Source organism: Terrapene carolina, unplaced genomic scaffold, assembly GCF_002925995.2.
Source record: "Terrapene carolina triunguis isolate 2854851 unplaced genomic scaffold, T_m_triunguis-2.0 Scaffold33911, whole genome shotgun sequence".
Taxonomy (NCBI): domain Eukaryota; kingdom Metazoa; phylum Chordata; order Testudines; family Emydidae; genus Terrapene; species Terrapene triunguis.
The window spans coordinates 13,512,011-13,581,939 of NW_020698262.1; the positions used below are offsets into that span (position 1 = coordinate 13,512,011).

At 48.5% G+C, this 69,929-nt stretch overlaps 2 protein-coding genes and 2 non-coding genes across 4 annotated transcripts; all 4 read left to right on the forward strand.

The window, feature by feature from the left end:
- The first annotated feature begins 319 nt into the window (after positions 1-319).
- On the forward strand, positions 320-43,639 carry LOC112103474 (paraplegin). The gene is made up of 17 exons (XM_024195272.2): positions 320-664; positions 5,196-5,298; positions 6,698-6,787; positions 12,015-12,256; positions 13,332-13,471; positions 16,490-16,592; positions 18,218-18,343; positions 18,980-19,142; positions 20,225-20,398; positions 28,060-28,184; positions 29,704-29,806; positions 31,459-31,569; positions 35,503-35,618; positions 36,815-36,971; positions 38,133-38,296; positions 40,612-40,689; positions 42,824-43,639. The coding sequence occupies exons 1-17, from the start codon at positions 320-322 to the stop codon at positions 43,031-43,033; spliced, it is 2,550 nt and encodes an 849-aa protein (XP_024051040.2). The 3' UTR covers positions 43,034-43,639.
- Positions 43,640-47,015: 3,376 nt separating this feature from the next.
- LOC113409643 (60S ribosomal protein L13) lies at positions 47,016-55,324 on the forward strand. Its single transcript, XM_026663788.1, has 6 exons — positions 47,016-47,110; positions 47,534-47,651; positions 48,150-48,291; positions 51,366-51,539; positions 53,749-53,805; positions 55,122-55,324. The coding sequence occupies exons 2-6, from the start codon at positions 47,548-47,550 to the stop codon at positions 55,278-55,280; spliced, it is 636 nt and encodes a 211-aa protein (XP_026519573.1). The 5' UTR covers positions 47,016-47,110; positions 47,534-47,547; the 3' UTR covers positions 55,281-55,324.
- LOC113409659 lies at positions 47,881-47,962 on the forward strand. Its single transcript, XR_003370559.1, has one exon. It is a non-coding gene; the product is annotated as a small nucleolar RNA MBII-202 (small nucleolar RNA).
- Positions 51,222-51,306, forward strand: LOC113409660. Its single transcript, XR_003370560.1, has one exon. It is a non-coding gene; the product is annotated as a small nucleolar RNA MBII-202 (small nucleolar RNA).
- Positions 55,325-69,929: the final 14,605 nt, after the last annotated feature.

Sequence of the window (69,929 nt, forward strand, 5' to 3'; positions counted from 1 at the left end):
GGGCAGCCGACAGGATACTGGGCGAGACGGACCTTTGGTCTGACCCAGCCTGGCCGTTCTTATGTTCAAAACCCATCCATGAAAATCCGTTTTACGGGGGTGGGACACTTGGAAAGAACCTGAGCGGCCCGGCGCTGCGGGGGCCCCGGGCGGGCGGGGGGGGGGGGGGCCTGGGGGGCCCGGCGCTGCGGGGGCCGCGGGCCGGCGGGGGGATCAAGGCCTGAGCAGCCCGGCGCTGCGGGGGCCGTACCCAGGATGGCGGCGGCGGTAGCGGTAGCGGTAGCGGCAACTCACGGAGAGACAGACGGGTGAGGGGTCTATGGGGGTAAGTGAGGGCGTGGCGTTCCCCAGCGTTGGCGAGGCGGCCATCTTGAAGGCTGGCCGCCGAATCGGCCCGCTTTCAAGATGGCTGACTCCGCCTTCTGCCGACACTTCCGGTTTCTCTCAGGGCTCGGCTGCCGTTAGTCCCGCTGCGCGTCTCGGCGAGGCCCTTCCTCGCTGCCCGGTCCGCAGCGGCCTCGCGTCTCGGGGCCTCCGAGCCGGGCGGTCGCCGCGGGACATGGCGCTGCTGCAGCTGCTGCTCAGGGGCCCCCGCTGGCGGCGGCTCGGCCTGGCGGGGCCCGCTCGGAGCTGGGGCCGGCCTCGGGGCGGCGGAGTGCTCCCGGTGAGTGGCCGCGGCAGGCTGAGCCCTGCGAGCGGGGGGAGCGCGGGCCGGGCCTGGGGCCGGCTGGCTCTGGGGCGGCCGGGGCTGCGTGGCCCGGGGATCGCCCGGCGCTGGAGCCCTGGGATCTGGTCGTGGCTCTGGCAGGGGCCTGCTGGGAGACCCGGGACCCCCTTCCCGTGCCCTGTACAGGGAGGAGACCGGAGAGCGACTGATGCGACCCGGGCCATTGTTATTCCTGGGGGGGGGGGGTGAGACTTCCCGTGCAGGGCAGGTGGGAGTCCCTCCTTTCTGCTGCCCCATGGAAGCGCCTTGAGGCAGAAGCTGTCTGGCACAGCGTGTATGTGCAGCACCGGGCACAGCGGGCGCCACTTGCGTCAGAGCGTCTAACCGCGCCCGGGTTCCGAGTAATTCCTAAACCCGCTGCCGTGGGCCTGGTGGAATGGGAGAAATCCCCAGTGCTCCTAACATCTGTGCACACTTTCCAGGAATCCCCTGCCTGCAGCCCTAGAAAACAGAAGAGTTTAATGATGGAGAAGCCTTGCTAGTATTAGAGAGATCCTAGCTGGTATTACCTATAGCTAGGGCCCTACCAAATTCACGGCCATGAAAAACGCGTCCCGAACTGTGAAATCTGGTCTTTTGTGTGCTTTTACAGATTTCATGGGGGAGATTTATCAAATTAGGAGTCCTGACCCAAAAGGGAGTTGCGTGGGGTTTTAGGGGGAGGTCGTGGTATTGCCACCCTTACTTCTGCACTCCCTTCAGAGCTGGGTAGCCGGACAGAGGCAGCTGTTGGCCTGGTGCCCAGCTCTGAAGGTGATACCCCACCAGCAGCAGCTCAGAAGTAAGGTTGGCAATAGCATGCCATGCCATCCTTCTGCGCTGCTGCTGGTGGTGGCAGCTCTGCCTTTAGAGCTGGGCTCCCCGCCAGCAGCTGCCACTCTCTAGTTGCCCAGCTCTGAAGGCAGCGCTGCCACTAGCAGCAGCACAAAAGTAAGGGTAGCAGTACCACAACCCCTTACAATAAACGTGTGATGCACCTGCAACTCCTTTTTGGGTCAGGAACCCGACAATTACAACACTGAAATTTCAGATTTAAATAGTAGAAATAATGAAATTTACTATATTTAAACTCCTATGACTGAAATTGACCAAAATGGACCCTGAATTTCATAGGGCCCTACCTATAGCTTGGTCTCCATTGTTCGTACCATTCTCTCTTAGAAACTTGAAACTTTTTTTTTTTTTTTTTTTTTTTTGGAAGTCTAAGCCATTTCTGTTTGGCAAACATTGATTCCTTCCCTCGCTTATGTTTTTCTTGGAAGATACCCCAGCATAGCTGTGCTACCTGTTATTTCTTTGTTTGTGCACCTGCCTTGTAGATAGGATTTCATAGAATCATAGGACTGGTAGGGACCTCGAGAGGTCATCTAGTCCAGTCTCCTGCACTCATGGCAGGACTAAGTATTATCTAGACTATTCCTGACACTTGTTTGTCTAACCTGCTCTTAAAAATATCCAATGATGGAGATTCCGCAATCTCCCTAGGCAATTTATTCCAGTGCTTAACCACCCTGACACTTAGGAAATTTTTCCTAATGTCCAACCTAAACCTCCCTTGCTGCAATTTACGCCCATTGCTTCTTGTCCTATCCTCAGAGGTTAAGAAGAACAATTCTTTCCCCTCCTCCTTGTAACAACCTTTTACAAACTTGAAAACTGTTATCATGTCTCTTTTCCAGGTTAAACAAACCCATTTTTTTTCAATCTTCCCTCATAGGTCATGTTTTCTAGACCTTTAATAATTTTTGTTGCTCTTCTCTGGACTTTCTCCAATTTGTCCACATCTTTCCTGCAATGTGGGGCCCAGAACTGGACACAATGCTCCAATTGAGGCCTAGTCAGTGCGGAGTAGAGCGGAAGAATTACTTCTCGTGTCTTGCTTACAACACTCCTGCTAATACATCCCAGAATGATGTTCGCTTTTTTTGCAACAGTGTTACATAGTGGACCATAAACTCAATATGAGTCAACAATGACACTCATATCCCTTTCCACAGTACTCCTTCCTAGGCAGTCATTTCCCATTCTGTATGTGTACAACTGATTGTTCCTTCCTAAATGGTGTACTTTGCATTTGTCCTTATTGAATTTCATCCTGTTAACTTCAGACCATTTCTCCAGTTTGTCCAGATCATTTTGAATTTTAATCCTATCCTCCAAAGCACTTGCAACCCCTCCGAGTTTGGTATCGTCCTTTATAAGTGTACTCTCTATGCCATTATCTAAATGATTGATGAAGATACTGAATAGAATCGGACCCAGAACTGATCCCTGCAGGACCCCACTTGTTATGCCCTTCCAGTGGGACACTGAATCACTGATAACTACTCTCTGGGGCTACGTCTTCACTACCCGCCGATCCGGCGGGTAGCAATCGGTTTATCGGGATCGACTTACCGCGTCTCGTGAGGACGCGGTAAAATCGATCCCTGATCGCTCTGCCGTCGACTCCGGAAATCCACCTCGACAAGAGGCGGTAGCGGAGTCGGCGGCAGCGCGGCAGCGGTCGGCTTTCCCCCGTCCTCACCGCCAGGTAAGCCGACCTAAAATACGCAACTTCAGCTACGGTATTCACGTAGCTGAAGTTGCGTATCTTAGGTCGGAACCCCGCTGTAGTGTAGACCTAGCCTGGGAATGATTTTCCAACCAGTTTTGCACCCACCTGATAGTAGCTTCATCTAGGTTGCATTTCCCTAATATTTGCTGTTTAAGTTGTCTGTGCTGCAGGAGAGGATCAAACGTCATGAGGTCCTCCAAACTACATATTTTGTATATGCTTTGGGCTGTATGCAAAATGTTGTTTAATGTTTTAGTTACCCCTTTTTAGTGGGTGTTATAGGGTCAAAATCCTAGTCAGCAGAATAGCACATCAGCTTACAATAAAGATGCTAACCACAATCTTAAGGATAAGTTAGCTTTATTTTTGTCTTCACAGGAGCAATTATGTAAATGAAGGAGGCACATGAGTTCCATACGCATCCTCTGAAGGGATGTAACTTCAATGGATGTGGCTTGTTTTCTTTAAATTGTTTTCTCATCTTTAACTTTTTAACATCTTTAGGGCTATTATTTGGACAGTTTTTGTCCTTATTTAATTATATCTGTTTCCAAAGGGGTATTGTTTAAATTGGTGAAATTGGCCGTAAGTGTGGGCACATTTATATCCATATAGGAGTATTTGTATCAATGTAGTTTATTTTGCAGAAACTACATCCACCCATGGGGGTTACATTCATGTAAGCTATATCTGCTTCTGAACAGATACACTTTTTGAACCGATTTAACTATTTAAACTAGCACTTAAAGAAAATGAAAAAATCAAGTTTGTTAAAATAAGACTTAAACTCACACAAACAAGGAAATTCTGACTTAAATGTTCTCTGACTAATTTGCTCTTCTCTGCTGAAATTCTGCAATGCTTTTATCATAAGCTTCTACTACTTTCGTACAGGTGAGGCTTCACCCCCTGCAATACCCCAACCCAGTGAATAAGTGAAAAATGGAGGCTATTTCTACAGTAGGAGTGCTTTACTAGTATAGGAATACCGGCATACACACTTCTAGTATGGACACAGCTGTACAGCAAAGCTGTGCTTTGTACTGGGATAGTAAATCCACCTCCCACAAGAGAGACAAGCTATCCTAGTAAAAGCACAGTTTTGCTGGTATAACAGTGTCTACACAGGGGCTTCAGCCAATCCAGATCTATCAATTAGGGATCACACTTCTTCACTCGTGTGACCAACATAGCTGTGCTGGCAGAAGCTTCTAGTGTAAACTTGGCCGGAGTAGCAGGTATATTGTAGGAATCTTTGCTTCTATCAGTTTAAATTAGTCATTGAACATTATTAACAGTTTTGTATCTTCGTTGCAGTGAGAGTACTGTATGTCACAGTAGTCCATGTCAACCAATGACTAATGTTACTGTGAAATTTGATCTACAATTCAAGCCAATTCTTGCATCCATGGAACATCACCCTTAGGGTTAATCAAGACTACAGGCAGTACTTATTAGCTGGTGTGAGGAGTAGGTGTATAGTCTCGTTACTGTGGAATCTGTTAGGTTACGACTTTGCCCTCCTCTAGCCTTTCTCATCTGAGAAAATCAAAGCACTTCACCGGTGTTAATGAATGTAGCTTCTCCATATCTCTGATATGTTAGCCCCAGTGTACACTTGATGGATAAACCTAGGCACAAGAAGAAGAGTATGACTTCCAAATATTTTAGTCATATGCTCTGTGTGCACGTTTGCTCTCCTAAAACCAGGCTATAAATGACTTGCTCATAATCACATAGCAAGTCTGCAGCAGAGCCAGGAATGATACACGGGTGTTCAGACTCCTCGTCCTGTGACCAAATCACAAAAATATCCTTCCTTCCTACTGAGGAAATCTACTTTGATTGTCCCCTGATTCTATGCTGCACTGTGCAGTTTTTCCTGTTACAGTCGTCTTTTTTTCTCTTCAGACCCTTCTGTCCCGAACACTTTCCCCCACATTTCAAGGGCTCAGCGGACTCTTAGTGAAGCAACATGTAATTCGGGATCCAGTGAGACTCTGGAAACTCTTAGGTGAGCTCCCTACTAAAGTATTTCTGAGGGGGATGTCTGCTTTGGCAAGGACGTTGTCTTTGAAATGACATTAATTTGGGGTCTACTAAGAAATGTAATTACTTGTGGTTTTTTTTGGCTAGCGATAAGCCGTGGCATCTTCACAGTCAGGCTGTGTGATGAGCTACCTATCTGAGCTCCTGATTCTCCCTGTCAGGCCAAGGCCCCCTCACATATATGCTCCCAAATGGCAGATCCTGGCCTCAGCTTCTCGCCAGCTGGCGCTGTAGTGTCTCCTTGGGATTGCCGGGGGCTCCTAATCACCATGTGTTGTCATTGCCGCCCCCCTTCCTGCTGGCTGGCTGGAAAGGAAGCAAGAGCAGTGGCCTGGGCTGGAGCTGTGTGTGGAGCAAGCCAGGCCCCAGTCCCTGCCCTGCGCCAGACTGACCAGCTGGTGCCATATGGTGAGAGATCACTCCCTGGCCCGAGCAGCCAGCTTAGCCCAATACAATGACTTTTCCAGCAGCAGGGAGGTATAAGTGGGGATCCTCGCTTCTGCCTCCCTGCTCTTAGAAAAATCACATTATTGGGCTAATTTCATGATTTCTGTGAAATCTGTGAAATCATGACTTACACAGGGCCGTTGTTATGGAGCTGGTGAGCATGACCTGCAATGTGTTAAACCTCTGTGTTTGTGTTGTGGTTAAAAACACATGGATGTCTCTCTTTAAAGTGCTACATCCATACCGTCTGCACAAATGCAAGCGAACTCTCCAGTTAGGAGTAACTTCTGTCGAGTACTGTAATTTCTAGCTTTGCCTACCTCTCCTTCCATGGAGAGTGCAAGCAATAGCCTCAAGTCCGTTCTTTTCATTTCTGAACTCTTTGCTGCTCCCCTCAGAGTGTTCACTACTAGTGATAGCAGTGGGTTTTGTAATGAGATGTATATATTGACCGATTCGTGTTCTTCAGTTGCAACACATACAACATTCCCATTAGTATATGTTCACACCCAGTAGTACAAGGATACTGAAACTACTACATGAATATACTCCAAATTTTCTCTTACTCTATAGGAAAGTTTAATAACTAGGAACTGATGGAGAATTCTCTCAAAAAGACTGTTTAGAAATTATTCTAAGATGGCAGACAAAGCTGTATTTTGACTGGATTGCAGAAAAACAACAACAAATATTTAATTTAGAAATAACATGAAAACTTTCCTCATTCTTGGTCAGATTCCTTCCTCTGATGTGTGCACCCAATTTCCATTGAAGTTAATGGGAGTTACATGTGTGTAGGGGAGGGCAGAATTTAACACGTGGCATATTCAAAGCTTGTACTGTATGTCTAATTTCTCTTCCTGGGTCCCAGAACTAAGTGCTTCAGTTACTAATCTTTTCCCTTTATTTGTCTATAGGTGGCATTTACTATTTTAGTACCTCAGGGTCTCGGTGGAATAGCAATAAGAATGAAGGATCCAAAGGGAAGTCTCCAGAGGAGGATGAGGGTATGTTTGAAGTTTTGATACAGAGGATACTTAATGAAATGAAGGTTCCAAATTGGAGTGTCATTCTTTGTGTGAGTGTGTGCGGGAGAACATGCAAGATCCATGTTAATGCTAAATAGTGCTAGGTATTGCTCTGCGTACTGGAGCCATAACTGTAAAGTATTCTCAGTCATAGGCTTGTAAATCATAAACTGCTGAGTCTAATTCATACACATCTGAGCTTTGTTCAAAGGCTTTTATTTCTCTTTTGTATATCAGTTTGTTTTTGTAATGTATATCTAGGTTTGGCAGACTTTTTAAATAATTTTGACAGGCATTGATTATTTTTAAGCTTTTTTTTTTTTAATTTTATCTATTATCAATTTAAATTTTCAGAGTTGCAGGAAATTACAGTGGTGTGGTCCAAAAAATTATTTAACAGTAGATGTTGAGATTCAAAATATTAACGTTTTATCATGGTTAAAACATAAATTATCAACATCACATGTCAAAATATGCAAAGTCAATGTCCTTAAATCAAACTCTAATTAAAGTTCTCAAGCAGAGAATTTCTTCTTCTTCACCTATAGGCAAATTTTATCATCAGTGGAAATATTTGAGTCCTTACCTTTGTTACTAATATCACCTAACAAAAATGAAATCTAAGGAAATATTAAAATCTACATTTCACTATTTAAGCTGTGTACTTCTTGTCTTTTTCATCTTGTACATTGGAAATACATTTGTCAATTTCACTTTTATGTTAGGCCTTGTCTAGACACAAGTTGTACCAATTTTACTAAATCTGTTCAGAAACCTCTGTAGCTGATTTGGTGCATTTAGTTAAGCTGAGCAAATACCAGGCACTCTTCAACTGATTTGAAGTGTGTCCCCACAAGGGAGTTGCATTGATAGAACTACGTGGGTTTTTAAAGTATCATAACTAAATTGGTACAACCGTTGTGTGTAGACAAGGCCTTAGCAATTTCTAATAGGTTTAATTTTCTGATCTTCCTAGGATACTGCAGTGTTTTGGGTTGCAAACACCTCAGGAGGATGTTATTCTTTCAAAATGGTTTCAATTTAAATTAAAAAAAAAAAATCACTGAGATTTTCTACTTTCTAATAGCTTGTTTTCACAGCAGCTATATCTTGAGTCTAAACTGACCTAACAGTGCCCCCTTGGTGTTGTCAGCAGCTCTCCTATAGGTGGATAGGCAACAGCTGTATTCCCTTTTTTTACAAGTGTAATTTGACTTGACTTTGAAAAGTGAGCAAATTGCCCTCCACCTCCACCCCAGCCCTGTATAAGGGACTGGAAAAGTTCCCAGTCTGCGACGAGACTTGCAGTTCGATGTGTGTGGTATGAATTTCCAGCTGGAAAGTCCCCTAGCTGGTGACATGTACTGTATCCTGGCTTAAGGATTTATTTTAAAGATGTCAGAAATGTCCCATGTGAAAAGCCTCATGCTCTTCCATGGGTATGGTGGTATCCGCTGAAATGTGACAGAGGCCTATAAAGCGAGAACCAGCATCTGAGAGTTTCTTCTTCATCTCAGTTGATGCCAGGACTGTTGACTATGTGAGTAAAGGCCGATCTAGGCTTGCACTTTCTGTGGTGCTATCGTTTGTTTTCTGGAACCTTGGATGAAGGCTAAATCTCCAGACACACAGGGCTCCAGTTTAACTTTACACAATATAATTGCAGTCTGTGACAGTAGCATTATAGTTCTTTTATAATGATTAATTTTTTAATACATTTTCACTTAAATACAAAGATTGAGACAGTACAAAAGGCATGACGTTGTTGTTGGGTTTTTTTGTGGTTCCAAACATGCTGGTGGGACCCATCAGGTTGCATCTGGCCAACAAAATGCCATGCACACTTTCAGCCCCATTCATGGTGGTAATCTACAGCCTTTGTAGGTCAGGAGTGAGGGTCTTGTCAGTTCAGACAGACTTAGGCCACTGCTGAAACCATATGCAAGGAACAGAGATCAAATGTACAGTGGGATGCTAGTACAAATACCACATGGTCTTTATTGAATGTTTTTTTCAAAGCCTGGGATTTCTGCTGCCTGGAAGACCACACAGAATGATTGTGACCAGAGATCCTACAAGAAGTATTGTGGCTATTACAATTTGTAAACAGTAACCTGCTGTGTTCAGTGGCCCTTCTCCTGTGATTAATGGATAATTTGACTTTGGGAGGTGGAATTCTCCTCCGTGTCTCTAGCAGAAAGACACTGTCTGCAGTAATTATTAAAAAGAACTCTTTGGACTGTCACTGCAGCCCTTGCAAGCTTTTAATCACAGAGTTCAGGTTTGGGGTTAATGGCAAATCATTTCTTCATGAAGGCTTTCTGAGACTAAAGAGCTGGAAGTGTTCCCACAGTGGTTGTTTGCAAGTGTCTCTTCCAGCTACCATTACTTATTGATTTAATAGTTATTGTGGGCAGTTTACATTGTAATATGAATGCTGCATGGCAAAAGTGATTGCATTTTCTGACAAACCGAAGTGGCAGGATGATAGAGGTACAGAAATCAGGAAGTTTGAATTGCATACTGTGTCTGCTGTCCCTGAAGATGGACTGGTAGAAGACCTCTCATAGCAATAGATGTCTTTCCTCCAGTTTTCTAAGGCATTGTTATCTGAAAGTGGTCAGCTGCAGTTTTGAGGGTGAAGGTGCTTCCAATTTGCATTAATCCAGAAATGTCCATCATGGCAAGATATCTGATGGCCAGTTCTGATTTCAACATGATATTTTTTTCAGTGACATTCTCAAGATTATGGCTGCTTCTCAGAAGAGAAGAGAGAAAGATGGGGAAACCCCCATACTCTGATCAAGGAAAATATTGCATGCATCTCTCTTGATTTCATCTGAAACTTAGAAGGGAAGAAGTGCTGTAACAGCATTTCCCTGGGGTGTTGCTTTTCCATCTGAGATCTCATTGAAAATCATCCTCGCTGCACTTAGACTCTTTTTGTACTGGGGTTCACCTCTCCCAGAGTTGCCTCAGTTGTTTGTAGAAAGGAAAGTTGTTGTCTGTTTATATAGTTCTAATTTAATGGGACGGGATATTGCCTAGCTTTAAGGTTTCTATCATTCTTGGCTAACGCTGTTCTCCTTTTAATAAGACATTGCTGGATGTTAGATTATAGCTTTGTGATGAATTTACTCATTCTAGTGTAGCTGGATCTAGCTGATAACACGGGTGGGAAGATGGCATGAAAGAACAAAAGGGGATGAGCCGCACACAGATCCTGAGCTGTCGTGTTCTGAAACTATGACTTTATCTGAAAAGCTGTATTGTTTCTATTTAGTCACAGACCTTTCCTGTTGGAAACACAGAACAGAGCTAGGGAGAAGTGAAAAATGATGTCGCATATCTGAAGGACAGAGGACTTCCTGGGGTCTGATGACTGGGTCATATCTTTTTTTTGTTTGTTTTTTGCCTTGGTTTTGTTGTGTTGTGTAGGGTCTAATTGCTGGCTAGTGATAAATGCCAGTGTAAATGTCTTTGTTATGAATTTGCAAATAAACCTAATCGGGGCTGCAGCAGGCAGACACACTAAAACTCCAGTGGGGAAGAGTTCATTTATTTCTATGTGTAGAATGGTATTTACGTATGTCATGGTGCCAGTGGTGGTAAATTGTATATCAAGAACATCCAGATTCGACCATATAAATGGGGAGATGACTGTCTTTTAAATCACATGATGGTCAGCAACTGAAATCAAACATTCTGCCCTGACAGTCCTTTATAGGTGGCAATCTTCTAAATCTGCTGAAGGAGTCTGGAAAATGCCAGGATTCTAAAAAACAGGTTAGCTGCAAATACTAAGACACACAAGCCATTGATTTTCCTGTGGTTCTCAAGCCTTCTAATTGCATTATAAAGTTACTTACTTGACTAGGTGTTTTTGGCATTGTAAGATGAAAAGTCAGCATGTTGTCGAAACAAATCCATCTATGGTACCTACAGAACTTCCAGTAGTCTATTCAAAAACATTTTTTACACTACATGTAATTAAACTGTGCAACTCACTGTTGCAGGATATTATTGAGACTAATAGTTTAGTAAAATGCAGTGCAGATTAGATGCCGCTATTAGATGCTTGTGTAATAATCATTTTATTATTCTGTATAATGTAAATGTTGTCAACCTTTGTGGTTTAGGACATCAGTTGATCAAGAGCTGGTCAGGAAATGATTTGCGCTGTATTATTGCACAACTGGCCAAGAGCATTGTGATGGGTTTTACTCATTCTCTCAAAATTTCCAGCATAGTATTAGCCAGCAGCAACCAGACTAGTTGGGCCACTGGTTTGTTACAGTACAGTAAAATGCAGTATATGGAGGGGGTTACAATAGTTGAAGCCTTTGGTTTGATGCTCCAGTGGTTTTGTTTGATCTATACATGCATTAGACCAGGCAGCTGAAATGGTTCCTCAGTTTAGAGTGGGCTGGGATTCTTGATTAATTGACTTTTCACTAACTAGTTAATGGATTTTGACCCTCTAAAACCTTATGGACTAGGATTAGATTTAAATAAAAACAAGCTGCTGATCAAAGCTTTTCGAAAATGTGTTGCGATTATCCGGTACGGAGATGAAGAATTTAATTTTTTCGGGCAGCTTCCAAAAGTGAATTTTTGGCTCTTCGTGCCACTTCATTTCCTCTTCTTACTAAATTAACAGGTGAAGTGAAAAACTTCACCCTCCCTTGTATCCAGTGCACACAGTCTCTCTGTGGCAGCAGCTAAAACAGACTCCATGATACAAGCAAATATTTGCTAGCTAATAGAATGCAAACTTTGCCTCCTTCCTAGCAACTGTTCATTTTGGATCTGGCTGCATGCACGTTAATAAACAGGCTTTTGAGTTGATACTGTTTAACTTGTGGAGAAGAGGAGGCTTTGTGGTCTGACAAGATCTGGGAGCCAGCAAGGTCCTGGATTGTAATGTGACCTAAAACACTGACTCACTGTGTGACCTTGGACAAGACATGTGACCTTGGACCTCATTCAGCTCAGCTGGAAAACTGGCCTTACAAGACCTCACAGCAAACTAGACACTGCTTCTGAGCATAGCTTTCCTAGACAAATCAAATCTAGAACTCATACCAAACTGTGTAGCTGGTCAGTCTTTGGTCTGTTGTGTAATTTTCTGTTCTCTGGATCACAAAGCTTAATCATTATATACTCTCCTGTCTCTCCTCTCATACCTCTCTTCTTTTTTGTAAAGAGGAAAAGAAACGTAAGGAACGGAAAGATCAGATACATCGTGAGCATTGGCGGATGCTCTTCCTAATAGCTGTCATCATGAGCCTGCTAAACTCAATGATCACCAGCGGGGTCAACATTTCCTGGAATGACTTTGTGAATGAGATGCTGGCGAAAGGGGAGGTCCAGAGCATTCAGGTGCATCTAGAGAGTGATATTGTGCAAATCTATCTGCACCCAGGAGCAGTTGTATTTGGACGGCCTGTGAGTGTCTTTGTACAATTAGAATGAATAATTCCAGATTAAGCTGTTGAGAAGAGTTTCTTAAATGTATTTTCATTAAAGCCCCAGCTGCTGTTTTGCTCATTACTGATTTCCTTCTCCTCCTTGTGTTTGAAGTTCTGTGTGACTCTTGTCAATTATACTGTACCAACTGAGAAATGAATCAGTCTTTGTTTGTTTTATAAAGAATATTGCCTGAATCTCCCCCATCCCCACTGGTTGGGAGAAAGTCAGAAAATCCATTGCAGATTTTGGAAAAGTTCGATTTTTTTTTTTTTAATTATCCCGAATATTAGCACAATTTAAGATGATTCATGGAGCTAGGAATTGGTTGTAATTTTTTACCACTGGCTGGGTTAGGAAAAACATAATATCCAAAGCAACCAATGTGGAAGCTAGTTCCAGATGTTTGACAAGCACTAATAGCACATGCCTTTTTGTTTCTTTTTAAAACCAAAAGAAGTGTGAGTGCATGTTAGGACACAGGCTGCTGGGCTTGTCACCACTGTGAAACAGAAACTGGTGAGACAGTAAATTATTTCTCTGGTGATTGGCCCATTGTTTAGTTAGATAGCTTCTGATCACTGAAATCCATTACTGTCTATGTGGTGTGCAGATGGTATCTAAGAAATCTACATTAAGCACAAGAAACTCTATTCCTGTGGATTTCTGAGATCTTCATGTGCAGAGCAAGTGCATGATTATGGGCTCAAGGTATCAGTAAATGTGGGCTTTTGAAGGATTAAATCCATCCTCTGACTTGCGTATAAAGTCCTTGCATCTCCTTGTCTGCAGACTAACTTCTTTGCTGGATTTCAGCAGATTTTGTCCTTACAATGACATCGCTGTGAATTTTTAACTTTAAAAAAAGTGTTTTCTCCTTTAGTCCTCACTTCTGGTCCCAAAGTCACTTTCTCACACTCCACTGGTGTTGCTGGCAAGAGGGTGACCCATAATTTAGAGAAGCCTTTATTCTAACTATCCACTGTAGATAGGTGACCTAGTTTCTGCTTTATTCTCAGTCTGCAATGTGGTTCTCTTGATTTCATGTCCCCAGAGGTTTTCCAAGATGTACAGGATGCAGGTGGCAAATATTGACAAGTTCGAAGAGAAGCTGCGAGCAGCGGAGGAGGAGTTGAATATTGATGTGAAGGACAGGATCCCAGTCTCCTACAAACGCACAGGCTTTTTTGGAAAGTATGATATTAACTGATCACTTATTTGTACTGTAGTAGTGCCTGGGGCCCCAGTCAGGGATCAGGGCCTCGCAGTGTAGGGCATCCTACAAACACATAATGAAGAGACGGTCCCTGCCCTGAAGAGCTCACATGTGGCTTTCAGAAGTAGCCCCATCTTTAGAAGACATGTTAAAACTTAGGCCAGGTCTACACGACAAGTTTTTGTCATCGTAGCTATGTCGGTCAGTGTGTGAAAAAACACCCCCCTAGTCGACATAGCTATGTTGGCAAAACTTTGTAGTGTAGATGCAACTATGCTGACAGAGTGCTTTTGTCACTTAGTAATGTCATTCGGGGAGGTGGTGTTGCTGTGCCTGCAGAAAAACTCCTTCTGTTGGCGTGCAGAATAGAATCTGCACATCTGAGAAAAACCCATTATCAGTCGCTATGGATTTTTGTAATATGTAGTAGTTTTCCTAATTGAGCACTTTGTCTTTAATCAATTATTCTAGTGAAAACCATGATAAAACCCATAACACAGTGGGCTCAACAAACATGATATTGGCCCCTCGTTTAAATTACCCATTGGAGTAGATCCATAATGAGCCTTCCCCATTTTATAATGCTTTAAAATTGACTGGTTTATTCTGAGGTGAGCCAGGTTATAAAAATAAATTCTTAGCTTTAGCCCACTACAACAGGAGCTGCAGTTCAGACAGATAACAGGGTCTGACACTGACTCAGATTTACAGCCACATACTGAGCAGAACAGCTTTAATGATAAGACATAAAATGTCAATGAGAAATGAGTATTCCTATTAAATGTATAGACTTTTTTTTTTGTTGTTGTTATCCAAAGCCAGGATCCTTTGTCAAAACAATTCAACAAAGATTAACGTTTTAATTGTAATATGGGCCTCTAACGGGTGAGTGAGCAAAGAAAGGAAAAAAATCTGTCAATCGGCTGCTGGCTGGAATTTATTTTGTGTTTTCAAACACTAGCACCAACTTTTTGTGGTCTGTTTTCTGCTGCTGTGGTTTATTTGTCCTTCTATTACAACTGGCAGCTTTTGCAAACCGAGATTTATGGAATCCAGAATGCAAAACAGATTTATAAAGCCCACTCACTGAGGATTTGAATGAGTCCAGAAGCACCTCTGTCCCTGAGAACAGATACCGTGTTGTACAGGGAAGCTTTCCATAAGAGTATGTGTGGAGACTCCACCATAGGGAGTATTCTTAATTGTGTATTCTCTCTAATCCATCAACAAAGATGTGTAATGTTGCAATCCTGTATCTGCCAACCCAAGAGGTCCCCTCTCCAAAAAGAAGGCATGATGTTTCAAGCTACCTTGCTGGTTCAGAGGAACCATAGCTGTCTTTCAGCATTCCCTAGCCACATACTTGCAACATAGTATCATGGTGGCAGCATTAACTGGATGTGCAAGGGTTCTGTTTTCTGTGGTTTGTGAAGCGCAGCGGACCAGACATATCTTAACAGTCATGGTTGGCTACTGTGCGTAACTTCCTCTCCCGGAACTTTCACCATGGATGCAAAACATGCATTTTATGAATGTATTAGAAAATGCTTCATATAAAAGAGAAACCTGGGTATGGTCTTGTGTTCTGCTGCCAGGTCCTACAGGTGGCAATTTACTTGAATAAATGTTTCAAGATTCAGCAATTTGTTTTTAGTTTTTGATCATAAGGCCTGAGATCTCTACCTCAAATTTGTAAATTTACAATTTTTGTATACCAGCCCCAGGGAGTCTGTATTTCTAGCTGTTCTTTACCTTTCAGAACTGTTCTGCTGTGGTTCTGCTCTGAAAATAGACTTTCTAAAGGTGATGATGTGGGGTTCCATATTCTCAGTGGCTTCAAGACCTAGAGCCTGATCTGGTAAAATGCTGAGTGCTGGCAACTCAAATTTGCTTCTTTCAGAGAACAGAGCATTTGGTACCTTGCAGGCTCAAGCCCCTTGTTTGCTCAGTTGACAAGTCAAATATGACTTCTTAACTGCCAGTGCTGCAGATTAAGGTCTACAAATCCAGCTGCATTCTTTCTGCCTCTTATTTCTCTGTGTATGGTACTTCTATGACCCCCCCATTACCATACTACCTGACTGCCATACAATCATTAATGTATTCATCCTTTTGAGAGGTAGCGCAGGGCTACTACTTCCATGTTATAGATGGGGGAACTGAGTTACAGAGAGGCTAAGTGACTTGCCCAAGGTCGCACAGGAAGTCTCTAGCAGAGCAGGGACTTGAACTGGGGTCTCATAAGTCCCAAACTACTGGACCATCCTTCCTCTTATTGCCAAAAAGATTCTGTAGTTGGAACTTAATGGAGAATGTTGTTGCTGATGCGGGAGGCAGAATAAACTCTGGTTTGTGTGCCTGGAGCTGTAGTGTTTGGGCCCCCCATTCGGACCAGCAGCACAAAGAGGCCAGGCAGCTGTCCTAAGGGGGCATCTGGGAATTCCCCTGGCAATGCTGGTTGCTGTGCTACCTGCTCCTGGCATAGTGGGCATGTAAGAGAGATGACCAGAGTGCCTTGCATTCCAGCAATCCCTGGCTCTGTAATGTCCCCTGGGGGCCATTGCCAGCCAGCATAGATTAGAGCAGCCCTGAGGTGACTCTGATTTACACTGGGAGCCAAACTGGCCCTTGCCTGCCACCTTTGCCTGTTCCCCATCAGATTCTGAACTGATGCAGCATAGCCAGTCTGTGAAGATCTAGCCCATTTGTTATGAGCAGATATGACTCTGAAAGAGATGGTAAGCCAGTGCCCCTCTGGGTCTTATCTGTTTATCTTTTTTGTTATGTAATTGTTGGGGGTGTTCTATACAGAATTAATATTTTTCAAAATGTACCACATTCTCAGTCACTCCTCTGCCCATAGCTGCACTTCTAGCCTAACTGCGAGGACCTTTCAAATCCTGAAAACAGATCACCGTTGGGAAATGTTTACTAATTTAATAACTGTCTCATGGCTAGATGCTTCAATTTGTACTGAACTAGCTGTTTTCTTTCAGTGCCCTTTATGCCCTGGGAATGGCAGCTGTTGGTGTAGTCATATTGTGGTACTTCTTCCGCCTTGCTGGGATGGCAGGAAGGGAAGGAGGATTCAGTGCCTTTGTAAGTACTTTAGGTCCTGTATAATAGTTGTTTTAAAGCTCTTGGTTAGTCTCACTTTGTGCTGGCGCGATTTCCTGCTCTTTCCCTGATAAAGTCAACAGAGGACGAGAATTAGCTGATACCAGAGACTGTGCGGTCCTGTCATATCTTGCATCTTTTCCTGATCAGCTGACTAGATTGTACAGTAACTGGTTTCACTTGAGGCCCTCTTTCCCTGACTGCAAGAAGGGCTGAGCTCAGTGAATTTCCAGTGCAGTTTGCTATGCTATTTTCAAAACTCACTAATGAGTTGCAGCTGCCAATAGTGTGTTTCGTTTTGTCCTGCCAACAAGCCTCCCATACAGCCGGGAGTAGGAATCTCTAGGTTTTACAAAATAACTTCTTTTTTTTTTTTTTTTTAAATATGCTCAAATTCTGGATTTCATTATGGGCTGGCGTCTCCCCGCCCATACCCCGCTTGCAACATCAATCAAATCCCTCCCTCTCAATCAGCTGATACAACTTGCATAAGTCTGCTCTGCGTGCAGGAGCAGTAACTGAGGGGGCTTCTGGATGAAAGGAGTGGAGACCTAAATCCCCCATCAAGGTGGTTCCCAGCAACCCCTTCCTGTGCCCTCTTCACCTTGCTCTGAGTGACGGTTTTTATGGAGTGAAATGTAACTGCTTGGATTGAAGGAAGTGCTTTAGAAAGCTTGGCGTGTAGGGGGGCTTTAAGGGCTAGATTCCTGTCTTTGGGGAGTGAGCACAATTAGCCCCCCCATCTTTAACTCTCTTTACTTGAAGAAGCCGGCAGGTCTGAGGGCCTGAACTGCTTTAAACTTTTTTTCCCTCTTCAAAATAAATAAATAAATAAAGTCTTAGTGGCTGTTTTCAGCAGCGCATAATAAGCAGTTACAAGGAGGGTGTTTAACTAAATTGTTGTTTTGACTGTCACTGTGGCTTAACACGCACCAGGAGGCTAAAATGTGGGGCCTGTTCTACTTGAGAGCCTAGAGTTCCATTCCTGGACTGTCTTGGAACAAGAACAATAACTGTGGCAGCAGCTCCCGGCGATGGTTGGCTGTGTGTGTTTGTGTATTTATAACAGCGTGTTGATGATAAATAACCATTAATTCACATTATTTCTTCAAACTGTACCAGTAGTAACCAGCCCAGGTATACTAAGGACTAGGGTCAATAAGAATTAGAGAGCAGGGGTTCTTGACAAACCCTACAGACTTGGGCAATCTGCACAAGTTTTTGAATTAAATGCCCTCAGTTGATTTATGGGGGGAATTGCTGCAGGTTTCCTCTATGCCTGGTGCTAATAAAACATTGGTTAATTAAATTGTTGAGTCACAGTACCAAACTCCAACATCCACAGGAGGAAACCTTTTCGTTAAAGTACATTACTGAACTTGGGGCCTAGAATCATTCTGCTCTGCTACAACAACGAGAGAGACTGTGAGCATTGTAATGCACTTCATATGGGAAGATCACGCATAACCCATTCGTATATTATGCCTCCTCCCATTCAAAAAAAAAGTGTATTCCACTGCCTGATCTTGCACAGCCTCTCCAGTGTGCCCCCCATCTCCCTCGTCAGGACTGTGCCCTCAGAATTCAGAGTGTGCTGTCCTCCACAGAACCAGCTGAAAATGGCTCGCTTTACCATTGTGGATGGGAAGTCTGGGAAAGGGATCAGCTTCAAGGATGTAGCAGGAATGCATGAGGCCAAAATGGAGGTCATGGAATTTGTGGATTATCTGAAGGTAAGAATCTCAAATATGCTTGGTACAGAGGTGGAAGTGGAGGGAGCAAATCTGCCAGATAGCCCATGTGAATGCAATGTGATTCCAGCAATTACTGGGTTTCTTATCTGCATAAAGCTGGACAAGAGGAGGTGGTGGAGATTCTCTCTGCTGAAAGAGAGTGTTTGACTCAAGAGCTGATTGGCTTGTGGCTCCTGTCCTTTGTGAATAAGATGCCCGGTGCCGGCAGTGCTTCAAGTGTCCTGTAATCCCCTCCTCTGCCTTTCCTCCATCCCAAAAGAGAGAAATAAAATAAGAGTTTGGGTGTGTTTGCCAGTGGTGCCCTGGAATAGTCTGGTAGCTTGGGGAGCAGGGCTCATTCTTTTTCTTGTCCTGTGGGGATATTGAGCAGCCTCCGTTTTAACGAGCTGACGGTCTTCCGAGGCTTTGGTCAGTGATGGCAAAAGCCAGATTCTGTATTGTCTGGCTCCTGAGGGAGAAAGGACAGACTGCTGTTCACATGAGTCCCGAGCCAGCAGCTATTGCTGCTGTGACGTCTGTTGGGAAAAGCATCTCGCGAACCTCTGCACAAGTCTCTTCTTCCAGAAACACTCCTCGTGAGCCCAGATGCCTGATGGAATTGTGTTATAATTCTAGAGCCCAGAGTGCTACCTCCAGCTTGGGGCCAAAATGCCCAAAGGTGTCTTGTTACTTGGACCACCAGGCTGTGGAAAGACCTTGTTGGCAAAGGCAGTGGCTACAGAAGCACAAGTGCCGTTCCTGGCGATGGCCGGCTCTGAGTTTGTGGAGGTAATAGGAGGTAAGTCCTCTGACCTTCTGCTAGGAAGAAAAGAGAAGATGTAAATCAATCTGTGGTGGGAGCACACAAGGTTGCTGCCATCTAGAGTAAGTGTTCTCCATGTCTGTGACAAGGAACTGAACTCATTGTTGTCTTTGCACGGGGAGTGTTTGAGCAGGATTGAGTGTTTCTGTAGAGAGTATAAAACACTTTGTCATCAGCAGACAGTGCCATTAGTGCAGCTATGGGAATGTAAACTCCTTCCCTCTCACCTGCTCATCTGTTTAGAAGAGAGTTCTTCATCCTCTTGTCTACAGCAAACCTTCATCAGAGAGAGTCTGGTTTCCTCAGACTCTTCCGGAACATTCCTTACTACCTAGGATATGGTGTGGGAACTCCCATGCAGCTTTGTTTCTGATAACACACACACACGGCATTTGCTCTTTGGAGTAGAGCCTTTACTCTATAACCATCCGTTCACTGACTTCCCTGCCCTTACGTATGCTCTCATGGCTTGTCTTTCAAAAAGCTAAATCGCTTCCGTTGAGGCTGCCCTCTTTGTACATATCAGTGGATTTCCAGTACATGAGTAGAACGCTCTTGCCAATGGGGAACGCTGGAACGGCACATAGCTGCCCCCAGTCCTTAAAGCACAGCACAGGGGCTGCGTGCAGTTCGCTAACATAGCTAAGCATTTAAACTCCTAACCCTGTGAAAGGAGCAGGTGTGCCTGTTTGCAGTTGGGTGCGGAGCTTTTCCTAGAGCAGCTGTGCAGACAGACTGACATATTGAGTTCAGCTGAAGAGGCCATGTGATCCAGGGGACAGGGACTCAGGATACCTGGGTTCTAGTCCCTAACCCACGAGGGGACCTAGGCCAAGTGTTTCTCTGTACCTCTTTTCCCCCAGCCTTTGTCTATCTTGCCTGTTTAGATTGTAAGCTCCTCAGGGCAGGGACTGTCACTTCCTGTGTGTGTACAGGGCCGGGGCACTATCTCGGCTGGGGCCTCTGGGTACAACTGTACTACAGATAATTAAAATACATAGCAAGTAAGGATTGATTCCTGCAAGTCTCTCTTCATCTTACTCTTTGCCCTTCTCTAGGTCTTGGAGCTGCTCGTGTACGGAGCCTCTTCAAAGAAGCCAGGGCTCGTGCCCCGTGTATTGTGTATATCGATGAAATAGATGCTGTGGGTAAGACACGCTCGACCGACATGTCTGGCTTTTCCAACACGGAGGAGGAGCAGACCTTAAACCAGCTGCTGGTAGAAATGGATGGTTAGTATTCCTCTCGCCCAGCCAGAGAGGAGGTCTTTTCTGCCTCCATAAGGATTCAGCTTCTTAAACATGCATTTCCACCCCTACCGATCATGTTGCTTTACCGTTCTCCTCATGTTTAAGTATTTTCTGTTTTTGCCCATTGACTTGAACTCCATTTTCCCCCTCCCCATGCCAGTGTCTCCTACTGCGTCAAGCTGCAGCTCACACAATGCTCCCTGTCCAAGGCGGCCACCCTCTAAGCCTCCAACTCAGGTAGCGTCTCCTATAGATCCCACTCCACGTGACAGGTGAAATCTATGGCTCTCGAACGCCTGTAGGGAGAGGGACCCTGGCACTGAAAGTTGGACTCCTTTTCACAGTTCTCAGGTGTCAATGTGGCCTCACTTGGCCTTGTTCTGACATAGCAGGTATATTACTCACTCAGAGAGTACGTCTACACAACAAGTAAAAAACCCATGGCTGGCCCATGCCAGCTGACTCGGGCTGCGGGTGGTTTAATTGTGGTGTAGACACTCAGGCTGGAGCCCGGGCTCTAAGACCCTGCAAGGTCAGTAGTCCCAGAGCGCAGCCAGAGTCCAAACTCCTACACTGCAATTTAAAAAGCCCCTTAGCCCATTGGCGCCAACTTTCCCTGTTCCCGGTGGATGCTCGACCCCCTTCTCCCTCACCCCACCCCCATTCCACCCCTTCCCCAAAGTCCCTATGCCTAAGCGCCGCCAAACAGCTGTTTGGCGGCGGCTGGGCGGGAAGCACTGGAAGGTAGGCGGAGGAGCGGGGACGCGGCGCGCTCAGGGGTGGAGGAGGTGGGGTGGGGGGTATGGGGAGCTTGGCTGCTGGTGGGTGCAGAGCACCCGGTAATTTTTCCCCATGGGTGCTCCAGCCCCGGAGCACCAATGGAGTCGACGCCTATGCCTTAGCCCGAGCCCCACAAGCACAAGTCAGTTGGCACAGGCCAGCCGGGAGGTGGGGGGGTAAGTTTAATTGCAGTGTAGATGTATCCAGAAGAGTTATTTTTCTGTTATGTTCTACTTGCTCCCCCTCCATCAGTTGCTATATTGAGCGTGTGTCGTAGGGCGAGCAGAAGCAGCTGCATCTCTTCAGCAGAGAGCTTCTCAAAGCAAAGTGCTTTACACTTTGTTCCTGTTTTCCCTCTTTCTCCCCCAAGCCTGCCCAGCCATCCCCACAAGAAACTCTGTGAAGAGTCCTCTGGGACTTCAGTTTTCACCTCACTCCCCCTCACCACACTCCATTTTTCCTCATGCGTCTGACGAAGTGGGCATTCACCCACGAAAGCTTATGCTCCAATACATCTGTTAGTCTTAAAGGTGCCACAGGACCCTCTGTTGGATCTGTAAAAAGCAGACTAACACGGCTACCCCTCTGATACCTGACATTTTTCCTCAGTATGCTGAAAGGCCCCACATCGTAGCAACCGTTCCTTTGTCTTTGGAAGACTGGACATGACTCTCTTCAGAGCCTGTAGTTGCTAGAGAGTAATCGGAGACTTCTAGGAGACAGACTTTGGACTTGATTTCTGCACTGTCACTGGATCATTGGGCCAGCCCTCATGAGAGTTTAATATAGAATTGGAAAGAGGATATAATCTCTGGCTACTAACAGCAGTAGGACTAAAATTAAAATCCTCTGGCGAGCAGGTCTGTTTAGTGGTAACTTTAAAGACTATGAGACAGAAGGGAGCTTGCTGTGGTGTCCTGAGGCAGTATGTGCACTGGAGATAACTTTGGCATCATCTTGCAGCCTGCTAATAAAACCAAGGCAACATGTGCATTAAAGACTGGGGCTGGAGGAGGCCAGGAAGCCCAGAGACACTCTTAATGCACAATGTAATTGTTTCAGCTCAGAAATATGTCTTCCCACTGGTGACAGGATGGAGATAATTTACAGCCCTGAAGAAGTAAAGTAAAGCTAGTCTGCATCAAGGGCAGAACTATATTTCGAGGGTAACATTTAGGGTTTGCTAGCCATTAAATATTGTTTAATACTTGTTACAACCTGTCCAAGACAGGTAATTTTAAAGCCTGATGGGATTTAAAATTTAGTTGTCCCAGAGGGGCATAAGCAATGTAGTAAATTTCCTCTGCTGTCCTCTAACTTAATCTCCATCTTCCCGGCTTCGCTAGGAAATCCACATCCGAATCAGGGGAGACAGCCTTGTAGTTTGCAAGCAAGCCCTGGGTGCCACTGCCTAGACCCCACCTGGTGTCGGCCCTACTTATTTTGGGCATTTACAAAGAGCCTTGATGGGATGAAGGAAAATGCACATTTGACTGCTCTTTGTAACTGAGGTCTGTCAGCCCCTACCGCACTAACCCAACTTGCATTACTTCTGTAGCTGTCTTATTACTGTAGAGCAGGACAAAAAATAGATGTGTCAGGGCTCTGCCCAGCAGGGAATGGTTCAGATTCTAGGATACATTTGGTGGGAGAGATCCCTGTTTACAGTCATGAAATTTGCTGCCTCCCCAAATTGTCTCCATGCAAGAAATTCAGTGCAGCAGTGAGGTGTGAGGAGCGCTTCTCCAGCAGGCCTTTCTGGGATCTGAACTCCAGGCTACTTCCTGGGGTGCAGTCAGTCAGGAAGGAGATTGAAATTTGACTCACTGCGGAGCTGAGAGCAGAGCAGCTTCTGCAATTTGTGCCCCACAAAGTTCCTGTTCCTCAGTGAGCCTGCCCCATAGGAGGGTGCTTTGATGTATGCCTTAGCTTCTTGGCGAGAGAAGTTGCACTAGCTGCCTGCTCATCAGAATGCACCTGTGATCCCCCTGCGTGTCTCACAAGATTGTCTCTGTTACAGATTTGTACCCTCCCTCCTGAGGGGAGAGGAATTGAAGCTAGAGCGCAGTATGGGGTGAGGAGGGATATGGACTGTCTTACAGTGCAGAGGGCCACAGGGTGCCACAGTTTCAGCATGGGTTCTGTGACCGCCCTGCAGGAGCGGGGGGAGTGAGCTGTGAGTTTGCCTTGAGTAGGCACACAGCTGAGTGCCTTGTGCACAGGAACATCCTTGAAGCCAGTGCGCTGGAGGCCCCATGGGCCAGGGTTCCAGAGGCACTTCGAATCCATGCTCGCGGTCCCCGATGCTTTGTGCGTACCTCAGCTTTGGAAAACTTGACCAAAGATGTAACCTTACTTGGGCTTGGCATTACCACCTCAGCTGTATAATGCACAGTAGGTTTCTTGGTGGGCAAAGGCCAGGAGTGGCCCCCAGCCCAACTACTGCCCATGGCTATCCTCATTTTAATGCAGCAGGGTGGCCTGGAAGGACACTACGTCCCAGTGTGAGCTGCTGCATCATGAGTCAAGTAGAGAGCCATTAGACCAAAATGAAGTTCCACATTCTGGGAAGTGTAGTCCCCCCCCTCTTTTAAAGATGAAAATGTCTGTGGTCTCCTCCAGTTTATAGAAATCAGGTGTAGTTCTGGAGACCCTGGTGAGCTGCCAATTCCGAAATTAGGGCCCAGCCCCCTGTTACAGGTGTCAGAAGATGAAAGGTAAAATGATCTCCTTATTAAATACATGCTTTATAGAAAGTCTTTACTAGTGCACTGATGGATTCTCTTCACTCTTGCCACAGGCTGCCTCCTGAAAAGAAATAGTTATTTATTTGTATTACTGTCGTGCCCAGGAGTCCTAGTCATGGACTAGGACCTCAGTATCCTAGGCACCGTGCAGACAGAGAACAAAAAGACGGTCCCTGGCTCCCAACGAGTTTGCAATCAGGGTACAAGACAAGAAACAGCAGATGGAGACAGAGCGTGATGAGGGAGTACAAGGAAACAGGGAGACAGTAGGTCAGCATGATATGCCGTGGTCTCAGCACACCAGCATCCTAACCAGTGTCAAATTTTTGGAGGCATCCTGGAAAAGGAGAATTTGAAAGAGGATGAATTAGTTTTGCAGATGTTTACAGGGAGCTCCTCCCAAGCCTGAGGGACAGCATCAGAGAAAGCACAAAGGTGTTTGTTCGAAAATGTATCGAGTGGGGGATGGAGAAAGATCTGGTCCAATTGGATGCTTGAGTCATATTTATAGTGAATGAGAGATGACTGGTCGGGTGGGGTGGGCCATGAAGGGTGTTGAAAGTGAAGACCGGCAGCTTACGTTTAATGCAAAGAGAAGGGGGAGCCAATGGAGGGATGCAAAAGGGGTGGTGGTGGTGACGTGTTCAAAGTGACAGGCTAGGAGACTGAATTTGGCAGCAGCGTTCTGAATGGATATAAGTGGGATAAGATTGCGTTTGTAAAGGCCAGAGAGAAGGATGTTGCAGTAACAGAGATGTGAACCTGGATGAGAGTTTTATCTGTATGGCTATAAATAATATGGCTTGTTGTTAATTACAAGTGCAAAGTAGTACTCTTTGGAAGAAAAAATCAAAAGCATAACTATGAAAAGGGGAATAACTAGCTAGGTGTTAGTACTGCTGAAAAGAATCAGGATTTTAGTGGTTCACAAATTGAATGTTAGTCAACAGTGCAATGCAGTTCTAAAAAAGCGAATATAATTCTGGGGTGTATTGAAGGAAGTGTCAGATGTAAGACACAGGAAGTAATTGTCCTGCCGTACTTGGCACTGGTGAGGCCTGTGTCCAATTCTGGACGTCACACTGTAGGAAAGATGTGGTTAAAATGAAGAGAGTCTAAAAGAGAGCAACAAAAATGATACAGAGTTTTAGAAAACCTGAGCTAGGAGGAAAAGGTTTTTTTTGTTTGTTTGTTTTTTTAAAACACCTGGGGATGTTTAATTTTGAGAAAAGAAGACTGAGGAAGTCTCCTAAATAAGTCTTCAAATATGTTAGAGGACAATGATCAGTTGTTCTCTAGTGAAGCTAGGACAAGAAGTAATGGGTTTAATCTGCAGCAAAGGAGATTCAGGTTAGATATTCGGAAAAACTTTCTAGCTCTTAGAGTAGTTAAGCTCTGGAATAGGCTTCCAAGGGAGGTTGTGGAATCTCCATCGTTGGAAGTTTTAAACAGCACAAACACCAGTCAGGGATGATCTGGGTTTACTTGGTCCTTCCTCAGCACAGAGAGCTGGATTAGATGACTTCATAAGGTCCCTTTGGGCCCTACATTTCTGATGTTGTGTTTCTGTAGGACAGGCTGTATCTCAGAGATCGTATGCAGAGAGAATCTGCAAGATTTAGACATAATTTAGATGTGAGGACCTAAGGGATCTGAGCTGGATGTCCAGGTTATGCTCCTGAGTGACAGGCAGGATGGTGGTATGGTCCATAGTGATCGAGAAGGGTGGGGGCAAGGTGGATTAGGAGCTCCGTTTTAGCTATGTTAATCTTGAGCTGACACTAGACATTGATGAGTAGGTGTCAGAGACAGGCCAAGATTAGTTTGGACAGAAGAGATAGTTTTGAGTAGAAGTAAATCTGTGAGTCATAGAATAGCCTATATTTGTGTTTGTGCCTGAGATTACCCAGAGATAAGGTATAGAGGAAAAAAGAGAAGGGGACCAAGGACAGAGCCCCATGGAATCCCCCAAAAAGCTGGAGGGGGGTGAGGCAGATCCTTTGAAGGAGCAATTAAGCCCAACTAAACTGGGTGAATGTAAGTTTGTGTCTTGTTAATTTCACTGTGCAATTTAGAGAATGATTGTGATGTTTCTCATGCATACAGGCGACCTTGCTCTTCATCAGATCTGTGACCGTGTTCTGCAAGTTCTGGTTATGCAGCAAGGGAAGAATAGGGCACTGATCAAAGATGCCTGGTGTTGTCTTTACAAGTTCAAATTGCCTGGCAATATTCATACATTTAACTCTTTCTCAGAACAGCAAAGCAGTTTGAATGTGAATTTTCTGAGCACAAACAACTAAACAGCAGACAAGGAAGCACAATCCCTACAAATCTTCTGCAATGTCTCAATAGATGAGACCTTTAAGGCCAAGATCCTTTTTGCACTACATGAACATTAGAGCCAATAACACTTTTCAGAAGCAGTTATTTGCCCTGAGTCCTTGGCCAAAATCTCCCTCTTCCCAGCTCTTGTGTTGTGAGCCAGTTGTTGGCCTGACAGCTGCTCGGCCCCCCAGCACAGTGGCTGTATTTCAGTGAAGCTATATGTGTACGGCTGAGCTACTCTGTTACAGTAGTGGTGGAGGAAGCAGGGGATTTGTAAAATCAACCAAATCCTCTTCACCATTTCCTTGAAATGGTTTGTCTCACAAGTGCTGCAAACAAGAAGGTTTTTCAAGCTGGATTCCCAGCACTAGCTTTGATTCGCTGTCACGGACTCTTAGGTGTTACTTTTATAGACTGTTCACTGTGACTGATGCTTGCATGCTGAGGCCAAAGCATGTTAATAGCCAGGTGACATCATGTTGGGAGGATTAGTATAGATTCAAGGCTGCTGATCTAGATTTCCTGGAGCTGTGTATTTCCCACCCACTGGGACCCAGACTGAAAGCGAGTGTGGCAGAGGCTGATGCAAGGAGGGTGCAGTCAGTGGTTTTTGTTTTGGTTTGTTCTAATGGTTCGACCTATTTTAAGACTGCGTCTTCCCAGCTACAAAGCAGATGATGCACTGTACATTCTAATCCTGCCCTGTGAATAAAGCTTGTTAGCCCCCAGGTGACTGCCAGTCTGTCTGCTTATTTATCACACTCGAAAGTGCAGTGTAATACATGACCAAAGAAAGATCGTGCTTCATTCTTTTCAGGAGCCTATTTAGAAGGCATCCTTTGGGGAGGAAGAACTGAAGTTCACTGTAGAACAAGCTGCTTTTTTCTATAGGGCCATTCGTCTGACTTACCTGTAACCTTAAACTCTCCACTGAGCTATAGTATTGACACATTTGGCAGCTTCGGTGTTGGAATTGTGGAATGCTCGCTTGTCCCTTCCCCTGGAAGCTTGCTGCATGCCTTACAGCTCTGGGGGCTCTTGATGTCTGCTGTTGTAAGACAAGTGTATTAAGGTGACCCATGTCCATAGGCATCAGAGCACCTGATGGAATATAATAAGCAGCGTGGCTTGGTGCCTCAATTTGGCACTTCTGCTCTCCCCTAAGCTACATGAGCAACTGCCCCTTCGTACCTTACTCCTGCCTTTGGCACCATGCCTTCCATGAGGCCCCCAACACATGAAACCCTGTCTGCCAGGCTCCCTTCCTACAAGCCCCACACCAGCACCACAGGTTTATTAGCCCTATAACTCCCTTCTATCCTTCTCAGCATGGAAAGCAGCAAACCCAGTGCAAATCATGGCACTCGGGAGCTGTGTGCTGAACATCGCTGCTCAGTCACTTTTTGTTGCATTCTGTCCTCGTCTGTATGTTGTTTGTTCCGGTTATAAGCTCCTCGGGCTTGGACTCTTTATACCTGTGTATAGCGCACCTGGGATGCCTTTGTTTACCAAGGGGTGCAAGGAAAAACCAAAATCCATAACCCACTTCTAATCACACACACACACACACACACACACACACGTCCTCCCTTCACACAGTACTAAAAAGAAGCAAATGTCTTCAATCTTGCCTGCCCCAAAGGATGCCACAGATGTACTGTGGCTGAATGTTGTAAAGCTGTGGATGGAATTCTCCACTTCCCGTCGCGCCTCAGCAACACGAAGCCTGCACTGTACGTTCTGATACAGAAACCCTTCACCTTCATGTCTGCTCTCGTTTTGCTGCAGGGATGGGAACCACAGATCATGTCATAGTGTTGGCTTCCACCAACCGTGCTGACATCTTGGATGATGCTCTGATGAGACCCGGGAGGCTTGACAGACACATTTTTATTGATCTTCCCACCCTCCAGGTATGTATCCCCTCCCACCATCTGTGTGTGTGAATCTGGTGTCACAATTCTTCACTCTTTGGTCAGTATCTGTGCTGGCAAAGTCCAAGGTGGGCAGTAGTGAGAACGGCAATCCTGTGTTGCCCATCTTACCACTTGTGTCCTAAGCCAAAGACCCAATCTATGAATGCAGTAGCCCACTGTACAGAGACTCCATGGTATTAGCGCCTCCCTTTGCTTCAATCTGGCCTTGCCTGAGAGCTTTGCTTTGGAGTTCTCCTTTTGTCATGGAGACAGCAATTTCATGCATATCTGTATCCTCTCTCCATGAAACTAGGAGCAGCCTAAACTGGTTCTTTAGCCAATACTGCCTGTCTGGGCAGAGCCCAGGTTAGTAATGCACCTTCACCATTCATTCCTGTGTGTTACCTGCAGTGCTTAATTTGTGCTGGGGCTTGCCGGGCCTGAGCCCGGGCACCTCTGGGCTTGGCAGGTCAGGGCCCGGCACCTCTGGGCTTGGCAGGACAGGGCCCGGCACCTCTGGGCTTGGCAGGTCAGTTATGAAAGTAAAAAAAATTGCTTGAGCCCCAGCTCCTCTTTCATTATAAATGAAGCACTAGTTACCTCACTCTCTGTCTTGCTTGTGTTTGGATACCCACTCTCTTCCTTGCAGCCTGCTTGGCGTGCGTATCCTGAACCATGAGCACATTCAGATCCACTTAACAGTGGGAGTCCAACATGTTTGCTAGGATGGGACTTGTAGCAGAGTCTGGACACAGCCTCTGAAAGCAGCAAGGGAACTCACTCTTCCAGCAGATTGTCTCCTCCTTCCATCTGCGGCTTTACCGTCATCCACAGACTTTTCATTTAAAATACCTTCAATGCCGGATACAATCTGGCACCGGACATATGAACTGTGCAGCTGCCCCGAAGGAGGAGGGGGAAAACCCCTGGCAGTGGAACCCATTGTTTTAATCAGGACCTCCTGGACCAGCTGAATGAGTCACTCTTTGGCCCCTTGCCAGCTCTCATCTAGCCCCCCAACTTAATCTAAGAACTGGCCACATGCCGCACAGCAAGTCGGAGACGTCTTCCCAGTGGCAGGGGAGGGAGCAGGCTTTGGGCTGTGAGTTCTTGATTCCTTTGCTCTAAGTGCTGTGCTGTTAAAGAAATTTTCAGAGATCAATGAGGGTGAAAGTTGGGAGGGGGGAGAGTTCCCCTTGGAGAGAGGAGCCGGTGACTCATTGTAAGCCTCCATATGTCTGTCCTGAATTTGAAAGCTCTGTGTCACTGGTGAAATCAAAACTGGTAAATACTTTGAGGGCTCAAAGCAGGGCATCTCTGCCCTCTTGTGGCTGGTCCTCATCACAGCTTAGTCACTTGGGCTTCTTACCTCCGGCTTCCCAGTGATGTAGCTTGCTGCCGTGTGTGGTGATGGGACATTTATTCCCCCTAATCTCACCTCCAGGTGACGGTGGTGCCAGGTTGCTGGGCTGGGGCGCTAACCCCTCCATGCAAACGCTCTTCCTTTTCATTACAGGAGAGAAGAGAGATCTTCGAACAGCACCTGAAGAGTCTGAAGCTGACCCAAGCTGGCAGCTTCTATTCCCAGCGCCTGGCTGAGCTCACCCCAGGGTTCAGTGGTATGAGCCAGGCTTTTTCCTTAGGCGGGGGTTGAGGCGCTGTAAGGGTTTCCTTGTTTGTGAACTCAAGGGTTGGTTGTTTTAGCCCAGGGGTGGGCAAACTTTTTTTGGCCCGAGGGCCACATCGGGGTTGCAAAACTGCATGGAGGGCCGGGTAGGGAAAGCGGTGCCTCCCCAAACAGCTTAGCCCCCACCCCCTATCTGACCCCTCCCACTTCCTGCTCCCCGACTGCCCCCCTCAGAACTCCCCCTGCTCCTTGTCCTCTCACCGCCCCTGCCCCTAACTGCCTCCCCCAGGACCCCACCCCCATCCAACTCCCCCTGCCCCCTGACAGGCCCCCCAGGGCTCCCACGCCTATCCAACCCCCCCACGCCCCATCCCCTGACTGCCCCCGAACCTCTGCCCCATCCAACTGCCCTCCTGCCCCTTATCTAACCCCCCACACTCCCCACCCCCTTACCATGCCGCTCAGAGCAGCAGGACTGGCTTATTGGAAAGCCTGAGAGGTGGGTGGGTGCAAGCCGTGCTGCCCGCATGGTGGCGTGGCTGCAGGGAAATAGGAACAGTAGGGGAGGGGCCGGGGGAGCTTCCCCAGCTGTGAGCTCAAGGGCCGGGCAGGACAGTCCTTCGGGCTGTAGTTTGCCCACCTTTGTTTTAGCCATACCCTCCTTTACAATGTCTGTTGGTCCGAATGGTTTATTTCCTCTCTGCTCCCTCTCTTGTTGAAATGGCCAGAACCTACGCAGACTCTCTTGGATACAAATCTGTGTGTGGATGAGCGACTGTTTGTGGATGTTTTTCAGTCCCTGAATGTTTTGGGCATCCAGCTGTTCTCTACCTCGGTGCTGGGGCGGAGAGGGGAGCCATTACAACACTTATGACCCAGATTCCCATGGGAAAGAGCTGCTGCTTTTGCCTCTTCCTGGTTGCTGTTGAGAATGAGATGCTGCCCCTCAGTGCATTAAGCTGGGGAAAGACTTGTAGATCAATAAACACTTTAACAGAAAATAATTCGCTGCTGGGTAGCACTGAGTAAAGGCTACGTGTAGAGCAGGGTAAAATCAAGCTGCTCTCCACATTCCCACACCCCGGAACTTTTAGGGATAGTTTACTGGAACACAGCTTCTGACCACGGACTCCAAGGCGTCGGCCTGCATGTAGTTCCTGGAATACCCTTGCTGGGTTTCCCCTCTAACAGGCCCCAGCACACTGCTTCTGTTGTGACTTCTTGCAGCAATCCCCCTTCCCCCCCATCACTCATGCACACAAACTCAGAACAGATGTTTTCTCTCCTGTGGAGAGGTTTGTGCGGTTGCTTTAAGAACAACGCAGTGGCCCAAGCCAGACCAACTACCCGCACCGCTCCTCTATTGCTGAGAGCCAGTGTGGGCTTTCGCCCTGCTGACTGATAGCTGAGCTCTGTCCTGTGCGGCAGCCCAGTGCTGATTGCCGAAAAGCTGACCATGTTATTTAAATCTAACATAAGCAACAGAAACAGTGCTCTCTTCCACGGGAACAAAGGGCGCTGGTGATGCAGGTGTATTTCATTTCCATCGCGCCTCCCTCAGGTTTGTGCCTGCCTTTTCTGTCCTCCTGTGTTCTTTGTCCCTCCTTACAAAAAAAAGCTTGATTTGTTAACTCTTACCTGTAGGCGCTGACATAGCAAACATCTGTAACGAGGCCGCTCTCCATGCTGGCAGGGAGGGCTATAAATCCATTGATACTTTCAACTTTGAGTATGCTGTAGAGAGAGTCATTGCAGGTAAGAAGCCCTGACCTTTTTTCATTCTTTCTAATGCCTCCGTGGCGCTTGTCATGCCTTTTGGAATATGGTTCTTTAGTGGGCAGAGTTCTAGCAAGACAGATGGTTCTGACCATGCTCTCCCCTTAGTACAGGTAGGGCTTTGGGAATCCTGCCGTTGCAGGACTGTGCTTGAGGGTCTAAGCATTCTTTTTAGAACATGTGTTTAGCCCTTATGGTGCAGAGAACTTTCCAAACCTGAGCCCAGACTGATAGTTCTCTTCTGAGTCTATAGACCACCTGGACTAGTAGGTGCAATCTGCTCCTATCACAAAAGGGTAACTCTGAAACCTAAGGAGGACAATTCACATGTTTGTTCTTCAATTCTTTACATTTCTAAAATGTAGCTTTCGGTGCCCATCCAGCGCTCTGGGCACCTATGGCATAAATATAAATAGCAAAACCATGCTAAAGGGATGCCCCCTCCTCAACAGCCCTAGAAAAGAGGAAAAAGAGGAGCTTTGCAGTATGTCTGCAAGGTTAACAAATCCAGGTTCTGGTGGACCAAGTTGGGGTGAGGAGCCCTCGCAGAGAACATCCTGCTAGCAACTCCATGTTGTTTGTGTTTGGGGGAGCTCCAGCTTGAGCACTTATCCCACAATCCCAAGCCAGCTGCCATGTTTTCCCAGGTGCCAAAGTCACAACTGTCCCCCAATGAGCTGATTAAATTTCAGGCTCTCCTCCCCAAACCAAAAACTCCAACAATGCAAACTATGAACTGTTCATGTAACAATCTGCAGCACACTGAAAATTTGTGAGCAGAGTATGTTTAATATCAAAATAGGCCAGGGACTGCACTGTACTAATGGTAGTATTCCTTTTTAATTCTGTAAAAACCTCTTTGAATTTACCTGAAACTGCCACAGAATTTTGAGCCTGCTGCACTAGAATGCTGCAGAATTTTGGTCCAGTCTGCTGCAGAGCACACAGGGTCTTGATTATGAGAATGCAAATATTTGGCTACTTACATAGTACAGTGCCACTATAAGAGGTGTGATACTGGACACACAGAAGAGGCTGCATGCTTGTCTAGTGAGGTGCTCTGCCAGATGGTTATGGTCCATGGGCCAGAACGCTTGTGTTGGGTCAGTTGTTTCCTCATTTGGAGTTTGTCTTGTTTTATTATAAGGTGCTTAAATGCCCATGAATAGGTGCTTTCTAAACATCTTAAATAAGAATTGCAGGAGACTATTTACAATTTCATCTACCTTAAAAGTGCAATTCCCCCTGAGCATTCTTGGTAATTCTGTGCACACTTGCACAAAGCCAGACACCTGGCTGCTTAGCAGCACCAAGTGTGGCCAGTGAAGGTCCTTCCGAGTTGCTCTGCAAAGGCATAAACCAGCAAAGGCCAGTGCTTGTTTCAGCTTCTCCTATGATGCAGCTGCTGCCTCAGCTGGAGAAAATGCCAGTCTCCTTGAGGAAGGGACTTAGTTGAGTTTTCCATTGGTGGTCACGCTTGCCTTCCCCAATCACACCCAAAATGTTCCATCCTCATTCTGACGCATTTTGATTTTGTAACTAAAGTCTATGATGCAAGTCTGAGGTCACAAGGTTTTTTGACTCACTGAACAACCAGCAGGATTGTAGCTCTTTGGGTTAGGGGAGTCTAGAGCTTTCATGCTGCTGCCAAGCACAAAAATACTTAATGGTGCTGCTGCTGTCTTAACCGTCCACACACACACACTGTCATTGCTGGACTTCCCTGAAAGTGAAGGAGACATACCAAGTGTCTTTGCTTTAGGAAGAGTGGTGTTAAATCAAGGGATTTGATAGCAGGTGCTGAAAGCCATGTCCGCCTTAAACCCTTTGCTGTAACGAGGGAGAAGGGGTAAAGGTGCTTCTCCAATGCTAATCACTGCCAAGGCTTCAAGCCTGAAAATGGGACTAGTCTGGAAGTCTTGTCTCCTGGGAATGAGGGAGAATGTATTGAGAAGATGGAGCAGTGTCTAATAGGCTCCCTGTGGAGGATGCCAGCAGAGAGAGCGGCTGTGCCTATGGTGGAGCCTGCTTGCACCCGTGGCTGCCTGTGGAACCCGACTAGTGCTGCATTGAAGCAGCATCCTTGGCCCATTCTGCTCCTAAACCGAGTAAAAACAAGCCCTCGGGGCCTCTCCTAGCCGAGGCTGGCTTTAGTCAAGGGAAGAAGCAATTATGCAGGAACATTCTGTGCTATTGCAAAGAGTTTCATACAGTCTCTCTCCCTGGTGGGTTGACAAGGAAATGCTTCTAGAATTTAATAATAATAATAATAATAATAACCCAACCTGCGTTAAAAGAAGATTAAGGGACTGACCTTATTCTGATTAAAATTAAGGCCATTCTGATTTGAAGCTGCTGTTCCATCCCCATCATGCCTTCTGAGGCATAGCTTTTGCTGGGATCCCTGGGCAGTGAGTGTACAAAACATACTCGAATGTAATTTGCAATTTCTTTGTTGAGTAAGGCCCCTGGCTTTCTATTAACATTATATTTTAAACAGTGTTTTTTCCAAGGTATCATGCAAAATCAGTGCACTGCTGATGTTCTCCACTGAGCCCATTCTGCCCCCTACAGATCCTGGCACCATGCCAAAACAGCTGCTTTAAAATACTGGCACCTTGCACAGTACATGTAGTGGAGTTCTTGATGTGTACTGTACTCTGCAGTTAGCATATTTTCTGCACATATGCTACAAGTTTGACTTCCATTCAGCATCTCTTCCAAATATTAATTGGGCTTTTTCCAATGTATAGTGCATTGGCATGGAAAATGGACATTAAAAAAATACTTTTTTTCCTTTTTTAAGGAGAGGAGAGAACACTGAGAGTTCATCTTAATTTGCTAATTCCAAAAGCTTGGCTCCAGACTGTGAGGCTTTAGACTGTTCCATGAATAGCCAGCATGGAAAACCTCCCTAGATTTGCACTAAGCTTTCATGTGCAACCTTGATCTTGCACTATTTCAGTGTTCCTAATAGACTGAATCCTCGGACAGGGACCCTCTTCTGTTGCAGATGTTTATAATATAAACATCTTGCATTTCTATGATGTCTCCTATCTAGGGGTACATCCAGACTACCCGCCGGATCGGCGGGTAGTGATCGATCTATCGGGGATCGATATATCGCGTCTTGTCTAGAGACGCGATATATTGATCCCCGAACACGCTCCCGTCGACTCCGGAACTCCACCAGGGCGAGCGACGGTAGCGGAGTCGACAGGGGAGCCGCGGCCGTCGATCCCAGGCCGTGAGGACGGGATGCAAGTCAAAATAAGATACGTCGACTTCAGCTACGCTATTCCCGTAGCTGAAGTTGCGTATCTTACATCGACACCCCCCCAGTGTAAACCAGCCCTAAGGAGCTCAAGGGCCTTACAGCCAAACTAAGCCTCAGAACACCCCTGCCAGCTCAGTGGGTATCTTCATCTTGTAGATGTGGAACTGAGACACCGAAAAGTGAGTTGGCCAAGGTTACAGAGAGTCTGTGGTACACCTGATCCCAGCTCTGAATCCTAGGTCTGTGCTTTAGTCATTAGGAAGGCAGAGATAATCTATTAAAATGTGTCTCAACTCATCCCTTTGAAAAGAGAGAATAAGAGATCTCCGCTGAAAACATCTCATGCTTCAGTTCAGTGCAGAATGAAACCGCCTACGCTTCAGGCTGAATTCTTCCGTGGTTAACTAGTAAGGTGACCGAGGGCACCTCTTTAACAGCACAGAATTGAAGCGGTGTTGCTTTTTCCATCTGGCCGGGGTGGCAGGGCAGGCAAGAGTAATGAGCTCTCTAACTGTTACACTGCACACTTGGCTGGCTCGCACCGGGAGTTGGAAAAGAGAGTGAACTCTGAGCTGGTGACAGGTGTAAGCCAAGAACCCATTTTCCCAACTGAAGCTCTGTCCCTGCTTCCCCAGGCTCTGCCAAAAGGAGTAAGATCCTGTCGCAGGAGGAGCGGAGGGTCGTGGCCTTTCATGAGTCAGGCCATGCACTGGTTGGCTGGCTGCTGGAACACACAGATGCTGTGAGGAAGGTAACCTAACTGTCTGCTATGAATTAATAACCAAGCTCAACGCGGGGGTGGGGAGAGAGTCCTTTTGGATTCCAGTCTAATGTATACTGACCATAATGCAACAGCTTGTGCTAAACTCTGCTGCATCATCCCTCACCTCTTCTGAACTTGGTTACAGTAACACAGCCAAGTACACAATTTGGAAATCCATTAGCAGACTCCATTACTAACGGTGAGGCATTGCACTTTGTGCTGTTAAGCTAGGTAATCGTCTTTAGCCATCATCATTTTACGTTTAAAAGCTGAACTGGGTGTGCTCAGAGACCACAGTATTCCCTCTGCACACTAAAGGGACTAAAATCTGCCTACAATTGCTCCTTGATTCGTATGTCCCTCCCAGACACACAGCATGGCCTGCGTGTGCATGCAAAAATCTTCCCCTCTCAGAGATGGCTTGCCAGCATGTTAGAAAACTATCGGTTGGGTCATCGCGTGTCCCTGGTTTGAAGGGATGCTTTTTGAGACTGGTAGGCTTGTGAGTTGGCCTGCCTCAGGAGGCACTCCATAGGAAAGGGCTTCCTTTCAGACGTGGGGCTGTATTCTCCCATGTGTTTCCTCCTACCCCAAAAAAGTCCTAACATTGGAATAAAATCTCTTACAGTATCAGAGGCTCGTTTGTGTTACACTAGCACTAAACCCTGTTGTGTAGTGTTGCTTTGTTAAGTGATTACTGCACTCCCAACATTTAAATGATCTTACAAATGGTGCCTGTTTAATATAGAGTCAATTTCTTCTTGCCTTACTAACTCTGGTAATCCCACTAACTTCTGCAGGACATGCTCACAAGTTTGAAGTGAGTTGAATTTGGTTGATGGTTTCTAAAATCACTTTGGCGTCTTGAGGGTTCACTGGCTAGTTGACTACTACCCTAAGAGTGACTTCCATGTCTCATTCCTCTCTGCCTCTCTCCGTAATGTCAGGAAGCACAATCATGAAGGCAAATCTTTCAATGTGGGAACGCTGTCAAGGAACATTGTCACTTTTTGGCCTCCTGTGCCTGTAATCTCAAGGGTTCCCTCACACAAGTGCACCCCGGAGCCTCTTTCAAACCCAAGGTTAAATAGAAAATCTGAATATCTTCCTCTCCTCTCCCTGCTTGGATTCTGTTTTGTAGCCCCTGTTCTCTGAAATTGGCAGAGGCTGTTTGTGTGTTTCAGGTTTCCATAGCCCCTCGAACAAATGCTGCCTTGGGGTTTACTCAGATCCTCCCGAAAGAGCAGAACCTCTTCACCAAGGAGCACCTGTTTGAGAGGATGTGCATGGCGTTGGGAGGGAGAGTGTCTGAAGCCATCACCTTTAACAAAGTCACGACAGGTGAGGAGCCAGAACCTTGCACGCGTTGGCCCAGATGAGGTGCCAGGTTAACAGGACCCTTCCCTTACATAGAAGGGAGATAGCTGTCTGCCTCCTTGGCTTTCAGAGCATGTTGGTGTATAAGGAGCTGTTCTGTAGAGAGGATCTACAGTTCTGTACAGGAGTGTCAACTGCCTGCCTTAGTAACACCAGCTGGAGGAAGTCAGGGTGAGAAGAAAGGGGATTTAACGCCAGTGGCGTTGTCTTTAGGTAGAACGTGTGAGAGAATAGCACGAATCATTGAAATCCAAGCGGAGGGTGTGGTTTTCAGAAGTGTTCAGCATTGGCCTAACTCTGTTCACAATGAAGCCAACAGAGAAACGTCTATATAAGAACGGCCAGACTGGGTCAGACCAAAGGTCCATCTAGCCCAGTATCCTGTCTTCCGACAGTGGCCGATGGCAGGTGTCCCAGAGGGAATGAACAGAACAGGGAATCATCAGGTGATCCATCCCCTGTTGCCCATTCTTAGCTTCTGGCAAATTGACCTGGATGGGAGCAGAGCTAGACCATTGCTGAGCAGTCTCAAAATCCCCACTTTGAAGCATTATGCTATGTGCCAAGAACGTCAGTGTTCTCTCTCTAGTCTCTGAAGTAGTTTACAGGGTGTTTAGAAAATCTGACCCTGGGTCTGTGCTTACCAGTTTCCTGGTGGTGATCTGAGCAGCAGAATATCTGCAGACTGGTGAGTGGGGTGAAATTATTGAATGAGTTTTTTGATCATGGGTTTGTCCTCATCAGTGTGTAGGTCATCTGTTCCTAACTGACATGCCAGCCTCCTGTCTGAGACTTATTCCTAGAGGCTCTGGCTGCAGCACGCTGTAGCGATGAGGGGCCTAGAGCCTCCTTCCTTTAACGAATGGGGTGAAATACTGTATTTTCAAACTTTGAAGGAGGGGTGAGGGGAGATTGTGCATTGTAGGAGCTGTCAGTAGAATGAGTGACAGTTTCCCCTGGGTTAGTTAGCAAAGTCAGTGGTTGGGGAGGGCTGTTCACCTACACAGATCTTGCAGCTCTGAACTGCTGACTCGCAGAGTGGGTTGTGTGCTGGAGGTGCACCAATTGCTACACCTGTCAGCTCTGTGATCCCATGCTGAGTTCCTGTCTCCCTGTCTCTCTCAGGAGCAGAGGATGACCTGAGGAAAGTGACCAAGATTGCCTATTCGATGGTGAAGCAGTATGGAATGGTGCCCAGCATTGGGCATCTTTCTTTCCCAGAGTTGGAGCACACGCCCGGGATAGGTCAGCGCCCCTTCAGCCAGGGCCTTCAGCAAATGATGGACCATGTAAGTCTCTTTGTCCTGGCAGCTTCCCTTTTGTTCTTTGCTTCTCCCACTTCATTAAAAAAACCAAATTGCAAATAAAACTGGCAGCCCACTATTTTGTGTTCACTGGCCATTTAGAAGTAAATGCCTTGAAACCAGCACGGGTTTGTTCTGTGTCACCTTGATAGGAACATTTACTGAGTCCTAACAGGCAGAATCATGTGAAGCTGCAACTTCTGCACTAGTGATGCTGCTGCTTTGAACCTCACTTAGTTGCCATAAAATAGGTTGCAATGTATAAAAACGTAATCTATGCAGAGAGCTGCAGTCATGATTTCAACATGACCGGAGTCTGACGAGATGGGGCAGAATGGGGGACAGGGTGGTGAGGTGTGACTATAACTTTTTTGAGGATGGAGTGGGAAACAAAATAAGGATGGGGTGATTGTGGGATTGAGAGTAGATGCCTAGATAGGGAAAGACGCTGTGATTATCTGAGCGTATCCATCCCCTTCACGTTCATGCTACTCCTGAGGGCATTCTGTGCCAAAACAGTAAAAATTCTGTGCACAATATTTTAAAATTCTGCAAATTTTATTTGTCAAATAAATGTGGAAACTCCAGCATGGCAGTGGGGAGCACAGGCCACTGGCTGCACACAGGTGGGAGATCACTGTGCAGCTCCTCCCCAGGACACAGACTCAGCGGTGAGGCTGCACCCAACCCTGCCACAGCGCAAGGACCGGGCCTGCCCCAGAAACACCCCAGGGTGCTGCCCCTCCGTGCCAGGTGCAGAGAGGCTCAGCAAGGCAGGATCCAAGTGTTGAGGGGCTTAGTTTGGGGGGATCTAGATGTGGGTTGAGAGGGTTCTGTGTGAGGCAGTCTGGGTGCGGGTGGCTCAGTGGGGGATCTTGGTGTGGGGGGGGATCTGGATGCACAGGGGCTTGTTGGGGGGTTCTGGGTGCAATGGGACTCTGCAAGGGGGTCCAGGGGAAGGTGTTTGGGGCTCAGTGAGGGGTGGGGGTGTGTGTGTGTGTGTGTCTGGGTTTGGGAGGAATAGAGCTTGACAGTGGGGTCTGGGTGTGGGGCGCTTAGTGAGGAGTTCCAGATGCTGGGGGAGTGGGACTCAGTGGGTGGGAATCCATGTGCAGCTGGTTGGGGGCTCAGTAGGGTGGCTTGTCGGGGTGGTCCAGGTGCAGGGGTCTGGGTATGAGGGGGTCTGGATACATGAGGGTTGGGGGGAGTAGCTCCCTGTACAGGGATCCTTTCCCCTGCAGCTGAGGAGCAATGAGTGTAGGAAGCTGGGGGGGAGGGGAGTTTGCAGATCTTCCTGCACCTGGGGGAGAATTCTTGGGGTGGGTCTGACACAGCCCCAGATGTCGTGCAGGGGAAGAGGAAGTCCCATTCTCCCCAGCCTAGCCGGGACTAGCAGCTGAGCCCAGCGCCGAGTAGGAGCCACCAACAGGGTCTTCTCCAGTCCTGCCCCACAGTGATTTACCTCTCTGCCGGCTGCCCTGGGCACCCAAAACATACTGCTGGGGAGGGTCGTATGGCTGCTCTTGTGGCTTCCCTTTGCTTCCCTGTCAGAAAGTTCTTTGCTTCCCGCAGAAAAATAAATCAGCGGGGGTCATAAATTCTGTGCATGTGCAGTGGCGCAGAATCCCCCCCGGAGTAACAATTTGCAATAAACAATACTGTGTGGTGTCTGGATCACGAGAAGATACGTAGCTAAAAATCTCAAGAATAGAATTTTTGTTTCTTTGGTTTCTAGATCTCTTGGACACCCTGGAGGAGGGAGAAACCAGGTGTTTGTATTAGGGCTGGTTGAAAACTTCCAAGTGAAACTGTTTTTAAACAGAAAATTGGGTGTTTGACAAAATGCAATGTTTTATGAGAAGTGTCTACCTTCTCCAGACAGTGTCAACTCGTGAGAAACCAAACACTTGAAAACTGAAACGTTTTGATTCAGAAATGCTACCATGGTGCATTATGGGAATTACAGTTCAGCTGCCTCATGCTCCTATTCTCCTCTATGGCCAGGTTTCCCAGCTGGACTACATCTCCCATGATGCCCCACAACTGGGGACTCACCTGATGTGCTGTGGCAGTTCACCAAGAGAGTAGACTAGTTTTTGGCAGAAAATCTTTGATTATTTTGGTTTAAAGAAAAGAGAAAACCAAACTTTTCCATAGGGACAGGACTTTCTGACCAGCTCCTGTTTGTAAATCATGTCTCTAGGCACAGCTTATCATTTATATGAACATAGTGTTCATTCGTCTTTGTCTGTTCTCCAAGTCTCTCTTCCATTATCATTATTTCTCACTTCTCTTCCCAGGAAGCAAAAGTGCTGGTGGCTCAAGCATATAGGCACACAGAGAAACTCTTACTGGACAACCGGGACAAACTGCAAACGGTACGGACTTCATTAGTGCTTCTGGCATCATTGCAGCCACCAGGTCCTTGGTTGCTAGTGTCCCCGGGAGTGGCAGTGGTACTTTCAGGAAGCAGTGTTTCTGTGCTTATCTTCCAGCTTTGAGAAGCAGTGTGGGTTCTGGTGCATTTCCAGATTGCAAGAAGATTAGGGAAGCAAAAGAAAGAGAGACTTTGAGTTGCGTATCCGGTCAGCCATTGGATTAGGACTTGACATGCATGTGTGTTTGCAGTGGGAACTTTCTTTAGTGGTGAATGATCTGAGTCTCTAGACATTAACTGGTGGTGTTCAGGGACTCACTGCTTGGTAAGAGAGGTACTCTCTGTGGCGGGCTTGATGGGGGTGGCTGAAGGTTAGACTCTAGCACAGAACTGCAGTTCCTTTGTTTACTTCCATGGTGACTTTCTGATGCTGGGATGCCAAATATGGGACTGAGGTGTAATTTATACCACTGCAAGGATACTAGATATTGCCCTTGCCCGGAGGAGTCTGCCATGTCAGAAACCGCATGTCTGCCGGAGTCAAAAAGCAAGTGCTGCCTTTACCACTGCAGCTGGGGACCAGTCCACAGGAAATCTATGTGGGGATTGAAGTGGACAGTATCTGAGGGGAGGAATAATGGGACGTAGAGCCTTTTACCTCCAGGTCACCAGTGTGAATGAGTTGATAGTCTCAGTTCACATTGTTAAGCTACCGCTGCAAGAGTTACAGGGCTGGCTGCACCTCTGCCCCCTCAGGTGTCAGCTTGTGGGCCTTTACCTAGCCTGGGATGGAATTTCACAATTCTCCCACTCTTGGAGCAGGGCCTGGGCTATAGTACCGTCTGCATCAACTGTGCTCACCCAGTGGCCCAGCTGAGTATGGACACCTTTGATTCTTCCTTTAGGGAGTCTGTGACCAGTGATATATAATGACCAGCCAGCCTGCTTCAACCACAGTATTGTTCGCTTTAACAGTGGGAACAAACCATTTAGAGAAAAAGGACTTGAATACAACTGTCTACACACACATCTGTCTTACCTAACTGCTGACATATTCATTGGTATTGTGGGCAGTCCTGTCACTTTCACACACCTCGGCAAGTTTGTATGGACCTGGAGAATGAACTTTCCTCCCATGCCTAGAGAGTTTCTGTCCAATGGGCAGTGAGGAAAACTTGTGTTGCCTTTGTCCAGACTGTACCTATCCTATGGAGGCCTTTATTTTCATTGACTGTTAACCTGGCACCTTTCACAAGTATTCACACAGGTGCAAAGTCACTTAAGTGTATGGAATAGAGAGGCAGACCTTTCTACCTCTGCTCCTTGGACCTCATTCAGCTAAAGTGATTCTCCTGGTCACTCCTCCAGGCTAGCAGCTAGAGATCACCTGCTTAACTTATACCCCAGTAGCTGTAGATTGCCGAGCTTAGGGGAACAGAGCATAAGTCATACTCTGCTGTGAGAGTGCCCCTGTCCCCAAAGCTCTCCTGGCTGTTTCTCAGTCTTTGTAGCAGGTGCCAGCAGCTCAAAAAGTTGCATATTGGCCCCCCAAAACTACAGATAGACCAGATCTACACTAGGGGCTTCTGCTGGCCTAGCTATGTTGGTCAGGGTGTGAAGCCAGCAGAAGCCCCTAGTGGAGATGCAGCTATAGCAGCAAAGCTGCACTTTTACTGATACAGCTTGTACGGGGTTGTCTTACTAACCAGTATAGAATGAGCTTTGCTGGTGTAGCTGTGACCACACTAGGAGCACTTTGCCGGTATAACATACTGGTATTTCTATACTGGTAAAGTATTCCTAGTGCAGATATATAGTATTAGCTGTCAGACCAGTGGATTTGGTAACCCAGGTGTGTTTGTTTCCCTCAGACACCAGCACATCTTGCTTTGGCTGCATCTTTGTCCAAATATACACCTTGATATTGTTTGCTGCTTACAGTCCTGGACAAACACCTTCTCTTCTGTTTTAGCTGACCTCCTGGGGAGGATGACGGCATGTCCTGGAGATGCTTTACCCCAAGCACTAGCTGCCATGTCAGCATGCTCTCCTTCATGCCTTGCCAGAGCTGCCACTAACTTGTCTGAACTCACAGTGCATGTACACTCACCTTCTGCCCTGTCTGCTCTTTCTAGCTGGCTAATACCCTCCTGGAGAAGGAAGTGATAAACTACGAGGACATGGAAGCCCTGATTGGGCCGCCTCCTCACGGGCCAAAGAAAATGATCGTTCCTCAGAGCTGGCTTGAAGCAGAGAGAGAGAAACAAGACACAGGCGATGAAGAGCCACCCCAGCAACCCCAGACCCGGGAAGAGGAGGAGGAACCCAGTTTGAGACTAGTATGAAACCCATTCCTGATCCGGAATGGGAGAGGAGGGCTTTAGAGGCTTTCTTCTAGCACCATACCAGAGTCCTTCCCCTTTCAGCTGCAGGGTCAAAGGCACTGAGAGACCAGAGCAGGGGATCTGTGTGTTGCCAATATCCTGCCCCTAACTTCTGGGTGTGTCAGCCACTGTACGAGGAAGGCTGTCTTCAGGGAGGGATTCTGCAGCTGGTTATCTCCGGGGTTGGGGATTCCTGATGCAAGCACAGATGTAGTTGGTCATGTGAGGCAGAAAGGGGTAATACATGGGTTCAGAATGAATTTAAATGCTAAAATCTCTTTTGGGCTCAGCACAGTGTAAACGCTCAACATCTGTGCTGTGACATGGGTGTGCGCTGCCATTCCTTCCCATGCCACAGCTTTGGAAGTGTGTCTCTGTCAGGCACAACCACTCGAAAGGGCTCAAGGCAGTTTGACACAGTAGTTACTACATGACTTGACTGTACCCTTTGATTATCTCTGCTCAGAGTTTAAAAATATACTGACTGAGAACAAGGCTCACTGGAGTAAAATGGTCTTTGCGCATTGTTCTATAGAACATATTAATACATGCAGGAGGCTGGGGCATTCTAACATGTACATGAGACCTCTGCAGATTTAGGGGCTTCCTCTGCTCATTGATCTCTCTGATAGTTCTGTGCCTCTCTCTCTCTCTCTGGGGATTGGTTGGTTTGGGGTTATCAGTTCGTGGATTATCAACATGGTTTGAGTTCTCAGTTTGTGTGCAGGTATTGGCCAACTCCACATGTCTAGGATCTACTTTTACATCAGAAGCCCATTTTCCAGATCAGGACTGAACACAAGTGCATTGAGAGGCTGAGTCTAGATGTGCTGTTTCTTTTCTCAAGAGGAATTTGAGAAGCACCTTTCAGTAAAGACTCTGGGATGGAAACCCGGGTGTTCATTTACATTGATTTTTACAGGGGGCTGTAGACTGAATTCCTTTACTTGTGTTCAGACCTTTAAGTCCTCTGCAGAAGAACCTTGTTGGGTCATGATCATTCTCACTCCACAATGAGAGCATCTGAAATATCTGTGCGTTGATGTCTGGGGTATTTTGCTGGCTGGCTGTATAATGTATCCTTTTCTCTTATTGAGGATTATTTCCATGGATTATTCCATGAGGATTATTGTCTGTGTCCCTGAAAGGCCCCAGTCCAGGTGCTCCCCCACCCCAGTTTCTTCTATAGGGGACTAAGAGGTCTGAACACAAGTGAAGGGCTTCAGTCTACAGCCCCCTGTAGAAATCAGTGCAAATGAACACACCTCACATTATTGCCATCAGACTTCCATTTGTGGAGAACTAGACAAGACTTTTGAGGCAGCTGATGTTGTGTTGTTCAGATGGAAGGGATGCAGTTATCCAAGGCATTCTTACCCACCATCACTTATCTGATGCAGAGCCTGCTTCTGTCTCAGGACTCCCAACCTCTGCTGGGTTTAGGAGTAAGGCTGGGGCCTGAAAATTGACCTGCCTGGTCTCTATAGGCTACTGTAGGGCAGTGCCACCTGCCTGACCCACTGGTTGTACTAGTTGTAATGCCAGCTCGGTGTTGGCACAGCATTCTGTAGTAGTTTTTACTTGTTAAGCTTATGAGGGAGGGATGTTTTTCTTCTAGTCTGGGACTTGATATTTCCATTGCTTTTTCCCTTTTTTTCTTTTTAACATGATGGGCTTCCCCTTTATTATTTGAACTCTAGAATTTCACCTGCTATAGAAACTGTATTCACTTCTCCACCTTCTAAAAATGGTCTCAAATATGTTCTAGGCCTGTTTGCATGCATACGTGGAATCTGGTAGCACTGCTGTTAATTGTAGTGTGAATACAAATGTAATGCAATTGGTTTGGGACTTTTCTTAATAAACAGCAGGCTCCTGTGTTTACAGTCTCCTTACCAGTCTGATCATTTTGAAAGACCTGCCTGTGCAACCTGCAGCATCTAGTGGTGCTTTGTCATTCCATATTCTGGCACAGGATTGACTTTTAACTGGTCAGACAAATGGAAGTATCCACATGCAGAAAAATGCTTTGTGGAGCAGATGTTGCAGCATGGCTGGGTCGCTGGCTGTGAATAGCGAAACCTGCGTTACAGATTTGTCGTGGTCTCTTTATCATCTGACCACAAAATGCATCAGTCATCAAATGAACTGTAAAGCAGAAGTGATGGGAGATTCCGTGAAGTCACTGCTTGTGTCAGCTCAACAAGTGCACCTGCTTACCCCAGACCTTTTCCCCTCATTGTGTCTTACACGGAGAGAGTGCCTTACAAATGGAGTATCTTCGGTTTGCTCTGCTTTCATGTGCTTTGAAGCCAGCCCCATTTGCCGGTCACCGGGATCCTCTGCAATGAGGGCAGGAACCTGCTCGAGAGCTGCTGTTTCTTGCTCCTACTCCTTGGGGAAGCATCAGGCCTCATCCCAAAGCCCGCACTTGAGTCAGTGCAGGAGTTGACTGATGGTAAGAAATGCCAGTTAAGGTGGACAGCAGGTAGCACATCAGCAGTCTTGTAGGACAGCTCTGTTTATGCAAAGTATAACACCCTGTGGGAGTTTGGCTCAAGGCAGGTGTAGTCTGGCTGTGTTCTAAATGCTGTGACAGTGGCCATAGCCACCTTGAAAAGAATGTGTCGTGTGAATGTCCGAAAAATTGTCCTCCAAGCACTTGCAGTCCCCTAGTGGTGGTGTTACGAGACTTATGAGGGCCCCGCTCCTTCCTCACTTGACTTGAATGAGGAACTCCAGTCTGAGAAGAAGCAGCCATTAAAACATGGGGCAACACTGGATATAGGAAGTAGTTTGAGAAGGGGCTGGGATGAGCTGTGTAAGCCAAAGCAGGTCTCATGTGCAGGATCTAGACATGAGCCCGTACCAAACTAGTGCCACAAGCAAGAGCACGCAACTGCTGTTCTGGAGGAGAAATGTACACGTCTATAGGAATTATTCATCCATGTCTATCTGACCAGGCATAGATGAAATGCATACATGGAGTAGGAACAGCATAGTTACACTCTGGGCAGCTGTAATTTTATGATGTCACCATTTTACATGCAAGTGTGTGGGGTAATAGAAGTGCAAGTTATCTCTGGTCCAAGGCTCCTGAGGTATTGGGCAGTCCTGGGCTCAGACCATTACATCAGGCTGCTCTCGCTAGGCATGCAGGGCTCTGGGGAGGATGCAGGCACAGGAATGTATTCAGTTCTGGAATCTAACAAAGAATGTAGGGGAAATGGATGTGGCTAAGCAGGTCAGCGTAGCTTGGAATGAATTGGATGAATGTTTGTGTTGCACTCCACAGGTGTAGCTCACCATGTACATGCTAAGCATTACTGCTCGATCATTTTTTAAGATCATGGACTTGATTTACAGCAAACCAAATAAGAACTTGCTGCTGCAAATAGTTTCTATATCTGCTACACCAACAGGACAGTTCCTGACTGGGTCAATCAGTTTCACAACATAATTATTTTTGAATCATCACAAAAGTTCAGTCTAGGTTGCGATTGTTCCTCTTTGCTGTTTGTGTCTCTTATTTAAGAGACATTGTTTTACTGTGGGGGGTATGGAATTTGAGGGATTAGTGTACAGGGTCTAGAAATTAGGACCAAGATTTTAAAAAATAAAGTGAATCTTGTAGGTGGCTGTAGGCTGACTGGTCTGTAATTCCCTGGTTGTCTTTTTTAAAGCTAGGAATTGTGTTTGCACTTCTCTAGTCCTCTGATACCTCACCCATCTTCCATGAACTGTCATGGATGAGCAACTTTAGCGCTTCCTCGGTGCAGCCAGCTGCCTTTCCCTAGCCCACCTGGTGCAGGTAACGGCACTCACTGGTTTTTCATACGCGGCCGCTTTAAAACGGGCGCCATCTTTGTAAAGGGCAGAGGGCCTTTGGCGAGATGGGCGCTGAAGCTCCCTGGGCGGGCCTTCCGCCATCCTTTATTCTAATTGGTCAGTAACCAGTTCAGTTTCCGCTAGGCCTGATATCCCAGCGTGCCCTGCGTCACCCCCTCCTTTTCCGGTCGGCCATTTCCCCCCGTGGAGGTAGGTTTGAGCGGAGGCCGGGCCCTGCAGGGTTATCCGCCTCCATCCGCCGCCTGGGCGGCCCGCGGGGCCCGGGCCCTGGGCAGCCGAACGCAGGGGGGCCGCCTGCGGCCTGTCGCGTCCCGGGGGGAGGCGGCTGCGGGCAGGTGCCGGGCCTGGGGGCCGCTCCCCGGCGGCCGGGGCCGGGCATTCGCCTCAGTCGTTCCCAGGGTGGCGGCCCGCGCGGGGCTGCCGAGCGACGGCCCTCGGGGGCAGCGGTTCGGGTTGGGGGGGCGGCTGGGAGCTGTTGCAGTCCGGCCTGGCCGGGGCTCTCCGCTCCCCCGGCTCGTGGGGTGCTGGGCCTCGCCGCTCTCTGCTTTCTGTAAGCCGCGCGCGCCTGCCGCGAGTTGGAGCTGTCATTAACCGTGCCCCTTGTGTCTGCAGGGATATAAGCAATCATGGCACCCAGTCGAAATGGCATGATCTTGAGACCCCATTTCCACAAAGATTGGCAGAGACGAGTTGCCACATGGTTTAACCAGCCTGCCAGGAAGATCCGCAGGTGAGATGCTAAGGACAGCTGGCTACGTGTGTCAGTGAGACCAGTGTCTGGTGAGATTGTCTCTACCTGCCTTGTGACATCGAGATCACGTACTCGGGAATTTTGCCCCCGTGTCTCCCGTGACATGTTGTGGTGGTTAGAGAGTGATTGATTAATTAAAAGTTACCGTGGTTGTAATCACAGAGGCCAGTAGAACAGTTTAATGCCTTTAATTAGGTCTACAGTCAAATGATGAAAATTCTCCGGAATCTCTGCACAACATTGATGATTTGCTTGAACCCTTTTTTAGCTGATGACTGTAGTTTACTATGAGAGCGTGTAGTCTGGCCTTGTTCACATCAGTTACTAGATGGACACATTCCTTACCTCAGCAAGTTGGATGGGCCCTCATGTTTCTCTGGGAGGGACTCTGGGCATTTAGAAGATTGTCAGTGTAGAAGTTATGTATCTTATACAAACATCCTTTTGTTGACTGCTGTGATATTTCTCTTTGACCAGGAGGAAGGCCCGTCAGGCAAAGGCTCGGCGCATTGCTCCACGCCCAGTGTCAGGGCCAATCCGACCCATTGTGAGGTGTCCCACTGTTAGGTACCACACAAAAGTTCGTGCTGGCAGAGGATTCAGCTTGGAAGAGCTGCGAGTGAGTATAACTGGTTGGTTAGCATCTCATAGTAGAGTGCGCTCACATGCAACAGATAAATTCTATAAATGTGTCCAGTGTTAGGTGGGTGCAGAGTAAAGTATCCAACTGTAATTTGGTGTTTCAACTCAATTTTTTGTTTTCGAGTGGGTGAAATGAACTCCTTGATATATTTCCCTGTCTTGCGTGGCCTGGTTAGTCTGTCGGTAGCTAGTGTGAGATGTAAGCAGCTGAGAGTGGTTGGCAAATGGATATCTGTTTAAACTGGTTGTGCATGTGGCCGTTTTGGAATTTTCTAGGGATGTCTCTTCACTAGCAACGTTAAATCGTTGCCGTGGCAGTGTAGTTGTAGCACCCCCACAAAGGGAGTAGCTACCAGCGCTGGAAGCGCAGCTGCCGGCACCGGTGCACTGCCTACACCAGGGGCGGCAAACTTCTTTTTGGCCTGAGGGCTGCATCGGGTTTCAGAAATTGTATGGAGGGCCGGTTAGGGGAGGCTGTGCCTCCCCTAACAGGCAGGCGTTTCTCAGCCCCCACCCCCTATCTGACACACATGCGCGCGTGTCTCACCCCTGACGGCCCCCCGGATCCCCTGCCCCCAACTCCCCCTTCCTGACTGCCCCCCACGGGACCCCTGCCCCATCCAACCACCCCTTCTCCCTGACTGCCCCCAGACCCCCCGCCCCTAACTGCCCCCTGCCGCCCCATCTAACACTCCCTCTCCTTCCTGACAGACAGACACACACCCGGGACCCCTGCCCCACCCAACCACCCCTTCTCCCTGTCCCCTGACCACCCCCGGAACCTCCATCCCTGACTGCCCCCAGCCGCCCTATCCAACCCCTTCTCTCCTCCCTGGACCTCTGCCCCATCCAACCACTCCTTCTCCCTGACTGCCCCCATTTAACCCCCCCATTCCCCGCCCTCTGACTGCCCTGACCCCTAGCCACACCCCTGGCCCCGAACTCCCCTGCCCTCTATCCAACCCCGCTCCCTGCCCCCTTATCACGCCTGGAGCACTGGTGGAGCGGCTGCACCATGACAGGCAGCCGCGGCGCCCGGCTGGAGCCAGCCACGCACTGCACAGCACAGAGCACCGGGTCAGGCTAGGCTCTGTAGCTGCGCTGCCCCAGGAGCGCGCTGCCCAGAGCATTGCGCCGGTGGTGCAGTGAGCTGAGGCTGTGGGGGAGAGGGAGGGAGGGGCCTGGGGCTAGCCTCCCTGTCCAGGAGCTCAGGGTCCAGGGAGACCGGTCCCGCGGGCCGTAGTTTGCCCACCTCTGGTCTACACTGGCACTTTACAGCGCCGAAATTTGCAGCGCTCAGTGGAGTGTTTTTTCACACCCCTTAGTGAGAAATTTGCAGCGCTGCAAAGTGGCAGTGTAGACAAGGCCTAGATAACACAACATTATTATCCAGAGTACAGGATGGTGGTTGCTATAGGTAGGTGTGTAATTGCTGTAGATGCAGAAAATGGACAATATGTGTAGGATAAATATGAAATTAGAGAATTAGTTAGCTTAAGTTTAGTTAAGAAAATATATATATGTTGTAAAGAGAGGCTCTGATTAGCAATTAGAAGGAAGGCCTTGAAAATAATAAGTTATAAGGCCAGATGGAATGAAGTAGGGAGCATACAGGGGGCTGGACTAGATGACCTCTTGAGGTCCCTTCCAGTTCTGTGATTCTACATTTGGTTCAAAGAATAACAAATGAGGTAAAAGAACTTCTAAAAAGAAGGCCTCTGACCCTTGAGGATGACTGCAGATGGTTTTAAATAAGACCAAGAGAATCTGTCTTAAAATGAGCCAACATGGCCCTTGCCAACCCACACACCAGTGTTAAAGCCTGTGTGAATCCAGGGGCAATGGCAAAGCTGTTGGCAGCAAGGAGAGGAGGAAAGGCCTTGGGAAGAGAGGAGTTTGTAAATCTTCATCCAGGTAAGACTGGAAATAAGGGTGAACTGTCTGAAATTGGTGTTTAACTGAAGTCTGTACTTGGCAATGACATCACTTGTTTGTTGAACAGTATAAAGAAGTTCATTGCTAATACCTGCCTGGCCATGTTAGAGCCGACCAATATGGGTCTAAGCACCCTGGGTTTAACCCGTTTGTAAGTATCTTGATCAAATGTTTTGTTACTGTTTGGATGTAGTAAATTATATATGCATGTTTAGAGTAATTGTATAACTTTGGATTTAATAAAGGAATTTATGGTTACGTTTGGTGGTTTCCCGTATTCATATTAATTTCAGGCATTCCAATAGTATGGGAATGAGATGTGTAGGCAGCAGCATAGGTCAACACAAGATTGTTTTGAAAATTAAAGAGATGTGGTCAACTTGCCAGTTTAATAGAATTCCAGAGTTTTAAACCACTCAACTTCAGGAGTGAGGAGGAGGGAGTGTTATGGTAATGCACCTTTCTGTACAGTCATCTTATGGGACAACAAAAGCAAATGTCTACAGGACTGTTCAGCACCAAGAAATAGTTTGCTTCTTTTGGTTCTCTGGTATTTTTTAGGGGCTCATGATGTAAGTGATACCTGATAAAGCATTGATTTAAACCTTAATAGTATAGCCAACTTCATGAGTCAGGTTGGCATGTGTGATTTAAATGGCCCAGTTGCTTGTTACAGTTGGAATTGCACGTTGCAGTATAATGTATACTTATATAAGGACACTTGCTTATTTCAGTGAGTGAAAGTGATATCCCCCATTCTTTTCCCTGTGGCCTCCGATTTTGTGCCCTCCTTTTGCTATTTGAAAGAGTGTTGGCCTCAGACTAGAAAGTTATGTAATATGTGTTGTCTTATATTTGAGTCTAATCTTTGACTTTTGGAGATGCCTTATCTGTTGTTGTCCAACTTCTGGGCGTAGCACAATTCATATTTCTTAATCACTGCTCCTGCTTCTGATGGGCCTTACAGTCAAATGATGACACTTTCTCCGGAATCTCTGTAGTCTCTGTGATGACTGTATTGAACCCTTTTCCAGCTGATGACTGTACTGGCTTCACTCAGTAGCACAATGGCATAACAGTCACTTGAAGGTTGACATTAACTCTCTTGCTTTACAGATGGCTGGCATCAATAAAAGGGTTGCCCGGACTATTGGAATCTCTGTGGATCCCAGACGACGCAACAAGTCTACAGAATCCCTGCAGGCCAATGTGCAGAGACTGAAGGAGTATCGCTCCAAACTTATCCTCTTCCCAAGGAAGCCCTCTGCACCCAAGAAGGGAGACAGCTCTGTAAGTACATTGGGTCCTGGAAGCTTTTAGAGGCCTTCTCCTGCTCAGTGGTGCTAAGGGTTGGTTATGGCTGATCCTCTAATGTTCTACTGTAAAGCGTTGTTTACTTAGACACATCTCCTAATGTAATGCCCCTGCACGGGAGGCCTCTTCCACTGGCAAAGGGTTGATAGAGCAGCTCTAGTCTGCCTTCAGGTACATCTGATGGAGGGATGAGCTTGGGTGTTGGCCAGGGTATGTGCTATAACTTGTACCACCTCTGTTGTGCTGGGAGCTGGGCCTGGAGTGTGGAGTGTGCAGTGGTGATTTAAAGCCACATTGGGGGGAAGCTGCCCTGAATCAAAGCCATGATACTTTAGCAACTCTCTCACAACGTCTGATTTTTGCCTAAGCAGTTGAAATTTAGTAAAAGCAGTTAATGTGTTAGGGTGGATAATGAGCCACCGTTTCAGGAGTACTTGTCTCACTATGTAAATAATTACAAAAGAGAGAAATGAGAGAAAATGCAGGGACAGAGAGGTTTTTTCAGCTGAGTAACCTACAGAGGTGGTGAGTTGGTCAATTTTAGGGGAGTTCCACCTATCAACCTGTAAATCTTAATTCAGAGAAAACACTTGTATCAGCTAAGGTTCTGAAATAAGGTGGATTTCCATATATTTCTTTGCTCCAGCTATGTAGGCTCCGTGCTTCCAATGAGGAGGTATATGTAGTGAAATGAAAGATTTGAAGAAGGGGATTTCTAGGCAACATCCATAGACTCTTATGTGCTCAGGCTTTTTACCTGTATTTAAACATACTTCCTGCTTAAATGTTTCTAACGTGGCATAGTCTGCCAGCAGGAATTGGGTCAGTGTGTGTTAAAACTCTTTCAAACTGATCATTGAGCTTTTCTCTGACTGCATTTATACTGGCTGGCTAAACTATATAAAATGTGCCTTTGTTGGAATTTATCAGTTTAACATATTCCCTAAGCCCATTGTAGACAGTCCTGGAAAACGTCCCTTTGAACCTGGTTTGGGACTGCTGGAGGTGTGGATGTGAAGAAGCTGAAGTAGAAACTACTTTATATGCAGACTAAAGGTTTCCCCTTTTCTCCAGCAAGGTCTTCTGTAACAACGGTTTCCTTGGGGGCAATTAGTGCCGACTTTCCTGGAGTGTCATGTGAATATCACTGATAACTGGTGCAATTAGAAAACCTAAAATAGTGTAGTCCCGTGTGTTCATATCCTAGACTGGTTAGCAAGACAGATCTATCTAGTTGTGAATGTTTAGCACCAGCACAGCTTTAAAATGGTACAATGAACTTGAAATATAGCAGTTTCAGAGTGAGATAAAAATTGTTAAACGTATTATCTCCTCCCAAGGGTCCCTTTGTTAATTCTTGTGCCTTCTTTTGCCACATTTTTAAATGTTTCTTTTCCCTGTGGTTTTGCATGAGAGCCAGACAAATAGGGGAAGCTGAATGCTGTTTGAATATACAAAATAAACTGCAAAGTAACTTTTCTCTGTCTGGTATGGGAGCCAGAGACGTTACTGGAAACAATAGTAAACTTGAAATTTTTTCAGGTTGGTGTAACTTTTATAAAGTCGGTGTTGTGCCCTTGAACCAGGGCTTTACATTCTTGGTTCCTGTTTTTGGTGTGGCCAGGAGAGGCAATTTGGTGGTGGAGTAATGGTGATGCATCAGCATCTTGTCAAGCCCTCAGGATGACTTTGCTTCCTTCCACCTCTCTTAACTGGGCATAGTTAATAGGTCACACTCTCCAGTGCAATTGCAAATTCTGGGTTCAGTTGAATTTCTCTTAAAAACAAACAAGTCTGCTTTAGGCTGGCCCCTTCAAAATGCTAGCACACCCTCTGTTGGAGTGGGAAATAGCGCCCTTCTCCACTTGTGTGTTTCCGACACTCTCCATGGTGTGTATGTGGGAATGTAGGGCCCTCTCTTCAGTCTGAAATATGGGCCAGAATTCCTGAGGTCCAAACCATGGAACTTTTTCTGTTAAACATGTATTGCTAGATTCTCCAGTCAGATCACCAAGCTGGGGTCTTGCACACAGGCCTAGTTTTTAGTTAAGATATGAAACTGAAGAGCTTATGTTTTGCTCCAGAAGGTACGTTCCCTAACCCAGGCAGCTCCCACAGGCCTGCCACCAAAGGAGTCAGCTTGTCTGGCTGAACTCAGTAATCGCTTGTTTCCTCTGTTACACAGCCAGAAGAACTCAAGATGGCAACTCAGCTCTCTGGACCTGTTATGCCGATCAGGAACGTAAGTGAACCTGCAAATCATGTGCTTTGTTTGATTGTTCTGAAGTTAGACGCTGCTGTGATGTATCTCTAAATACTAGAGAGAACTGACTCGACAGAAATGGGTTTTTCAGTGCTGCATTGTGACACTGCAGTTACGTTTCGCTCTCTGTAGACTGCAGCAGTTACCTTGAGACCAAAGAACAAGAGCCTGTTAAAATTGACCTCCTTATTTCTCTAGTACAATGGTTCTTAACCTGGGGTGCAAGGTGCCCTTTCTGGGGGTGTGAGACATGCCAATTTTTTTTAGAAGGTAAATCATCGAAAACACAAATTAAGCACAGGCACGCAAGTACAACTACTTTGTTTCATCAAACCTATGTGTTTATTGACATTATACGTTTTTTAACAATTACCCTGTAATATACAAACAAAAAATATATCTAGGTTTAAAGAACTGACCTACTTCAACAATTTTTGATAAGGGGTGCGAGAACATATTTTGAGACCCAATGCAGGCTGCAGTAAAGGTTAAGAACCACTGCTCTAGTAAAATACTGTTGTTGGTTTTTTGTTTTGTTTTTTTTTTTATCTCAATATTTTACTGTGAGAGTGTAACTTTAGCAGGGTCTCTGGATTTTTTGCCACTGTGTAATGAGATGCACAGAGCTGACTGCTAAAACTTTTAACCAACTGTTGGTTAAATCAGAGCTCCCTTGAGGAAGCCGAAGGGCAAGTTCATGGGCTTGAAGTAGTGGCAGTGTTTTGTCTGGGGGTAGACTAATGGATGCAGTTTCAGCTGTCAGGATTTGTTCTGAAATTGAGGGTTCTGCCTGAAGCAATTCAGAACTGAGGATGGAAGAGTTACCAGCTGTCTGTGCACAGCCCTGTGCTTTGGTAATTTAGTCTTCAGTGACCCAGGGCTGGTAGCTCTTTACTAAGTATAACATGACAAACTGTGGGTTCACTGCAGTTTGTTCTAGAACCGTTGCTACTTTTGAAGAGTTACATTTGATGCTTGCTGGTGGTAATCCACAAATGAGTGTAAACTGACTGCGAGGTAAATATCAATCTACCCTGAGATGGTTATTCTTGGGGTTTCTTCCCTCACCTCATCAGTGGTGTGAGCTGACAAATACAGAAGCTGAATAAAATGAGGCACCTGATTGAATAGTGTTGCAGGCATGGCCTCCTGCTTTGATAAAGCATCCCTGCCAGTCACGGTGTCCTGTTGCTAGTAGAAATCTGTACCAAAAAGTAACTCTTCTAAACATTGAATAGGCCAGAGGATTCCAGAGAAGATGGTTACACATTCTATCTGGCTCTTGTTTCTGCTAGGTTTACAAAAAGGAAAAGGCCCGTGTTATCTCTGAGGATGAGAAGAACTTCAAAGCCTTTGCCAGCCTGCGTATGGCCCGGGCAAATGCCCGTCTCTTTGGAATCCGTGCTAAACGAGCCAAGGAAGCTGCAGAGCAGGATGTGGAGAAGAAGAAATGAACTGTTCTCCCTCGAACTGTCAATAAAAGAGTATAGAAATGTAACCTGGTGTGGTGTCTTCTTAGGCCGGATGCAAAGGGATCCAGAATAAAGGAAGGTGATACTTTTGACATGAAGCCTATACTCAGCAGTGTTAGTTAGTTTGTTCAGCTACATTCTAGCCGTGTGTTGTATAAAAGTAAATTGAACAGTAGTCTCAACTGGTTTGCTCACTGCTTCTGAGATGAGCAGGTAATAGGCTCCTGGCATTGTGGGTGGCAGGTACTCATTCAGTCTGGGTGGAGTTGCCTTAGGTTTAAACAGTTAAGTTTTCCCCTCCGCTTGCTGTTTAATCACAGCTGCTTTGAGGGAAACCTGAGCAGATGGCTCTTCAATCAGTAGCGAGAGACGGCCCTGCATGGCTCCTCTCTTCTTACGGAGCAGCCTGCTCGCTTTTGCCTGTAAGAAACAGGACTGAAATTTCCAGTGTGTGGAGGACTTGGCTGAATCAAGTTGTAAAAGAGAACTGAATTTGATAAAAGAACAGGAGTACTTGTGGCACCTTAGAGACTAACACATTTATTAGAGCATAAGCTTTCGTGGGCTACAGCCCACTTCTTCGGATACATATAGAGTGAAACATATATTGAGATATATATCCACACATACAGAGAGCATGAACAGGTAGGAGTTGTCTTACCAACTCTGAGAGGCCAATTAAGTAAGAGAAAAAAACTTTTGAAGTGATAATCAAGATAGCTCAGTACAGACAGTTTGATAAGAAGTGTGAGAATACTTACAAGGGGAGATAGATTCAATGTTTGTAAAAAGAACAGGAGTACTTGTGGCACCTTAGAGACTAACACATTTATTAGAGCATAAGCTTTCATGGGCTACAGCCCACTTCATCGGATGCATATAGAGTGAAACACTAACTCCTGTTCTTTTTGCGGATACAGACTAACACGGCTGCTACTCTGAAACCTGTCAATGTTTGTAATGGCTCAGCCATTCCCAGTCCTTATTCAATCCTGAGTTGATTGTGTTGATCTACAACCTATCCTGAAAGATGATCCTTTACTCTCACAGATCTTGGGAGACAGACCTGTCCTCGCTTACAGACAACCCCCCAACCTAAAGCAAATACTCACCAGCAACCACACATCACTGAACAAAAACACTGACCCAGGAACCTATCCTTGTAACAAAGCCCGATGCCAACTCTGTCCACATATCTATTCAAGTGACATCATCATAGGGCCTAATCACATCAGCCATACCATCAGGGGCTTGTTCACCTGCACATCTACCAATGTGATATATGCCATCATGTGCCAGCAATGCCCCTCTGCCATGTACATTGGCCAAACCGGACAGTCTCTACGCAAAAGAATTAATGGACACAAATCTGACATCAGGAATCATAATACTCAGAAACTAGTGGGAGAATACTTTGACCTGTCTGGTCATTCAATGACAGACCTGCGGGTGGCTATCTTACAACAGAAAAACTTCAAAAACAGACTCCAACGAGAGACTGCTGAGCTGGAATTGATATGCAAACTAGACACAATTATGCTCTTAATAAATTTGTTAGTCTCTAAGGTGCCACAAGTACTCCTGTTCTTTTTACTCTGAAACCTGAATTTGATACAGTCCTAAACTACCACTGGGGGGGCGCCTGTCTTCATGCAGCACTAACTACATGTTTTTTTTCTCTGACAAGCCAGTCTGATACCCTGTAAAATTGCTGTGCAGGTTTCCTTAGTGCCTGGGCTTTCCAAAAGGAATTGGTAGAATGTAGGGTGCCAATCTCAGCTGTGGTATGTATGGTGTCTTTAGTAGCAGGGTACCTCCTCTGGATTCTTACTACTAAATAGGGATTCTGATTTCCTTTGCTTCTCTAGCATCCCCTCTGTAGGCTGTTTGAACTAGGTCCCTGGGTATCTTGTTCAGAGTAGCACCATAGCTTCTGGGAGGCACAAAGTACTATCCAGCCTGTTGAATTTGGAACGAAGAAACAGCAAGAGAAATAGATCTCCCTCTGCGCCCCCCCCCCCCCCCAATCAATTGCAAACTTGCTTTTTACCTGCTCGCCATAACAGCTGTTTTGTTACTGCTTGTTCCATGCTTGCTTGGACTCCCACGTATTTGAGCTTGACTCTTTAAACAACACACTCATTTTCCCCTCTGGATAAGAATGAGCAGGACATACAGGGACCAGTTAACTTTACCTGCACTGGGGTGTTGTGTGTAATGTGCATTGTGAAGTAAAATCCATTCCGGAGCTCTACTGACCTGACCCAGCCAGCCCTTTGTCTCCCAGCATGGAGAAAATGCTGGGTTCTGCCTCTGGGACAAGCAGAGAACTCCCCTCACAACCAGATCTTGTTTGTCATCTCTAAGCAATGACTTGTCTTTCACAGCTAATATTTTCTCTTCTGGTGTGTGGGGTTGCCCAAGTTCCTGCCCCTAACAGTATGTGAGGCTTTTCTATGAAAGAGGTGGAACCCGAGGCTATTTCTTGCCCTCCTAGCCCCGTATTTCACATGGTTTGGTGTTGGGGACAAGGGGCAAGTCCAGCCATTCCTAAAGGGGAAAAAGCCGTGATTTGACAGTATTGCCACTAAATAGCTAAATGCCTTCTCTGAAATAGTTGTCAGTATTTCACTGTGCGAATGAGCTGCCATCTCCCTGCTGCATCCCATTGTGAAAAGGACCGAGCTAAGTAGTTAATAGAGGAGAGAAGCTGGAACCTTATCCATTCAAAGAAAGGCTTACTTGCTAGAACTTGTAAAACTTCTGAGGGGATTGGAGGGTTATTTGTACAGTGCCAAAGGTGTGAATGGTACCATAGAGTCCTGGAAGAAACAATTTCCTGCGGAGCTTGCAATTGAGATTAATGGGCCACGTGAAGGAAAGGGGCAGAGGAATGAAGAGAAGTGTTTTGGGGAGAGCCTGTTTTTAATTCATTCAGATTTTAATGTGATTTGTTCTATTACTGGCTCTCCTGAATGGGTCTGACTTAACTGATCTGCACATATTGTGGCCTTGTCTACACTACCCAGTTTTGTTGACAAAAGTCAGCTGAAATGCTTCTCCCACCAATGTAACTCCCATGCTATGCCAGCCTCATAAAACCACCTCACCAAGAGGCGTAGGGCTTATGTGGGTGTAGTTAGGGTGATGCACTATCTATGTGGACACACTGTTTCTTACATCAGCTGTTGGCTGACATTCTTGTCAATTTCAGCTCTGCTGGAGCTGTGAAATTGACAAGAAATCCGGCTTCCCAGCTGGGCTGCTGCCCAGTCTCCACTCCAAGCTGGGCTTCCTCCCAGGCTCCAGGCTTGGGCTGCCACCTGGGCTCTCCACTCCCTCCTTGGAGCCCTGCTGCCCTCCGCTGGGAGCACAGCAGCTGACTGGACTCCGAACACCGATCTCTCCACCAGAGGCAAGACAGTCCAGGCAGCTGCCTCCTCCTTCCCTTCCCGCTCCTGGCTGGGGAGCTGCACGGAGCGGAGAGCCCGAGCCCGGACGCTCAGTCCTCCACACTGCCCCTCTTTAGTTGTTGGGAGCACTCGTGGTGAGGACGCTCCCCACCAACAGGAGGAGGCTAGGATAGACATCAGCCACTGGAGGAATTAATGGAGTTAATGATAATGACCTAGCATAGGTCAGCTTATCTTTGTAGTGTAGACATAGCCTGTGTTACAGAAAGAAACAAAAGGTGCTTTGAGAAGACGAGTGGCTCGTATATGCACAGGGAACAAGAATCCAACCCTGGGATGGAATGTGACTATCTAACTGCTCCCGACGGGCAGGCCGTGAATACCTAGCCAGTGGAATATGCAGGCAAGACTAAAGCCGTAATTATCCAGATTGGAAAGTGGCCAAGACATAAGCTAGAAAAACTCAGGTACATAGACATTTATTAAACAGACATCTAAGAAATTGTACATTGTCTCCTGCGGTCATGGTGGGAGGTGCTCATCTTGTGTTCTAAGCCCTCTGTCAGGCCTCGTGACAGCTTCCAGTTTATACCGGGGTTTTAACAGGTCAGATTTTAAATATTTGTTACTTTAGCCATAAAAGTAGGTAAATGAAGGGGCATCTTAGAGTGCAGTTTCTTTCAAATGTCAAGGTGCAGCTACTCACTGTTGCCACTTGGTGGAGCAAAAACCTCAGTTTAGATTTTTCCACTATTACCATTTTTAAAGGTGGCTGTCCTGGGAAGTGTCTTCACCATTTTTCCTACCCAACCAATGGGCTGGGGGCTGTGGCTCGGGTCTGAGCCTTGGCCTTGAAAATATTAAACTCCCCAGATGCGTCAGGTCAATCCTAGCAGGGTCTGTTTGGCACTTCCTCCTCCATAGGTTGAGTTCCATGCGCTTTGCTCAGGCAGTGGGAGTGTCTTTCATAGAAAACTTTAGCAAATGGGATCCAACCCACTTTCAATAGATGGGGTATGTCTACACTACAGGATTAATCCGAATTTAGATAATTCGAATTTGGGAAACAGGTTGTATAAATTCGATTGTGCGCGGCCACACTAAGCACCTTAATTCGGTTTTAAACCATATTAATTCGGTGGTGTGCGGCCACACTACCCCATTAACTTAAACACAGTAATTCGGTGGTGTGCGTCCACACTAACCCTAATTCGAATTAACAAAATCGATTTAGGCTCTACTCCGTTCGTCGAGGTGGAGTACAGAAATCGATTTAAAGGGCCCTTTAATTCGAATTAACTGGCTCTGTAGTGTGGACGGGTGAAGGGTTAATTCGGATTAAGGCAGCTAAATCCGAATTAAAGTCCTAGTGTAGACCAGGCCATGGTGAGGCTTGCGATGTGTGTGGCTAATCCTCCGCTCAATCCCACCAGTTTGCTGTGCGCCAGGCTACCTGGTGCTCTCCACCCCAGAGGTGGCCGCACTGCAAAGTTTGATATTTTGAATGTTAAAGCACAATTGCGATGGGTGATGGGCAGTCTGATCAGTGAGGCTGCCTCTCAGGGCTTCTCTTCTGTGAAACAAACAGTGCTGGAGGCTGCATGGTTTGAAATCCCTTCAGAGACCAGCAGGTGTCGTGAGCAGTTTTCATTAAAGAACTGAAATTCTATCAGGTCCGTGTGAATGAGCATTTCAAGACAGTCTTCCCTAGCCTTGTCAGTTACTGACTCTGCTGTTAAGTGTTCTGGCCTGACCCTCTGGCCACCTGCTCTGAGCTGCAGATGGTCAGGGCATGCCTAGAGGCTTTCATTGAGGTTGTTCCTGCGTGGTCTGTGAAGCAGAGCTAGATAATTATGACTGTGTAGCGCACTCAGCTAGGCAAGGGTGCCTCTGAATAAGGCGGGTTCATCTTGCTGGCTGAAGGAACGCTAATGTGCCTGCTTCCATGCAAATCTGGGATGAGCAGCTGCTATCTTGTTTTTCGTTCAAGGCAACCTTCCAGTACTAATAGAACTGCAAAGTATGTGAGGACTTTATAGCCCTTCACAAATGGGCCCTGACTCAGCCTGGCAGGAGGCAGGTGGGGGAAAGTGGGGCAAAGAAGGTAAGAAACACGCCTAAGCTCTTGTAGCATGTCCGCAGCGGCGCTGGCAGTAGAACCTAGGTGGAGAGTCCCCATCATGTGCCTTATTTAACCATCTTCCCCTGTGCTTGGGCTGCTGCTTAGGCCCTGCGGCAGAGGAGGGAGTACCACAGGCCACTCCGCTGCATTCCCCCGGGTAGCCGAGTAAAGGCGGGGCAGTGGGGATGGGGTCTGGGTTCCATCCACCCTCCATTAGCCGAGGAAGGCTGCTGGGATGGTGGAGCTGAGGGAAGAGGCTGGGGAAGTTCTGCCTTTGAAGACCAAACCTTTACCCTGATGATGTTCCCCTTTGGCTCCCAGGGCAATGTCAGCAGTGGATCTGTAGCCCTGAAGGCGTCCGTCCCTGGGGAGCTGCAGGTGGGAGGCTGTGCTGGCTGGCTCGCCGTGGGCTTACACAGCCTTGTCACACGACGCTTGCTGGCAGGCTGCAAAGGGAACAAGCTGCCTTCCCAGCAAGGGGGGGAGTTGGGTCCGTCAGGACCCGGGGCTTTCTCAGAGAGCTCCATGGCTGGAGAGCACCCAATCACCCGTGTCACTTAGGCAGGGAAGCCGGAGCAATCTGGGTCCAGAGCCGTGGGCGAGCCTGCAGCTGGGCTGCCAGAAAACACCATTTGCACTTCCCAGTCTCCGTACATGACAGGAAATTAATTGAAGCTTTTCAGCTGTTGCTAACTGTGTGTTCTGCTTTTCAGGAGGCGCTTGGCTCACTGTCACGTACTATCTGATTAGCTGGCTTCAGAGCCTCCGGATTGTCAATCTGGGCTTCTGGAAACTGATTTGAAGAGGAAAATGTCGCCCGGTGCAGCAAGCGCTCCCTGCTTCCCCCGTGATACGTGGGAGGTGTGTGGTCTGGCCCGGACGGTCTCCCACGCCTTCCCCGCTGCAGCTACGGGCCTGGCTGACTCAGCCAAGTCCCACCAGGGCAGGTTTGAAATCGACATGCCCTCCTGTGAGTGCTTGTGTGGTCACCATCCTCTTCCCCTTCTGGTATCTGGGCTCTTGGTTTCCTCTCCCCGCAGGCAGGGTTTACATTTCATAGCCTTGACTCCCATTCTGCTCAGCTGCCCACACTGCTCTCCCCTCCCCGGTCCCTGGGCAGCTTGGTTCTTTCCTTTGCTGTTTGCCACCTTGGAAGCACAGAGTGAGGCTTTGGTGCAGATCCTCAAAGGTCTTTGGACTCCTAACTGCCACTGAAATGAATAGGAGTTTGGTACCTGGAGGATCTGGGTCTTTGTACCTAGACTAGCTAGTCAAAAAAAACCCCAGGAAACCCTCTGAGCGTCCTGGGCTGGGCTGCACCCAGCGGCAAGTCCCTGCTTGGAGACTCCTGCGTGTTCCCCTGAGATCGACAGAGATCCGGGCACTGCTGGGAACACCCTGCAGCCGCCTTATGCTCTTTGCACAGCAGCTGGGGGTCTGACCCTGCTGGCAGACGAGTGTTGATAGGACTGAGCGCCGTCCTGTCCCCCCGCCTGTGTTCCGGTCCCTTGCAGACGGGGAATTAGCCCTGCTGGGCTCTCCCTGCCCGTTTGAACATGGCTCCCTGGAAATGGAGCCAGGAAATGTCCAGCTTGTGGGAAAGGAGCCCGTGGATGTGACTCAGGGGGTAACCGTGCCGCTTTAGGCAGCCTCGTTCCAATCCCTGGGCACCACCCTGAATTTTGGGAATTTGCCCTGCCATAAATTCAACATTTTGCTGCAGAAAAAGTCTTTCCAGGCCCAGATGTCCTGCCCGCCTATGCAGAGTGCGCTGGGCTGAGATGACAGTACTCTGCCTTTCCAGGAACCCCTCAAAATGGGACTCTGCTCCCGAGGAGGCATTTTCCCTGGACGCCCTCTGCAGAGGGATAAACTTGCTAAAGAAACCACCAGACCACACAGAACAACTGATGGGGCGGATGCTCCACCTGTCTGCCAGGGAGCTGGGAGCCCCATGGCCAGCTCCTCCCTGCGATCTCTGCAGGAGGTGCTGCTGTTCAGACTGGTGCCGGCTGCTTGCTTGGGCATCTAGCAGAGCCCTGCAGTGGGAGCAGGGACCTGCGGCCTCCTGCTAAGCCCTTGTCCTGTGATGCTCAGCACCTCTGCGTGTCCCGGCTGAGGCTATCTGCTGTAAGCTCCCACTCCCCTTGCTGGTTATTAGCCTTTCCCCCGGCTCGCAGCGCAAGGGGTCTGCAGAACGGGCCCCCTCCTCTCCCCCCCGCGCCTGATTCTCTGTCCACTTGCTTTGGGGGCGGTGTATGGGGGCGCGGGAGGGACGGCCCCCTGCCCTAGTGTGCTTAGCCCAGGCTCAGGCTGCCAGGGTGGGCGAGCAGCACCTCCAGTCACACACGGAAGAGGTTTAACCACGGCGCCTGCTGGCAGTGGGGCTGCCTATGGGGTGACGGCAGCAGCTGCCCCAGTGCAGTGTCCTGAGCTCTGCTGTCCTCCTCACTCGGCTTTTCTGGTCACTGCCTCCTAATGAGTCTCCCGCCAGTCACCCCAGCTTCCAGCCGTGGGCCCCGACTTCTCAGGGGCTTTGCAAAGGAGGGGCCGAGTGACTGACCAGCCCGTAGGACAGCTGTGAGGGGGGCAGCCTGACCTTCCCAAGCCTCTGGCAAGACATGTCCTGGTCTGGGACACTCTGCTTCTTGTCAGCCTGGTTCCAAGAGCTCAGGGCTTGCACGTTTTAATAGGATCTTAATTGAACAATGCTGATGGTTCCTCCCCGCGCTGCCTCAAAGGAGCCTGGCTCGATGATGAGGTCTGGGTTTTAATATCATTCTTCACGCAGGAGTCGTACATCTTGTAAATCTTCAGCTGGCATCAAACCCCTGCTGGCCTTGGCTTTAATAAAGCAGGGATGGTTTGCACCTCAGGCAGCATACCCCTTCCCGGGGCACCTGCGCTGGCCCCTCTGCACTGCCCACGCACTGTCTGACTCCAGAGACACCCAGTAATTCCCCTGGGTGCTGGGGGAGAGCCCATAGAAGGCCCTGGGGCTGCTGGCTGCATAACAAGTCCAGAGCTGAGAGACCTGCACAGAAGCACTCACCCCACAATGAAAACACGGCTCATGGTGGCCCCGTGTCTGCATGGAAAGCAGGGACCATGTGGGTGGCTTGTCCTGCGCAGTGTGGGGCTTGTCCCCTCTCCGGAGAAGGGTCCGCGCTGGTGTGAGCTCTCCTGCATTCCCCTCTCCCTGCGTGCCGTCAGAGCAGCTCTTCCCCGCCCCCCGGCCCATTCAGAAACCCCCTCGCTGTGTGACATCACAGCGGCATTGTGATGTCACCATTCCATCAGCCGCTCAGGGCTGGGCTTTGAGCCTGCCAAGGGAACAAGGGGAAGCAGAGGGTCGCTGGCGAGAGCTGGCTCTTCCCCTTGGAAATTCTGAAACGGGGGGAAATCTGTCTAAACTGGGCTGCTGTGGAGGCAGGGATCCCAGCGCCAGTCCACCCTGGACTCGAGCAGTTCCTAGAATCCAAGGTCAGAAGGAACCGTTGTGGTCACATCGTCTGACCTGGACAGCACAGGCCAGAGACCTGTCCCCACAATAATCCCTAGGGCAGAGCTCTTCGAAAAACCTCCATCCGGATTTAAACCTTGCCGGGGACGGAGAAGCCACCCTGACCCTGGGTAAGTTGTTCCAGTGGTGAATTACTCTCACTGCTGAAGATGCCTCGTTCCCCCCTTTCCTTCAGAGTCTTCCTCCAACGCACATCAGCTTGCACCTTCACTAACTGCCCTCAGCGGGCGCTCACCAGCCAGGGACCACGGGCAGTGGCGCCTGAGTGGAGGTGCTAGTTGCAAGGCCCAGACCTGCTTTTCAGAGGAGCTGGGCCAGTGTCTTAAGGTAGCACCTGAAATCTGAGCTTTCTTGTGAAAACATCAGCCCAAGGTCCTGCCATGACTCAGTGCCAGAGCTGGGACTGGAACCCAGGAGTCCTGGCGCTGTCTGCGGCACCGGGCAGCGTGAGGCTCCCAGGCGCTGCCCCATCTCTGCTAGACTGAAGGACAGAAAGACCAACCTCCCTGTCTGCTCTGGCTCCCTGTCCCTAATGGAGTTTACAGGGAGCTCGGTGCCTCCAGCCTGGCGCCCCAGCCCCCCTGCCTTCCCCTGCTGGGCTGGGGGACGGGGAATGCCCCTCACATGAGCAGCACTAGTTAGTAATTAACAGTCCTTGGCACCGACCTGGCCAGCAGCAGCAGGGAGGCAGCGGGGCTTGCACAGAGAAGGAAACTGAGGAAACTTAGTCACATGCCAGATCGCAGCCTGGCTAGCAGGGCTGGCATAGCTGCGTGTCCAGCCCTGGAGCCTCCCTTCCCCCTCCTGCGTGAACCTCCCTTTGCCTAACAAGTGAGTGCTGGTGCGGGGAATTCCAGAGCACAGGGGGACCCCCTGGCCTGGCTACCCTGAAAACCCTGCCAGCTCCCAGCTGCTTGGGAGCCCAGGGCGAGGTTCGCGTGGAGCTCGGGGTGCCTGGCAGAGGAGGGACAATGTCGTCTTCTGCCCCCAGCTATGCTGAGCCACGTCACCCTGGTGGTTCACAGGGTTCATTTAGTTTGGGACTTGTCATTTCTTCCCAGCCAGTGGTGCCAGGGCTGCCTGCCCCCCTCGTGTGTGTGCGTGGGGGGGGGGGCACAGCCAGCACCGGAGACCGAGCACAAGAACCTGCCTCTTCCAGACTTGCCAGAAGGCCCCCCACACAAAGCGCTGACCCGAGTCCTGGGCAATGAGGCCGAGGCGCCAAGCGCTGTGACAGGCCCTGGGAGGAAGGTAATTTCTGCAGCAGCAATGTCCCATTTGCCTAATTACAGCCGTTCATTTTAATTAACCTGCCGGCTGGCTCCCCTGGGACATGGGGCCATGTGCCAGCGGCTCCAGACACCAGCCTGGCCCAGGCAGGCGGCAGCTCCTCCAGCGGGCCAGCGATGCTGCATGAGCGTCTTGGCACCAGTCCCTCTGGCTTCCTGCTGTAACAACCCCCTGTACCGAGTAGGGGTGGGACACAAGGGCAGCCTGGGCAGAGCCAGGAAAAGAACCCAGGAGTCCTGAACACACACACCCCACAGCCCGGTCCACAGCTTTAGCCAGAAGACCTCCCTTCGCCAGATATAAAGCTCCCACCCCCGGCTCTCTGTTCCCCACTCCAGCCCTGTGCAAGTGCTGGCTGGGCCAGGGTCCTGGCAGTACCTACTGCAGGGAGATGCCCACGCTCAGCGGCTGCTGGCCCCGCTGCCCCTGCCTGCTAGAGACGCCCACTTACTGCCTGGAGCCCCAGGCGGTGGGAGAGGTGGGACCCCCTAGCAGGCAGGGGCAGCAAGGCAGAGAGCAGGTGTCGCCCACACCGCCCCCCTTCCATTGCAGTCCCATGGCTGGGCATAAACCGGAGACGCGCATCCCGGGGACTGCCAGGCCAGCCCCGCTCACCAGTGCCAAATTCCCGTAGGCCTCCCCTGTGCCGGCCAGTGCCTGTGCGCTCTGGGCGAGGGTGGTTTTAACTCCAGGTGCTGAGCGGGCTCCCGGTGCGCTCTGCCTTTCCAGCCGAGGATTTACTAGCAGGCCGAGCTTTGTGCTCTGCAGCCCGGCGGGGAAGGCAAATTCAAGGCAGATAAAATCATTTTACCGGCAGAAATTGGGCCATTCGAGCGCTCTGGTGAGCTGGGGATGGAGGGGGCTCTGCCCACCCCCTGTGGGGATTCTCACAGGCAGCCGTCAGGTTGATGGGGGGCTGGCAGGTGCGGGGCGAGGCGGAGAAGCCCAGTGCTGTCCTGGCAGGGCCCTTCCTCACGCCCTGTGCCGGCACAGCTCAGCTCCAGTTCCGGCCACAGGCCCTTCAGCTGCTGCCCCCCTTGGCAGATCTCCCTGGGCCAGGGCCTGGCTCTGGTCTCTCATGGGCATGAACACGGACCCAGCTGGCTCAGAAGGGGAGACTGGTGCAGAGGCAGGCTGCAGGTGTGGGGAGGGGGGGGTCTCATGGGCCACGCCCACATTCCCAGAATGCACCGGAGGGTCCTCTGGGTGCCTCGGAGCTGGTCCCTTGGGTGCCCCCCAACTGGAGTGGAGCAGTGGTGTTTCCAGCCCTAGGGCACATGGGGATGGGCTGGGGTCGAGTGGGACGCCGTCGGGCTTCAGCGGGCAGCCCCCTGGCTGAGAGCCCATTTTCCTCTGACTCCCCTTAATAAAAGGGGCCACGTTAAATGCAGCCCCCTTGCCCCGAGTGCGGCCTGCGAAGGGAGCCTGCAAGGCAGTGGCTGGGAGGCTGTGGGGGGGGAGCCTGCCCCAGGGATGGACGGGGCAGCAGCTGCGTGCTCCTAACATCAGTATTAGTGAGTGGGGGTGCGACGGCGCCCCCTAGAGGCCGGGCCGGAGCTGAGAGCATCTGCCGCTGTCAGTCACCAGAGCGCAGGGGGATGGCCTGGCTCAGCCTGACTCTGTTACCTGGCCCACGTGGCTTCTTGTAGCCGGCCCTGAGCTCCCAGACGGCATGGCAGCCCCTGCCCTACCACGCAGCCTCACGGCCATGCCCCGGTCCCACACTCACCGTGCGTTGCTGGAGTCGCTCGTTCTGGAGGGCGCAGACTGGCTCCCCGTGGGGAATGCAGGGGGCAGGCCGTTCAGGGGCTCCAGCAGGGCTTCGCCAGGGTGGGCGTTGCTGGATCCCACCAGCCCTGGGGTAACGAGCTTGGCTACAAGGTCAGGCTGGTGTTGGGGTCTGTTTGGTGCAAACACAGGCGGGCGGAGCCCCCAGGGTGCGGGCAAGAGGCAGCAGCGCCCGCTGGATCCTGCCCGCGGTGTTTCCACCCTGGATCATGCAGCCTGACTAATGTCCTTCCATTACATGAAATAGGGGAATGATGGGATTTCCGGCTTCCCCGCGCCTCAGCCAGCGTCCGTTTCAGTACTGCCGGGGGCTGGCTGGCTGCCTGCTGGGAGCAGGGCTCCCAGACACTGGGCAGGCACCTGGGCCAGGAGCAAGTGCGCGGAGAGCATTAATTGCTCCTGTGCCCGGAGTCAGGTGAACAGCAGTGACAGTGCTACAGGCCAGAACAATCAGCAGGCCGGGTTCCTTTGTGCCCCCGTGTGGCTGCCCGGTGCTGGGGCCTGGCCTGCAGGAGGCGCCCCGGGGGCTCCCCCGTTGTTGCGAGCACTGGTGCAGCTCTGCTGGCATTCGCAGCAGAGTGGGGGACTAGTGCAGACAGGGCTCTGGCGTTGCTGCGACCTAGACTTGATCAGAGCCGGGTTAGAGGACATCCCCGTGCCTGTCAGCGCTAGGGTCTCTGTTGCGCCCCCAGGAGTGGGAGAGCGGGGGGATTTGCCTGGTAGACGCAGCCTGTCTGTGCGTTGTGACATGCAGACTGGCGTGAGGGCACAGGAACTGCCACATGGGGCCAGGACCAATGGGCCCCGGATCCTGCCTCCAGCAGCGACCAATGGCTGTTGCTCCAGAGAAAGGAGTTACATCACCAGCTGTGAGGTGCTGTTGCTTCCTGACCCCAGCTGGTGGCTGAAGCATGGGGATGGATGGCCTCTGTCTCTTGGATCCCTGAATGTGCCGTTCTCACTCCTGCTGAGCTGCTGCAAGAAGCTGTCGGGGTCAATCTCAGCGAGCGTCGCCCCTGGTGCCGGCAGAGCTCTCGCTGGCGTGCGTCATGCCCCACTGAAAGGCGGGTGCCCTATTTCTGCCACGCAGGCTGGGGATTAGCTCCCGCGACGCCCTTAGTCACCATGTTCCTTAGCCACATCTGCATTCCAATAGCTCCAAATATGGGCTAATTTCATCGTCTCTCCTAAGTCAGCTCTGCCAGCTCCCAGACATGTGTGCGTCTCCGCAGGGGAGGGCAGTGCAGGCAGGCAGGTTGGCGATACAGTGGGACGATGACACAGGAGGGGGCTGCAATGCAGCGTTCACTGGTAGATGGCTGGCAGAGCTGGCTGGAAAAGCCCGAACCCCCCAGGCCTGTTCCTGTGACCTGTGCCAGTGCGTGGGGGCTGTGGCCTCATGGGGCGGGGGGGTTCCTGCAAAATTCCCAGGTGCCTTTTCTGTAGACATGGCAGGATTTCATCCTGGAAACGGCCCGGGAGCAGGGGGACGCTGGGGAGGGGCGGGAGCATGGGAGGTTGGTACTGGGGGCAGGGGAGAGGGGATGGCCCAGCCCCAGGTGAGATGGCCAGAAGGGTCAGTGCTGGCCCAACTGGAGCATGTGGGATTGTGGGTTCCAATGGGACAGGGCCATTCTGGAGCGTGGCTGTGATCCAGGCAGCAAGGAGCAGAGCATGGCGCCCTCTGGCCGGGGGGGCCTGCCACCCCCAAGCCCAGCACTGCAGGGCAGGAGTTGCTCTGGGCTGTGTCTGGTGGGACGTGAGTCCGGAGCTGCCATGCACCGAGGCCTCTCTGAGAATCAGAATCCTGGGAGTGTCGGGCTGGAAGGACCTCGAGAGGTCACCGTCTCCAGCCCCTGCGCGGGGGCAGGGCTGAGTAAACCTAGACTGGGGTCTGTCCATCCTGTTCTGAAACCCCCCAGCCTCCCGTGGTCCCTGCTCCAGTGCGTCACTCCCCCGGGAGTTAGGAAGTTTTTCCTAATACACCTCTACTCCGCTAGAACACGACTTCGGATAGAACGCGGTAAAGCAGTGCTCCGGGGGGGTAGGGCTGCACGCTCCAGCGGATCAAAGCAAGTTCGATATCACGCGGTTTCACCTATAACGCGGTAAGATTTTTTGGCTCCCGAGGACAGCAGGGTAGAGGTGTATCTCACCTCAGTCTCTCAGGCTGCAGATTAAGCCCATCACTTCTCCTACCTTCAGTGGACATGGAGAACAATTGATCCCCGTCGTCCTTACCACCAGCCTTTCCCTAGCTGAAGGCAGGTTGAAGGGAACCATTGAGAACTCGCCTGAGTCCAGTCTTTCAGCCACTTGTGCACCCACTTTCTAGTCATTTCACCTAGCCCACATTCCCCTAGTTTACTATGAGACTGTCAAAAGCCTCACTAAAACCAAGGTCTACCACGTCTCCTGCTTCCCCCAGCCACTAGGCCTGTGACCCTGGCAAAGAAGGATCTGAGGTTGGTTTGACATAATTTGTTCTTGGCACA

Bases quoted from the DNA above. Each gene is read 5' to 3' on its own strand.
- LOC112103474 (XM_024195272.2), top strand. From the start codon at position 320: ATGGGGGTAAGTGAGGGCGTGGCGTTCCCCAGCGTTGGCGAGGCGGCC. The intron at 13,472-16,489 runs GTATGATATTAA...GTTTTCTTTCAG, and splicing joins CGCACAGGCTTTTTTGGAAA to TGCCCTTTATGCCCTGGGAA. The intron at 18,344-18,979 runs GTAAGAATCTCA...TTATAATTCTAG, and splicing joins AATTTGTGGATTATCTGAAG to AGCCCAGAGTGCTACCTCCA.
- LOC113409643 (XM_026663788.1), top strand. From the start codon at position 47,548: ATGGCACCCAGTCGAAATGGCATGATCTTGAGACCCCATTTCCACAAA. The intron at 47,652-48,149 runs GTGAGATGCTAA...CTCTTTGACCAG, and splicing joins CCTGCCAGGAAGATCCGCAG to GAGGAAGGCCCGTCAGGCAA. The intron at 48,292-51,365 runs GTGAGTATAACT...CTTGCTTTACAG, and splicing joins TCAGCTTGGAAGAGCTGCGA to ATGGCTGGCATCAATAAAAG.